The 62,308-nt window shown below is 36.4% G+C and overlaps 1 protein-coding gene, 1 long non-coding RNA gene and 1 pseudogene across 5 annotated transcripts; 1 reads left to right on the forward strand and 2 right to left on the reverse strand.

The window, feature by feature from the left end:
- Positions 1–4,455, reverse strand: part of LOC117712431 (UDP-glucuronosyltransferase 2B17-like) — a 6,923-nt pseudogene extending 2,468 nt beyond the window's left edge.
- Positions 4,456–32,727: 28,272 nt separating this feature from the next.
- LOC143443143 (uncharacterized) lies at positions 32,728–39,615 on the forward strand. Of its 4 annotated transcripts, none has more exons than XR_013111908.1 (3): positions 32,728–32,995; positions 34,012–34,136; positions 34,815–39,615. It is a non-coding gene; the product is annotated as an uncharacterized LOC143443143 (long non-coding RNA). The 4 variants fall into 4 exon arrangements; XR_013111906.1 differs by having other exon boundaries at positions 32,782–32,995; positions 34,882–39,615; XR_013111907.1 differs by lacking the exon at positions 32,728–32,995 and having other exon boundaries at positions 33,575–34,136.
- A 10,541-nt stretch (positions 39,616–50,156) lies between these two features.
- Positions 50,157–60,091, reverse strand: LOC117712771 (UDP-glucuronosyltransferase 2B17-like). The gene is made up of 6 exons (XM_034508902.3): positions 59,268–60,091; positions 57,676–57,824; positions 56,040–56,171; positions 54,872–54,959; positions 54,112–54,331; positions 50,157–50,664 (listed from the first exon to the last, which is right to left on the reverse strand). Exons 1-6 carry the CDS (start codon positions 59,989–59,991, stop codon positions 50,385–50,387), a joined length of 1,593 nt encoding a protein of 530 aa, XP_034364793.1. The 5' UTR covers positions 59,992–60,091; the 3' UTR covers positions 50,157–50,384.
- Between the last annotated feature and the right edge of the window lie 2,217 nt (positions 60,092–62,308).

Raw genomic sequence — 62,308 nt, forward strand, 5'->3', positions numbered from 1 at the left:
GAGAGAAAGTTCTTTCCATGAAATAAGTTCCAAATTGAAATTTTTCTTTAGATCAAAGAATAATGATGATTGAAGTATTAAATTGCTTTACTCTAATAGGTTTTTGCTTTTACTAAAACAGTGGATAATTACACACCAATCATACACTTACTTTTATGTTTACATAAATTGTGTTTTGATGCTGAAAGTTATAATTGACATATAAATTACATATCTGTAGTAACATTCAAGTTTCTCCCATGTAAGGTTTTCTTTCAACTCCTATGCGTAACATATTCAAATCTACCCTAAATGTTTAATTTCTTTTTACTAATTGGATATGTAACTTGTGTACTATGCTTAAAACTCTGACACATTACTATAAAAATTGGAAAAAAAATTAATCAGCCCTGGTGGTTTACACCTCTTGGCTAAGCAGTATGGAAGATGAAGCAGAAGGTTGCACATTTAAGACCACCTGCTTTACATAGCAAAGAAACATAAGGCATAGCAAGAAATTAAAAGACAAAAAAAAAAAAAAACCAACAAAGGAGAGAATAATATGTGTATTGAACCATGCCCTAATTTATCTCTGTTCCTATCAACATTACTACCTTCAGGATAATTCTTGTTCATTTGGCCTTCCCTAAAAACACAATGAATGAATGAAGGAAGGAAGGAAGGAATGATACACATTTTAAAAGATTATACTCATGAAGGATTGTCTGCAACTTCCTCCAGTGCAATGAGCAAATCTTACCTTGACATTATTCTGATATTCAATGCAACAGCTGCTCCTTTGGCCACCATCTGGGCAATGTTATCATGTTCTCCAAACAAAAGAATGCCAATCATAGGGATTCCATGATGGATGACCTCATAGAGGCCATTGGCTCCACCATGAGTTACAAAGGCTTTGTTTTTCGGATGACCTCGAATAAGATGAATTCAGGTTAACATTAATTAGCAAGTCGTAGAAGTATAAAGAGAAATGTATACTATGAGGAACTGAAAAGAGATGTTGCTACATAAATATTCTTAAACTCATAACCTCAATGAAATATTTTTGTCACAGCACAAGAAGAAACAAAATTTACAGAGAACTGTTTTTTTTTTTTTTCAGATTTGCTTGTGACTTGAGACTCAAATTATAAAATACTCATTTCTAGTTGAATACATGGAATCCATAGTAGATAACAATCAATTATCTTGTCTTAAATTATCCACTCACTAAGTGTAATATAAAGGATTTTGAAGTCAATAAAGATAAGTATAGGAATCAGAGAGAATCAGTCATGATTCAGAATTTGATTTTCAGAGTCTTACCAAGAAGGGCTTTCTGGGGAAGCCACTTGTAGACTCTAGTGTTTGGTTCTTTGTTTGCTGGGGTTTTGTCATCAGATCTCCAAAAAACGTGTTAAATGTTAGATAATCTGTGTGATAGAGCCAAATTTGAGATTACAAAGGTTGATCAGGATATATATAAGAATATAAATGTAGAGACATGTACATATGTGTATTTAACAATAATTAAGGAAAAGGGAGGCCATGGATTTGAAATAGAGCAAGGGAACATGGATATTAGAATGTTTGGAGGGAGGGATGGAAAGGGAGAAATGATGTCATAATTTCCAGAAGAAATTTTGATATTTTAAATTTTAAAATATATGTCATGTCCTTGTGATTGGATACAGCTTGAATTCGTGTGATCTTTACTTATATGACAATTATGCAGTGTTGGATGCTCTAAATAAATGTGCATATTTCATGAGATTTTAGTCTGCCTCAGTTATCAGCTTCATTTTACCAAGTCTCACTGTTTTTGGAGCTGTAACAAGCTGAATGGGGGCCTAAAGTTGGCTTTGTAATAGGAGATTGAAGACACTCACAGTAAGAGTAATAGGAAAGAAAATAGAAAAAGCTATGCTCTATGTTGAGCTTGTCCATCATTTCTTAATGAAAAGACAAGCACACATATCAAAATCACAACTACTAGATTGACTTCAAATTGCTTGTGACTATAATCTGTAATTTGCAGAAGATGATACTTTAAATGAAGAAGTATGGGATAGAGTCTGAATGAATAGTGAAAAAGCATATAAACAAGAGGGAAAGAATCCCCCTTCAACTTTTGGTTAGTTGGGTATTGATAGAGACTATTATCTATACTTAATGAAGATAAGTAGGTTAATAATCACCAGGAACTAATGGCCAAGTCATCACATGAATATAAACAGGATGGGCATGCTTTAAAATTGGTCAAACATGTAAAAAAAAAAAAAAGAGTATTTCCAAGTGTGGGCAAATCAAAAGTAAAACATAGTCTTTAGTAACTATCCAGGTGATCAATTCCTCAGTGACATTACTGGAGCCTTCAAATATGTGTGGTGCATTGCCTAAAACTGATCCTGTAGCATAGGATAAAAAATTTGATTTCCAATATAATCTTGGATTTATTCACTTTTTGATGAGGATTTAGGAGAGCCTATGAAAAGACAAACTTTATAACCTACTAAGCAAGCTAGGATATGGCGATGAAAAGGAATTCATTGATCCATTCCTCTCTGGGCTCATAAGCTGTGCTTGCTGCTTCTCAAAAAATTTCAATAAAATCAAATGATTATCATGAATTGGACATGGATATTATGAAAGATTTTAAGAAGGACATAGTGATCCACAGAGTAAGGAATATCATTTTCATTGGAGCAATAAGGTGCAGTATTTGCTATATGTTTCATGTAATTGCTAAGGTGTTTTTTAGCTCTTTTCAGTCTCTTTAGTGGCAAATGTGGCTTTCAGATAAAGTCCATGAAAAAGTTTGCCAGCTAGGAATGACAGATAATACTAGAAATGTCACAAATGAAATGCAAATAGGGATTGGTAGATGATTAGTTACAGATTATCAGGTGCATAATATACCTTCTTCAGCCCCCTTGCATGTTAGGAATGTAGCTATGGCTGCCTGAATGAAAACTGATAAGGAATCTCACTTCGAGTATAGTTATATACAAAATATACAAGGTCCCTTAGAGCCTTATGCTGATTTCATAATGCAAAACAATTAAAGTGGGAACAAATTCAGGATGTGGTACACAAAAACAATTTTATTATTACACCTGAAAAATTATAAAGATCAGACATGGTATAATATCTGGGGATACCTGTTAACAAGAACACCTGTTAATACCCACAAAAATGTCAATTAGACAGGACATTTAAAGCTCAACAACTTTCAAAGATTATTATGGCATATTAATATTACCTACATGCAACTTTAAAAATATATTCCATATTTTTATGTGCATTGGTATTCTGTCTGTCTATTTGTAGAAGGGTCTCAGATCCTCTAGAGTTGGAATTACATACAGTTGTGAAGTAGCATATAGGTCTATAGTAGAAAAAAACTTAAAAAAAAAACTTCTGTAAATATTGCAATATTTATCATATGGTAAGATTTCTTCATAATCATTAAAGCAGGGAATAATTGAAAGAGCAAACATAACATTAAAATAACAATTATTTAAAAAAATAAAAACAGGGAGACATGAAGGTATGTTCTTTTTTTGTCTTTATTTACACTTATTTTGAAATTTCTCTGAAGGTGATACATGTTCAAGAACTCAAAACCACTTATCCACAGAACATACTGCACTGCCTTTAGACAGGCTTGAGAGGTTTAAACAATTTGAGACTTGGAAGCTCCGTTGTCTGAAGAAATTTGGGAAAGGATGTGCATTTCGCATTACAGATGTTTCCACTAAAAGGTTATGGATTTCTCTCAAGCTCCTCTGTTGGGAGCCAACTTTTAGCAGAAAGCGGCTATCAGCTTTGCAGCCATCTTGAGCCATATACCCTGACATGAGACTTGTATTACAATAGCCTACAACAGCTGAGCACACTGATTACATCTTGCTTTAGATACCCAGGACTTTCCATGGGTGTGTGAGATTAAAGGTGTGTGAGATTAAAGGTGTGTGACTTAAAGGTGTGACTTAGAGATCAGATTTAGAGACAAGACCTAAGGGCAAGACTTAAAGGCATGACCTAAAGGCACGGCTTAGAAGTGAGACAGGAGAGTTCAGAACAATTAGGACAGTACAAAGCAGAACAATTTGGAGTAACAGAGAATCAGACACTTTGAGGAGTACAACTAGGAACTAGAAACTAGGAACTAGGAACTCAAGACTTGGGACTTGGACTAGAAAGAGAGACTGAAGAATAAATGGGATTGAATCACACTCTGTCTGGTCTCCATTCTTCGAGTCCATCCTCACTCTGTCTCTTGCTGAACCCTGACTCAAAGACCGGAGCATTCTTCTGGATTGAGTTTGTCATGCGCCACAAAAGGGCCAAGCACCTGAGACCACTTGGATATAACCTTACCTGGTACCAGTAGCACTCTCTGGATGTGATTGGATTCCTACTCACCTGTGTGGCAGCCATTGCAGCCCTTGCTGTGAAGTGCCTCGTGTTCATTTACCGATTCTTTGTAAAGAAGGAAAAGAAAATGAAGAATGAGTAGAGCTCATTGACAATTCACTACATGAATGAACTTTCAGCCTCATTCTAATTCATGAACCACTTTCTAAACACTGACTTTTTTATCAAGTCAGATATTCTTTGTAAACTTTTACCATGTAAGAAGACAGATAAGACTATGAATACTGAAATGTTATCAAAAATCCCATATTTATTTTTTTAATTTTCAAACTATTTAATGAAAAAATGTACTTTAGAAAAAATGTAGAAAATAAAGATGTACTTAAAAAAAGAAATATTGGAAGCTGCTATGAAAAAGTGTAAAGTTGCATGTATCACTGCAGTCCCATTTGGTCTCCCTTCTCCCCTGGGCCTTAGACCTGGCCATGAGGACAAAGGGAGCAGAGTCAATCAACAGGATTTCAAACAGTCCATAATTACACATAGTAGTAATGACATACTGGAACCAACTTCAGGGAGACATATCAGCTTTACTTGGAGTAATTTAAGGGCTATATAGTTTTGGGCTAAAGGAGTAGGAATATCCAGAGTAGGCAAAGGTCATTGGCTTAAAGTACCCAGGTACTTCATTAGCTTGGGGAGGCATTGCAGGGATTGTACATGCTAGCTGAACAGGTTGTTTTTTTTTTTTTTAAATGGATTTCATTGTTTGATTTGTTATTTTATTTATTTACATTTCAAATGTTTCCCCCTTTCCTGGTTCCCCTCTGCAATCCTCATCCCATCCCCATCCCTTGCTTCTTTGAGGGTGCTCCCCAACCTACCTACTTACTCACCCACTCCCACCTCATTATGCTAGATCCTAGCATTCCTCCACAATGGGGCATCAAGCGTCCACAGGACCAAGGGTCTACCTTCCCTTTAATGCCAGATAAGGCCATTCTCTACATATGCAGGGGCTCCATGGACCCATCTATGTGTACTCTTTGGTTAAGGGTTTAGTCTCTGGGAGCTCTAGGGGGTCTAGTTGGTTGATATTGTTATTCCTCCTATGGAGTTGCAAACCCCTTCAGCTTCTTCAGTCCTTCCCCTAACTCCTCCATTGGGGTCCCCATGTTTGGCTGCCAACATCCTCATCTGTATTGGTCAGACTCTGGCAGAGCTTCTCAGGGAACAGTTATACCAGGCTCCTGTCAGCAAATGTTTCTTGGCATCAGCAATAGTGTCTTGTTTTAGTGTCTGCAGATTGGATAGATTCCACTCCTGAGAAACAGGGCTGAAATCATCCAAGTAGAAACAAAGAGAACTATAGAAAGAATCAAGCAAACCAGGAGCTGGTTCTTTGAGAAAATCAACAAGACCATCTAAATAGTCCCACAACCTCTAAGGAAATAAAGGCAGTCATTAAAATTCTTCCAATCAAAAAATTTCCAGGACCAGATTGTTTTACTGCAGAATTCTGTCAAACCTTGAATACTTCAGACAACATTTATTACACATCAAAACAAGGAATAACTCCATATACAGTAGGGGTTCCAACGCAGCACATGCTCAGGTAAAAACAGCTGTTATGATGAGGTGTAATTATCTAAATGTCTTCAATCACATACATATTGTTCTATGCACCATCTGTACAAATAATATATTTGATTCCTTTGATTCACATCTGCCCTCAGCAGTCTTCTTAAGTCGGCCCCCAACAATATACAAGTAAAAAAAACAAAAACAAAAACAAAAAACCAAAAACAAACAAGCAAACCAAAAACAAAACAAAAAAAAAAAATCCTATTCGGGAGAAGTAAAGTCGTAGGAGAATCATCCTGTTGTCTGAGAGTTTCTGTTGCAAGAGCTGTAACACTGATATTCTCTCCTGAAGCACCTTCAGGACCCCTCCCATGCTCCTTGCCAGATTCTCACCGGCTCATCCCAGACCGGCTCAGCACCAAGCAGCAGGCATAGCACCTGGAGGCAACTTTGTGGTGATGCCTCTACATGGGTAGAGGCAGCAGCAGAGGCAGCAGAGGTGAATGTCTCTCCCTGCTGGCACTCAATCTCCTTGGTCCAAATCCCCACACCCAGCTGGGCCAGAGAACTTCATGGGAAGCCTTCAGGCACCAGGACCCACCACTGCCAACCACGTGGGGCTTGAACAGTGACACAGCTGCAGGAACTGATAGCATGGGAAGGTGAGCCTCCCAAACACTGGAGACAAACAACCTGTTGTTTCCTGCTGTGCTTTCAGTCAGAGCCATCAGGTGGATTTAGATAATCCAACAGGGCAACTGAAGCCTCCTGGCCAGTGCTACTCTCTGGTGCTGGCTGAAGGTCCTGTTGGCCTCTGTTTAAATCCTGAAAGCCCACAATGGCATCTATCTAGACTCTCTTTAAAACAAAAAGAAAACCTGGCAACACAGCAGCCACTTAAAAGCCACAGGATGGTTTCCAGTTCTTAAATCTTTGGGAAGGCTTAGCATTTTGGACCTCTGTGGAATCCCCCAAAGCCAATAGTCCAAGAGACCACTCCCATTGGACAAAGCATTTCTCCTCTTTTCTGTCATGAGAAACTCAACGTCACATAAAAACCACCCCAGGCCCAAGGAAATATGTGCCCTACTAAAATCCCATGGAATAAAAATAGCCAAAAAAGCAAGACTTCTTGTTTTGGAAGGAAGTCCTTCAGATTGTGCCATGCATGGCCAATGACAATATTTACAGCCCAGACTCATGCAGCTAAGTAGTTTCTCTCATCAAAAACAGAGATATCTAAGAAGGAATAATACCCTCTTGTTATTATTGCTGATCTTAGCTGCAATTTGGCAATGTATAGGGCCATCTAAAATAGGATAGACTGAAAACAACACAGCTCCTGACCCCTCTCAGTCAAATGAACCCAAAGATCAAGGTCCCAAAAATCACCCTATTTCAGACCTTACAGCCCTGCAATTTTATTTCCCAACTGATAAGTGATATAAAAATCCATCTACCCACCCCTCTCCCTTTATGCCTTGGTGGAAATGCTAAACAAACCATCTGCTCCTCCTGTCTCTCCCTCCCCCACCCAAAGGCAAGGCTCCATTAAAATACCAAAGGACTTCTCACCTGCCTTACTCCACCAACTTCCATCCAATCAGAGAGAAATATATTTCCTCCCCATTCTCCAAGCCACAAAAGTGAGAGACCTTCAATACTCATAGATAAAACCTTGCCAAACTCCATAGTCCCTTATACCCAACCATCTACCACCCCAAAACTTTGCAATTTTCAGGAATCTCTTGCAAAAACTAACCCTGTCTCCCATGCTACTCAGGAGTCTGATACCGAACTTGAAACCCAAAATTCTTGAGCATTCCCAGTTAATATCAACCCCACTCAAACTAAACCACTTAACTGGTACCCACTCCAACCCTCAGACATAAAGGAACACTTCCAGGAGCCTCCCAGCCTGGAGGAGGTAGTGGCAGGGGCACAGATTAGGACTCTGGTGATAGCTTTAAAGTCTGAGGGTCTCAGGGCTTTCTGGCTCTCTGACCTGTACTGGAATGCTGGTGATAACTTCTGAAAAGTCCTAAAAACTTCTTCTGAGGGTAAAAGACTGCAGGCTTAGGTGATTAACACCTGTAGCCTAACAGCAGAGGATTAGGCAAATAGCAGCAGCTGCTGGGCTCTAACTTACTGCTAGTCTGAGGTCGCAGGAAGAAAAAACACTTAGAGAAATTATTATAGAGTTTATTACTAAGTGTGAAAAGTTTTCTATGAAAGATATCTAAGAGGAAAAGTGGAAATGTCTTAAGTGGGGAAAAGGAAAAAATTCTAACAAAGGAAAAATTCTAAGTGAAAAAATTCTAAGCAGGGGAAACGGAACCACTTCAACTACTGCTCTGACTACGGCTCTGACTATTGCTATGGCTTCTACAGCTACTATTCTCTTTGTCTTGTTTTCAGTACTTATGCATCTTTCAGAGTACATGGTCACATCTTACAAAGTTTATCACAAGTTCACACCAAAAATCAAACCATAAATTGAAATAGAAGTTTACAACACAGAATGTTTACATGCATATCCATTAGGAGCAATTATCTAGCCAAACATCTATCACCTGTCTAGCTCCACAGGGTCACTGAAGGTTGAAAACTACAACTAAAAAATTAGTGAAGTTTTGTATAGATATTTTCTCTTCTGTCCTAGCACCTATAATAAATTGTGAGTTCCCTTTTGGTGACCTTTGGTTAATTGCTTTACAACCTCTTGGAATGTGATTTGAGCAGGAGAAAGTCTGGTTACTATCTGAGAGCAATTAACTGATGACACTCAGGAGACTGGCAGAATTGTCATTGCAGTTTTGACTATCAGAAAGAGACCTAATAGCAATCCCACTATAAAAGAGCTTAATAATCATTGATATAATTTTAGGAATTCTTATAGGATTATCATTAAGACTTAAGAAGTCATCTATTTGTCTATATAGCATTGCTACAAGACAGTACATCTTCATGGATCTGCAGAGATCTGCTCCAAAGGGGTGTGGTATTGCTTAGTGATTGTTACATATGTTTAAATAATAATAGAAAAAACATATTAATAGCAGGAATCTTTCCTAAAATAAATCCCTCACAGTCTTGTTGAATGAGGACTCACTTGTCACAGGTTATATAATAATTCAAGGCAAGCACTTCAGGATGCTAATTATTAGCTTGTCCCACTATGGCTCCTGACAGAACATAAGCAAGCAGTGAAGGAAGATGGCATTCATGTACTGTAGACAAAATCTCTCCTACAGAGCCATATTGCCAACTTAACCCCACCCCCCCAAGATTGGACAGATATTTTCCATTCTGCCCTTCCTGGCCCAATGTTTCTAGAGTGGAAAGGCTTATTTCCTTACAAATGCCATCAATAAGTCAAGTGAAAACTGGGACAGAGGTGATGACACCCCGTGGGGTTTTAATGAACTCTTAGGCCAGGAAGACTTTTCTACTGGAGCACAACAGGCAACTCAGCCAGCAGGGTACTATGAGCAGGTCCAGCTCTGTGCAACCCAAGCTTAGAATAGGCTTACTCCACCCTCAGGGTCACAAGACCCCACATCCTCCCTGCTCTCTCCCATCAGAAGCCTGGAGAACCCCTATCTGATTTAATTCTCAGAACTAAAATGAGCTTAGAAAGAAAAATTCCCAATCCCACAACCAGGGTCTTCGGGAAGAGCATCACAACAGGTGGATTGTGGCAATAGGAACTCCATCATACCAGATTGCGTCTGTGACTCAGCCATTTATAGCAGCAGTAAAAATAGAAGGAATCTGCATCAAATGTGGAGAGGCAGGACAATGGAGGAATGAATGCCCACAAAACTCTCCTTCCATAACAGATTCTAATCCTCCTAAGAAGATCTATCCCCGCTGCAGAAAAAGTTTCCACTGGAGGAGACACTCTACCACTCTATAATGATAAGGATTGTAAGTTTCTACAACCTTTAAACTTCAAATGAGGTAACCCTCAGCCCCCAGAGGGACAATTACTCCCATAGAAGTCTTATGGGTCTCCAGCATCTCAGAAGGCCCCTACCCAAGATTAACCATTAAAACAGATAATAAACCATTCAAGTATCTTATTGATACTGGAGCAGACAGGACGATTTTAAGACAACAAAGGCGTAGGGGGTACCTCTCACGAATTCATCACCAAACAGACCTACAGATGGGAAGACCTGAATGGAGCTACTGGCCTCATATACTCCTGGTGGCTCAAGTAGCCACCAATCTTTTAGGGAGAGATATCTTATAAGCCTTAGACATGGTTCTTAACACCCAACCAGAAAGAGACCACATTAAGATACAGGACATTACTTATAAAGAAAATAGTATCCAAGGAGACCCCAAAACCCTCCTCCAAATCACCCCCAATTCTAGGGACGACTATTAGATTTAGTACTCCCTGCCTTGATTGGCTTTCCAACAAAGCCATCTGGGTCCCAGAGTGACCTCTATCAAGGGAGACATTTAGAGCTTTCAGAGAGCTAGTAGAACAGCTGTCCCTAAAACACACCTGCCCCTCCCACAGTCCATGAAATACCCTGTGTTTGCTATAAAAAAGAGCTCAGGGGGTGGAGACTATTGCAAGATTTAAGGGCAATTAAGAAAACCATGCAAATCTAGGGCTCCCCGCAAAAAGGGCTACCCCACATCTTAGCCATTCCTGCCAATGCTCCCCTATTAGCAATAGACATAAAAGATTGCTTTTTTTTCCATCCCTCTCCACCCCCGGGACTCTGAACGCTTTGCATTCTCAGTGCCCCCCCATTAACAACTCTGGCCCAGCCTCATGATATGAATGGACCGTTCTTCCCCAGGGAATGGCTAACAGTCCTACTATTTGTCAGAAAGCTGTAGCCACTGCACTAAAACCCTATTTAGACAAAGGACTCAACATCTATCATTACATGGATGGCATATTAGTATGGGGAGATGCTTCTACCTCCACCTCCCAAATTAAAGACCAGCTAAATCTTTCCCTATCTGCCCTAGGATTTAAAATAGCCCCTCACAAAATTCAACTTATTCTTCCCATTGCATTTTTAGGAACAGAGATCTCCCTTACTTCAATACACTCTCTCAAACCCACCCTTTCCTTCCCTCAAAAATTAACTCTTGCATCCCTCCGGAGCTTTTTGGGCAACCTCAACTGGTTTTGACGCTGGCTCCCCCTTCCCACAAGCACCCATCAACCCCTGGAAGGAGACAAAAGTCCCTCCTCCCCAAGAACACGGTTCTTAGAAGCAGTCCAAGCCTTAAATTCTGTCAATTCAGCCCTAAAAGATATGACCCACATCTAAGGGCTTATCAGGATGACCAAAGTATCTGAGCCTACATCCCAGTCCTAGCACAAAGTTATTTTCATGTCTGAAGCCCACTTTCTTGTTCTACCCTAAAATTTAGAATCCTGTCTGAAATGACTTCTTTGTTCTAGCCTAATATTTAGATTTCTACCTGAAATTATATTTTTGTTGTAGCCTAAGATTTAGGTTCCTACCTGAAATTACTTTTTTGTTCTAGCCTAATGTCAGATTCCTGCCTGAAGCCTACTTCCTTGTCCTTATCATATTCCTGCCAAGCAGCCCATAGCCTTGTCCTTAGCCAATGTCAGATTCTTGCCAATCAGCCCCAAGGGCTCTCTGCCTGTCCCCCTTTTTTATTGACATTGCAAGGGTCATTAAACTTCTTACTAATTATAAAGACTACCACTGTAACTTGTAGAACTAAAATGAATCAAATGGTATTTGGCATGACACCTAAGATGTCTCCTTACCCTTAAATTGTGAACCTCCTTCCAGTAATTTGAATAGAATAAAAAACATCAATATGTTCTTTCAAATGCCTATCTAAATCTTTTTGTATATTCAACACATTAGTAACATTTGTTGTTAAATGATTAACAAAAGTAGCTGTCTTAACTTCTTGTGTCAAAGCCATTGCAGATGTAGTAGTGCTAACAATTAATGTAGTTAAGGCTGTTATACCAGTAATAATCAAGCCCACAACCCTCTTGCTTCTGCTAAAGTCTGCCTCATTTCTTCTAGTACTTGCAAGCTATTTTTAGAATGCCAAGGTTCTGTGATACTCAGGGCACTAAAACAAAAGCTTGTTCATAGACCTCCATAACTGGCATGCCGGATTTCAAAACACAAACACAAAGGTGTACAATCAATGCAACTTATATTAAATACTGTAGAAGAAACAAAAGTATTTTTAACTTGACAATTAAAAAAGTCAACACATGTGCTAACACCTGCATGAAATCCAGATCCTGTTCCAACTTTATCTCTTGCTAACATAACATCATAGAGAACTGCAGCTAATTTCCATATATGTCTCTGAAAATGTTCAAAACCAGACTTCCAAATGAAGACTGTTATTTCCAATATTGGATTGATTTCAAGCCCAGTCCATAATTAATTCTGAATAACTGGTAATCTTTAATAACAATAAAAAAGTCATTATAGCTTCTCTTTTTGATTCTCTGTTCTACAAGGTCTAAGAACTTGAGGCAAGGGAACTTGTCTCTAGGGTTTAGGTAAGCAATGGTGGGTCAGGAACTTATGTCCAATACAGCTTCCCAGTCACCATTGTCAGGGCACTCAGGAAGCTCACAGGTCAGCATCATTTTTTTGTCCTGGCATCAGCATGTGTCACCCTTAGCTCTGGTGGCCACCATGATCCTTCAGCATCCTGCAGAAAAAACACAAACACGTCCTCTTCCCCATATTTAATACCTGATCAGTATCATGCCTTATGCCAGTACATGGATTCTTCCCTTTCACAAATGTATATGTATGCCTAATTGTAGAGCACCATAAACACTTAGCAGAAAGTTCCTTGGCATTCCCCCCCCCCTTTTTTTAAAAAAAATAAAGTAAAAAATCAAAAGAACATGATTTAAATAAGTTTGTGGTATACTGGGATGTATCTCCCCCCTTTTTTTATTTTATAAAGATATTGTTTTAAAGTACTATGAGCCCATTCCACAGTCTCTCATCCTTGACAATTATAAGGAATCCCTGTAATATGGATAATGTTAAATTGCTGCTAAAAAGATTCAAATGTCCGACTGCCATAGCCTGTTCCATCACCTGTTTTTGTTTGTTTGTTTTTTCTTTTTTATTATTGGGTACTTTATTTACCTACATTTCAGATGTTATCCCCTTTACCCATTCCCCACCCCCAGAAACCCCTTAAACCATCCTCCCTCCTATTTCTATGAGGGTGTGCCCCCAAACATTCACCCACTTCTACATCCCCTCCCTCAAATTTCCCCTCACTGAGGCATCCAGCCTTCAAGGGACCAAGGCCCTCTTCCCCCATTGATGCCAGACAAGTTCATCCTCCTGTACAAATACAGCTGTAGACATGGGTCCCTCCATGTGTGTTCCCAGGCTATATGCTTAGACTCAGGGAGCTCTGGTTGGTTCGTATTGTCACTCTCCCTATGGGGCCACAAGCCCCTTCAACTCCTTCAGTCTTCTCTTTAACTTCTCCACTGGGAACCCTGTGATCAGTTTGATGGTTAGCTGTGAGGATTCACCTCTGTATATGTCAGACTCTGGCAGTGCCTCGCAGAAGACAAGTATATCAGGCTCCCATCAGCATACACTTCTGGACATCCACAACATTGTTTACATATGGTAATTGCTTCTGGGAGGATTCACCAGGTGGGGCTGTCTATGGATGGACTCTTCTCCAGTTTCTGCCTCACACATTGTCTCATATTTGCTCCTGTGAGTATTCTTTTACTCCTTCTAAGAAGGATTGAAGCACCCACACTTTGGTCTTTTTTTTTTTTTTTCTTTCTTGGGTTTCATGTCTGATTCTATATCAGTTTTCATGCAAGCAGCTGTAACAGCATTTCTTTGTGGGGGAACTGAAGGAGTTCTGTCTTGAAACTGGTAATCTGTTGCTACAAATTCCCCATTAGCAGTCATCATTTCTTAATCATTTTTTAGGATTATCCCCCAATGCTTGCTACTAAACTTTTTAAAGGGGTTTATCTTCAAGCCACACCTGCCAATGAGGAAACAGGAAAGGACTAAGGACCATTTTAGCAAATACATGAAAACCATATGTAAACATTGTGTATTATTGCTCCAATTGAAGGGTATTCATAAATATATGGGGAAGTAGGTCTATAAGAAGAATAGGCCTTCTTAAAATCTTTCATAATATCAATGCCTAATTCTTAATAAACACTCTTATTTTATTGATACTTTACAGAAAATACTGAATACAACTAATCAGGCCAAGGAGGAATTGATGAATGAATTTCTTCTCCTTGCATTGCCCTAGTTTGCCTAGGTTGTAATATTAGCTTTTCCATAGGCTCTCCTAAATCCTCATCAGACAGAGAAAGAATTCAAGATTAGATCGACTGTATATTTGTCAGTGGTGCTGTTTTTCCTTTGCATTTTGCCTACACTTGGAAATCTTTTTATCATTATTTTTTCTTCCAATTTTAAGGTATAATCATCCTATTTATACTCATGCAAGGACTTGGGCATCACTTCTCAGTGATAGTTATTAACCTCCTTATCTTTGTAAAGTGTCTTTGATAACAGTCCAAACCAATGCCCACATGACCAAAAAAAAGAAAGGGAATCTTTTCTCTTGGTTTATATGCATTCCCCATAGTCATCCAGCGTCTGTCTCATACTTCTTCATTTAAAGTGACACCTTATGTAAATTAGGTATTATAATCACAAGCAATTTGTAAGCAGCCTAATAGTTGTGACTTTGATGCATGTGCTCCTCCTTTCTTTGAAGAAAGAATACACAAGCTCAACCTAAGACATAGCTTTCTCTGTTTTCTGCCCTGCTATTCTCATTCGCCTCTTTCTGTGAGGGTCCTCAATCTCCTATTGGGAAGCCAACTCAGGACCCCATTCAGTACCACTTGTCACAGCTCCAGAGACAGTGAGATTCTGTAGAATGTAACTGATAATTGAGGCAGACTAAAATCTTATGAAGTAGCTAACTTTATTCGGAGCATCAGACAATGTATACTCTGAGGGTTAAGAAACGTCTTATGTTTAAAGATCAGAGAAGTTCAAGCTTTATATAATCACAAGGACCAGAAAAGTTCATAATGTATGTTACAAACTCCTATCTGTTACATGTGGAAAAATGGAAAATACATGTACCAAGAACAGTCTTGTATTTTGAAGAAATGGGGATGACAAGACTTTTGTCCTGTTTTTTGGCATGTTCTCAATGCACTCAGAATTCTACTCATATGACTATTCCTGGACAATTCCAACACTACAATATGCAAGGGTTCTTCAAGATGAGTCAGATGATTCCATGTTTCTATTCAATCCCACACATTGGCAATTAGTTCCAAGTACTCCATGGCAAAGATAATTATGGATGGGAATCCATTAAGAATACAAAATCAAAGACAAAAAATATTAAATTCACTGAAAATAACAGAGAACAAGTGAATAAACAAACTCTAAGGTATTTAAAATATATTTTATTAAAGTATCAAAACTGGAATATTAGAGTTATCAAAATAATTTATATAAAATAAATTATCGGTAATTTGACAATGTTCTTTGCAGTTGAAGTATGTCACCATGGTGATGTGTTAATATTTTCATGTATCACTGTCTCATTTATCTATATATCTCTTCATCAAAAGTGATGATTATATTCAACCAGTCTGAGTGTTAAAAATAAACACTAAAATCCATACTGACTTGTCACTCTACCCCTCAAACAGGATATTCTAGAACCAAAGCTTTCATCACACATGGTGGAACAAATAGCATTTATGAAGCCATTTACCACACGGTCCCTATGGTTGTGATGTTCACTGATGAGCCTCACAACATAGCTCACATGGAGGCCAAGAGAGCAGCGGTAAAAGTCAACATCAACAAAATGACAAGCGCTGAGTTACTCAGTGCCTTGAGAGAGTCATTAATGAGCCTTCGTAAGTATTAAGTGGAAAGCTCTGTCAGCCATTGGTTAGCCTTGTGGTCATTCTGGATATTTCCCAATGTTTTTTATTTTATATTTGTTTTATTTTCAAACAAGATAACATAAAACAAAGGCAAAAAAAGGAAGAAGAACATTTTTTTTCTCATTTCCTATCTATTGGAGTCAGTTCCTGAAATTGGGAAAATATTTGCTAGAAGATTATACCACTCTATATGTTTGTAAAATGTAGTGTGATTATACAAATTTACTTGTACTTTCAATTTAATAAATAAATATATAAGCATGTAGATGCATTGTTTAACTACAAGATGAAACTGATAATATGCTCAATATAATTTTTCAAAATTAATATATAGTGTTATGTTTAACAAAAAGTACTATAATGTAATAGTTATTTCTCAGTAAATGTGTCATAATATTTTAGCAATTAGAAAGATACATTTTAAGAGACAATGTTAGGATTAGGAATATCAATATTTCTTATGATAAGTGACTTTATGCATAAATGTTACCATAGATTTTACATTAGACTCTTACTAAGTTTTTAGTAGATGTCAAATTGACTCATATTTATTAAGGTTCAAGGTGCCTAGATATTATGATTATTTTAAACATTAGTGCATAGAATAATAATTTACTCCATTATTTTAAATCTATTAATGTACAAAAGAAATAATGATATAGATAATTTTAGAAAGCTCCTGTGTGTGTGTGTGTGTATGTGTGTGTGCTTGAATATGTATGGGCTAAAATAGTATTTAACTTAAAATAACTTGATGTTAACACTAAGTCATGTAGTACTTCTAAAGTTATTTGAGAACACAGGGTATAGTGTTTTTATAACACTATCTGATTCTATAAAACTAATATACATTTCAATACGGAGTTGGGTAGGAGGCACAGTGTAAGTTCTTGCTGTGCACATGTGTAGACCTGAGTTCAGATCCTCAGTGTTCTTGCTTTGTATGTAATCCTTGAGCTTCTAGAGGGAAAGGAGAAGTAGGGACAGGAGAATCCATAAAAGCAGACCATCTAGGCTGTTGTACACAGTAGTGAAAAAAGACCCTCTAGGCTGGTGTGCACAGTAGTGAGCAACAGATCCTTCTTAAATAAGATAAAATTTAAGGACTAAAATCTAGCTAGTGGCGTCTGACTGCTCCATGTGTGTATACCACCCACCCATCATGTACACTTTACATGGAAAGATAAGGAAAAGAAGCAAAAGTGGATATATTCTAACTGTACATAAGAATGGTTCTTATGTTAGTTATTCAGGAGGTTTTAAGAGTTTTATGCCTAAACATTTAGTGACTAAAGTATGAAACTAATTGTACATGTACCTTGCTTATAAGACAAGAAACTTTTAAAGTTTAGAGTCACAATGTTTTCTAAAAAACATATGTAAATTTGAAATTTAATCTTTAAAGGTGAGCAAAAATATATTGTTGGAAAAACAACTTTGCAATATTAGTATTTATTACCAATACAGTTTGTCTAAACTTCAGCTGGATAACCCTGTGAAACTATATTTTGACTCTGTATTAAGTTCTATCTTTGGGTTATTTTTTTTTTAAGTTTTATTTTTTGGTTTTGTTTTCACAATGAATCAAGAATAAGGCAAACCCTCAGCAGGGAATTACAATGAGATTGAGTTCTATAGGTAAAAGTTCTGGAATTCAGTGTGGTCTCTGATCAATAACATAGAAGTCAGCAGGCCACAACGTATATGTGACTTCTACCCTAAGGAGGAGTAATGATCTAAGGAGGGCAGAGTCTGAAATAATCATTCCAAGGTACTAAGGAGAGATCTCCCACTACAGATACCACAACAGTCACCAGGTTGTTAGCAATCTTCAGTCTTAGTTTTCTAGATGGAATTCAGGTATTTGATTTTATCTTCTCTCTGCAGGACACTCCCCTGTGTAACTAACATTCCTAGTTCTTTTAGTGCTTTGTGTGAGTACAAGAACCACTGGGCCCCCAACATATTATGCAGTGAAAGATCTGTGAACTCTCAAATGACTGACTTATGCTGACTGCCTATTCTCTGTGGTGTCAGTAACATGAACTACTACATGCTAGTGGTCATATATACATGTGTGTCCACATCTTTATCTTAAACAGTCCTGGGCAATATAGTTCTTTGATAACACAATACTTTCAAAAAGATGAGAGTATTGATTTAATACTAGATGTTACATTCTTTATGTCTGCATTTGATCACATTGTATTCGGAACAGATTGCTTCCACAATCTTTCCTTTAACTCTTAAAGATTTTTGAAATCAATAAAGTCCAAGAAAGTACTAAGCATTTCCTAAACTTACATATGACTTGTGGATTGCATAACATATAGAATGTTCTATACACAAGCAAGAAAATAGATTTTGTGTGTTTATCTTTTAGTTATAAAGAGAATGCCATGCTATTATGAAGAATTCACCATGATCAGCCTGTGAAGCCCCTGGACAGAGCTGTCTTCTGGATTGAGTTTGTCATGCGTCACAAAGGAGCCAAGCATCTTCGTGTGGCAGTGCATGACCTCAGCTGGTTTCAGTACCACTCTCTAGATGTGACACAGTTCTTGACAGCCTGTGTTCTGACTCTGACTTTCATCATCACTAAATGTTGTTTGTTTATGTGTCAAATATTTTATATGAGAAAAAGGAAGAAAGAGTGGTGCAGAAAGAAAAAGAACTGAGGAAGTATTTTTTAGGTTTGGAAAAGTCCTGAGTGACAGTTATATTAATTTCTAACCATAAGAAGCCTATAACTACCTGCTTTTGACCTATTTTCAAATAAGCTGTTCTGTTCCTGAGTGGAAACACATGTAAACATTTAACATGATAATGAACTACTGATGTGTTCCATTCTTCTATCTTGTAGGCATTCTCCTCTCACTCTCCTCAGATATGGAAACTGTGACTTCTAAATATATTCTATAGAAATGAAGTGATGAATAACAATATGCTAGACCTCTGGGAAGGCACATGATAAAATGTTATTGATGTATATCAGGATCTCTTAGAGTTATGTCACAAGCCTATCATGTTATCTAAGTCCTACCACAGGAATTTAGTGTAATGAGATGGTACTTTTCTAATAAAAATGATCTTTTCTGTTTCTCTAGTGTTACACATATTAGAGCATGAATTGTTTTTCATTTTCAAGAAATATTTTTATTGAAAAGTGTTTATGCAATATATTTTGGTCATTTTTCCCTTCTGTATTTCCTCCTAGATCCTCCTAATCCCACTGCCCATTTAAATTCATTTGTGTTCTCTCTCAAAAATCAAAATCAAATAAAAAACAACAACAACAAAAACTGTCAGGGGTCTGTCTAACTCCTAGACCCTCATTCTGATTCTAGACTACCCCGTAACTAAAATTCTTGCAATTCATACTGCAGACAATTGCATATATGAAGCCATTCACCATGGCATCCACTATGGCTATCATTCCTTTTTTTGTGGGACAATGTGATAATGTTGCTTACATTGTGGGAGAAGGAGTAACTGTAGGATTGTATGTCAGAGCACTGTCCAGTATAGATTTTTTTCAGTACAGTTAATTTATTCATCAATAATACTTTGTAAGTATAATCATTTTAGTATTTACATACTTATTTATTCTTTTGCCCAATGTTTGAACCTGGATTTTTTCTTTTTTGTTTCTTTTATGTTTTTTATATGATAGGCAAGTACTCTATCAGAGACCTCTGTCCTTAGGTCCTTTTATTAATTTTTATATTCACTTACCTATTTGCTATATAATTGTTATTGTTTAGTTTGTACCTGAATGAAAAGAGAATAGAAATAAGAGTGGAGGCCAAAAATTGGCAGAGATAAATCTGAATATAAGCAACTGTTACAAAAACTTTGGTTTTGTAACTATTGTTTTTTCTTCTGTTTTTTACAAAGTGTCTGGCTATGTAAAAAGGCCAGATTAGTGTTGACATTTCAAGGAACTTTTCCTTTGCTTCTTAAAAACTGCCTATAATGATTGATTTTTTTGGTAAGCTTTTAGTCATAATCTTGAAATCTTATTGTAAGCAATATAGGTCACAGGGTATACCTATGGTTCCAGCTGGATATGTAGCAGGGGATTGCCTTATCTGGTATCACTGGGAGGGGAGTCCCTTGGTCCTGTGGAGGCTTGATGACTCAGGATAGGGGAATTCTAGGACTCTGTGGCATGAGGGGGTGGGTGGGTATGGGAGCATCCTCATATAGGCAGGGGGCAAGAGGGGATTAGGGGGCTTGTGGAGGGGAAATTGGGAAGAGGGACAACATTTGAAATGTAAATAAATAAAATAACTAATAAAAACTGAAAAAAGATACTAAATGTTAATACTCTTGCTTTCATGGCTCTAAGCAAACATAAATAAGAAGCACTGAGTTTCTGAAAATGAAGAACTTAAACAAAGAACAGCAGAAATTCTGAAACAATAATTAGAAATGATAACAACACATGAATTTTGTTTACAAAGTGTTAGATAAATGTTTATTAGAGTCAGTTTTGATGATTCTTTTGTCTCTTGAAACCTCATCATTCTATATACACATATGTCATATGAGAACCAAAGAAGAAAGTTTTGTGTCTCAGTTATCAACTAGAAGTAGAAGAAAATCATCAACTAGAGTGACAAGTCTCTAATATTATATAAAAAATATATTATACACACATACACACACATAGATAGAGATTAGCTATATATGCAGACAGACAGATTTCTATATCTATATATCTATCAATTGTTCTCTTTAAGTTTTCCTATTCACCATATTTTCTCACAGATGCAGAAATGGTCTTTTAAATATTAAGTTAAAATTCTGAGCCATAGTAATAATTGCACAGCATCACTCAAAAAAGAAATGAGGTCCATTAATGGCAAATAAAATAAATAATAAGTTAAAAATTATTAGTCTGATAAGATGAAACATAAGTAGACTTAGGATGCAAATCAGAAAACTAGATAAAATTTAAGCAATAAGACTGAATTGGTTCACTAACTTCAAAAAGCAAAACTAATGGCTATATTCAAATAAATAAGTAGAGATATTTAAACACAATTCAAGGGTAGAGAATATTCTCAAAGTATTGAAAATAACATTTTTCAGTGTATTATCAATTTCTAGGAATTAGAAAATTACAAATGGTAACACTATCAATCAGGAAGAAATTCACATTCACTTCAGTACCATTTTATTACTAACCCATTCACTCCCATTTTTACACATCTAATTAAACTATATATAAACAATAGAAAGTGATTGAAGGACTTATCTGTTACTCACTCTGTGGCTATTTGTAGGTAAAAACATATATAAGATTGTCGGTTTTTTCATTTTGTTGTCTTGTATATGTTTGCTCATTTTTCTTATTTCTCTTCTTCGTGATTTGTTTGTTTTCTGTACTGGACAATTTGTGGTGATTTTCCATTTTTTGTGTTGCTTCCTCTACTATTAAAATATGTTTTAGATTATTTTTGATTGTATTTCATGAAATAGCCTTCTAGTATAGGACTTCCCTTGATATTTCTTGTTTCAGAGAATATCTATTTCTCCTTGGATTATAAAGAATTGTTTGGTTGGATATATATTTCCCCTATGAGCATTTTAAATTTATTTCCCCTGTACTATGTAATATTAAATATTTACTACAAATTCATTTCTTAGTTTATTAGAATTCCCCATAATGGATTGACAATTCATGCTGATATTGAGACTATCTTTGTTTTAGACTTTTGACAACTGTTTCTTGTGGTAGAGACTGTGTGGATACAACTTATCACTTACTTCTTTGGAGCTTTACTACTAATAATAAGCTGCTAAACACTTTTGGGGACTTAAAAGAGGATTGCTAGATTAACAGACTATTTTGTAAGAGCCTTCTTAGGTAAACTTGCTCAGGCAAGTAATTTCTCTGGGGTGAATAGTATACCACATAGTTGGTATCTTATCTATATTCCAGAACCATTGTAATCAAGCTATTAAATTGTTCTTCAAACCATTTTGTAGAGTCAAGAGTGAATACATAGGTTCAACTGGTTGCTACAAGGGTATTAGGAAAATGGATATAGCACTTTTTTTTCCTAAAGAGTTCAAAATCCTTAAAAGTCATTGGAGAGTTGATTCTACATATGCTACAAGTTTCCGAGGGCTGTAAGGAAGCACAGTTGCTAAGTACATTTTAGAGGATACCTGAGCTTCAACTCAGCTGGCCAAACACTTTCAAACCACACAGCAGATTTATATCTCAATATGGAACTTTACAGAAGAATGAGAGAAGATAGAAATAAACTGTGATCCCCAAGCTCCTGGTAATGTCCACCAGTGAAATAACTGACAAGATGCCCAAACTCAGAAACTGTGAAACCATGGGCTTTTCCAGTAGTAAAAGCTTCAGGTATCCACTGTGTGACAGCAAACATCTAAGCTTTTTTCATTATATTAATATACATTATATTAATGTATTTTAAAAATAAAATGTTATACATGTGACCGATTCTGGGGCAATGAGTAGAAACTCTCTACATATTTTAACCTGAAGTCCAGTATATTTTATACTTACAGACAACTCAATGCAAATTTATTAATGGTATCTCAAAATCAACATTCTTTGCCATTTATACACTAGGAAAGAAGATACATAACTCTGTGACTACTCATCTGTTTAACAGAAATTGATTTATTTTTTTAAAAAAACTATAGAAAGTAATCACACATTTGGGAAAATTATGAGGCATAAACATACCTGGAGGCTCCTAATTAATTATATTTTAAATTTTCTAACACTTAAAATTAAGCATTTCTGAGAGGGACCTCCCTTTTCTCAGACGTGAAGGGTAGGGGATGATAGGGAGAAGCCATGTAAAGGGGGTAATGGGAGGAGAGAAGGAGGCTGCAATCAGGATGTAAAGTCAATAAATACATTAATTGATGCAAAAATAAAATTATGCATTTATAGTTTTTTCGCAATTAATTTTTTCAACTTTCAAATTCTCTATATTCAAAAATATTTCAAACAGACACTCTTAAAAGTCATGTTTACATTGACTGTTAAGGTAACATTCAACATCTTTAAAACCAAATGCTGAGTCATTAATTTAATTTTGAAAAGGACTGTGAAATTTGCTTATCTACTTCATGGACAAGGTTCACTACTCATTGTTTCTAACTTAACACCTATTTACAATACACAGGCAAGTAAAGAGTAAACAATACACAAATACTGACAGAAGGTTTTATCCTACATTTTTATATAAATTATTTAAAATATATACATTCCACTGTTCACTTTGATGAAGATCAACATTCAGGCACCTGATAATATAGAAATATTTTAGGTTCTCATTTAATATTTAGTAAAAATAAATTTAAAACTGAGAGAAAACAGAAATTGGTAAGGCATATAATATTATTTTAAACTGCCTTTATTAGCATCCCCAATATTGTAAGTTTACTACATTAGACAATACCGGTGTCAATATCACCTTGAGAAAGAGAGAGAGAGAGAGAGAGAGAGAGAGAGAGAGAGAGAGAGAGAGAGAGAGAGACTGACTTTGCCTCTTGTAGGTTATAAAAGAATGAGCCCAAGTTTAAATATTCTATACCTCTCACCATACTTCCAATGTGTCTATAGTTTGGGTTTTAAAGCCTGGTTGTTGTGTGTCTTATCCGTGTCTAACCCTATTGTCTCTCCATATTTTCTTTCTGTTCCTTACAAAAGATTTGTTTTATAATTAGAACAAAATATAAGACATGGCATAAGAAAGAATTAGGGATATTGTTAATGAAAGATCCCCAAGAGAAGAGTCCCTTATTCAAGTTTCTGGATGTCACTGCCACCCAATAATTCACAAGACACCTATCTAGATACAATCAGCAAGTGGTATATTTCGAGATCAACCGGCTGATGGTCAATTCATAACTCACGCAGGAGCAGAGGAGTCAACCCAGTGGCCTGGGGGAGGAGGAATCTTAAAGGGTAAAACCACAAACCAGGGACAGTGAGGGGGTAACCAAGGGAACATAACATAAAAACAGTAGAAAGTCCCAACCCGTAATTCAGCCAGAGTCATGGGGAACCATCTGGTACACTCATCTTTTGCAAGAATGTAACCTTGCCCAACCATCTGTGCTTTGGGCCTTCCCCACCTGCAGGTTGGTTCTCTTCCTTGAGGTCTAAGGAATGTTAATCAGCTTTTCCTGTCCTCTCCTGAATGTTAATCCAGCAAGTGTCCTCTGACTCAGGGATAATGTACCCCTCCAAGAATGTAGAATGTATCACAGGGCAATGAAGACCTAAAACCTCATATTTAGTTCTGCCTTCTTGGTAGAACTAATGAACCTGTTAGCCTGCCTTCTTTTGCTCAGGTCTAGGGGTCATAAAAACTTTCTATATTTTTCATAAGTTTTCTATACCTTTCATTAACAGAAATCTTTAATGAAATTCACAAGGAAACACATTACTTTATTGAAACCAACTGACATAAAACACCACTCAGACCTGTTTTCTTAATGGTACATTAAACCTAAAACTGGGTGAGCACACAGTAAGATCCAGACTGAGCACATAGTTCCAAATTAACTCAAGGAATGATTATTTTCTTTTTTATTAAAAATTCATGCAATATTAGGAACATCATTTCCCCTCTCTCACATCCACGAAGTCCTTCCCAACCCCCTATCCAACCAACTCCATGACTTCTTAAGTTCAACAAAAAGGAACTTAATAAATAGTTGAGGCAAAAGTGCAACAAATGCACAAAATCATAAAACTCGAAATTAGAATCCACAATTTAAAAAAAAAAACAATAAAATAAAGACCAGTAATTCAGAAATACTCAAACATAGCAATATGAGATAAATATTAAAAATCTACAAAAATACCTTTGAGTTCCTGTGTTGGCCATAAACAGTGGGCATATGGATCACACTTAACTGTGGTTTACACATCCTGTGAGATTCCATTGAGAAAAAACAGTTTTCATTTCCAGCATTTGTTAATTGGGGATAGCTTTTTGAAGAGGCATGGGAGCTTGTGTCTCCCTCTTAGCATTTAGACCTCATCTGGCTTGAACTTGTATAGGCCCTGTGCATGCTGACACAGTCTGTATGGGTTCATATGTGTGATGGTCCTACTGTACCTGGAAGACACTGTTTACATAATGTCATCTATGTTCTCTTATTCTTACAGGTTTTCTGCCATTTCTTTCAGGGTTCTCTGTTTGAGGGAAAGTATTTTATGAAGACATCTCACTTAGGAAGGAGCCTTACAAACTCTCCCAGTCTCTATATGTTCAGTTTTGAGTCCCTGTATTTGTTCCCATCTACTGCAAGAGGAAGATTATCTAATCATGGCTGAGACACTGATCTCAGGCTATAGCAGAATATCACACGGAGTCATTATTATCTTCTTTTCACAGGACAATAGTATTTGTGTTTTCCCTAGTTCTATGCCCTACCTAATTTCAAGTTTTTTTCCACCCAATCAGTATCAGAAACAGGACCTACTGAAATAGCCCTTAAATCTCATCAAAGAATGGCTGGTTACTAACACAAGGTTTGTGACATTATTGTATAAGCATAATTTGTAATCAAATCACTTTAGTAGATCACTATGTTTGTAGCTGAGTTGGGGATTATCTTATCTTCTGTTAGTATGCATAATGTCTCTCAGTACCATGAATTACCATGAATACAATCTGCAAGAATAAAAGATCTAGGTAAGCACCATTTCAACTTTCATGTGTTCAATGAGAGATGTAGGCACTGTCTTCAGCAACAAGGCATTACCATCAGTTTGAGGAGAGTGACCAAGAGACTTGGAAGTAGCCCAAGTTGTTTGGCGATTGTCATGGTACCTCTTTGGCCAACAACTCAATTAGATGTACCCATATTATTAACTTGGTTGAAGGGTATAGCAAAAGTTTAATGTATTTGAAGTTAAGAGATATTTCCTGAAAAACATTATAGAACAGCTATCCTAACAACTCTGTACTATTACTACTTAGGTACTGTTTTATGGTAATATAATATAAGAAAGAGGCATGCAGGGCTTTTGGAAATGTAGCTTGTGAAAAGAGAAAGGAATATGGTACATGGAAAAGCTGAGAAAGATAAACATAGAGTTAGACATCTTTCTGAAGCTACATTGATGGTTATTCATGTGCTTTCCAAAAATATCTTCACAATTGAACATTCACATAGCTATCTTTTAATTTCTGCAGTAGTTAGGTCAATGTTAGATAGAGTAAATTAATTTCCATCAAGTATCAATGCTCTGTCAAACAGGAACTAGAAAAAGAAGTTACACAGAGCCTCAGATACTTATCCTTAATTGCACAACCTATAAGACAATATAAAATATAAAATAGACCTAATTTACATCTGTCTTTTCTCAGAGATTTTCTATTCCCATGCTTTCCTTGCAAGTTCAAATTGGGTAACTTTGTAGATTCCTGAGTCATGCTGACTGTGAAACAGCATGACTGGGGAAGAATTAAGGCCAACAACTGTGAGATAAACTGGTAATAATTAACCAACAGTTATTTGTCTACTAAGATGACATTTGAAAACACAGATCCATCTCAATAAGTAGAGGTATAATGTAACGTAAGAAGAGAAGAGAAATTGAGATCAGTTTACAAATGAAGAGGCCCCTCAGGGAGGTATTAAGAAAACTTATTACCATTATGCAATCTGTGGGCTCCTTCAAGGATATTTACGCAATGCCTATTGGCAATCTATCAGTCAAGTCTCACTAAGGAAAGCAGGAAATTCATGAATTCCCTCCAGCAATGTTTATAACTATTCCTTTTAACTCATTCACTTCTATGCTATTTAAAATTTTAATTATATTGCAGGTAAACAATGAATACTAATGATTAAATTGCTTTGTTTATAAAGTTCTATGTCTTTAATATATCAGGAATGTTTAATTTAAATATGTGTCTTAAGGTAGGAATATCCAAGTACCCTTGAGATAGGAGACAAAGCTTAGAGAATCATGAATTTAGTTTTGAAAACACATGAAATTTAGTCAACTACTCCATGAACACATTCTCTAACTAATAGTTTTTTTTTATTTGACACCTATGTTGACTACCTAATACCTAAGGGTATTCATGATAAGTTTACAGGCATACTAATAGGTTCCTTCCTACATTATTTATGTTGAGTGTGTAATATTTTATATACTTCAAGGTCCCATGTTTATAAAGATAAATATGAGCTATTTGGATTCTGATTAATGTTGTCTGGGTCTTCATTTGAGATTTAGCAAAACAAAGACAATTAAAACTGGTAGAGCAAATAAAATGTTTTCAAATTTTTCATTTGTTTGCATCCCAAATGCTGACAATGGCTACAACAGTGCTCTCTGGGTACTGACCCTGTTAAGGTAACCATATGTAGATGCTTGGAATTGGAAATAAAATACTTAAGCAAGAGAAAAAGTAATTCTGACAAAGGTGAGTTGAGAGTTGGACCTTGGTCTGCAGCTGCCTCAGTGGTCATTCACCTGATAACTAAATGTGAATGAGAACTGACATATTAGTAAGCTGAATACTTTTTCTATAGTGGTTAGATAAAAAAGCAGAAGAGTCAATATTCTTGGGTCCACTAGTTTTCATTAAATACCATTATTCTGTAGTCATATATGGCAAACTGGAAACAGAAAAGATAGTTACCATGTGCTATAATTATGATAGATACTTACCATTGTAATTTCAATGTATGAAAAAATACATCATTAGCTGAAGTAGCAAATGTCTAATAATATAACTGACCAACTTTTTAAGAGTGTGCTCTACACATGTTTAAATTTTAATATGTTTATATTATATATAAATAACATTTATAATATATTTTATATCTATCTCCTCTTGAAGTTTTTATATTAATATTGCTTTCTTTTAGGTACAGAAAGAGTAATTTTAATTTGCTCAATTATTTAAGTTAAACTCATAATTTATGTTGAAAGTGACTCAGCATAAGTGGAGAAGAAATGATCTTAATTTAATATGAGATAAAGTGGTAATAATTAATCAAGAATTATATGTCTGATAAGATGATAGTTTAAAAATAAATCAGAACTCCTGAGGTTCTAGCTGTCTCTGTGATCCTGTGATCCTGAGATCTTGGGTATAAGAGCTCCTAGGAATCAGGTTGCCCCTTTGATCCTGAAATCCTGGTGTGACCAATCTCCTGAGATTCTGTGATTCTATGATCTCATACTCCTGGGCATGTTAGAGCTCCTGGAGTCTATCATCCTCTGTGTTTGTGGGTTTGAGTGCAGAGCTGACACACAAGGTCTGCTCAGGGCACCAAAGTAGACTTGAAGGAAACCATATCCTTGGCCAGGAGTGAGTTCCTGGGTCCTCGGGTGTCCTGGCTACTCCCTGCTTGGAGTAGGTATCACTGCCTCCTCACCTATGATCCTGGGCATGTTAGAGCTCCATGAACTCCAGCCTCCTCTGATCACACCCTTTTACACATAAAATCAATACAGTTGACCTATGGACACATCATGACACAGTGATGCAAAATTTATGAAATAAGACAATATTTGTCTCTAAAGGAGCAAGAGACTACCAACACAACTCTAAGCATTTCAAAATTGAGAAATGTTAGGCAATTTTGCCTTACTAGAAAATACTGTTGAACAATTTGACAAAATTAGAAATGAAGTACACATAATGAATGGCATAGATCCAGAAATGAATCTCAGTATAAAAGATTAAATATATACATGTTAAGAACTACTCAGTCAACAAAATGGAGTTAGAATAGCAAATCTTTTTGAGGTGTTTTTAAAATTAAAAAATAGATTATATTTTTCATACATTGTATCCTGATAATAGTTTCCCCTCCATCTACTCCTCCCAGTTCTCTCTCCTCCTCACCCTTCTTGATCAGGCTTCTAAGAGATAACAACAAAACAAGACAAAAGAGAATATAGTAAGTTGAAGCAAAACTATCGTATAGTTTTACTATATGTATGGTGGACACAGCAACTCAACAAGAGGAAAAGAATCGCAAGAGCTATCACAGGAATCAGAGACCAACTTGGTCTCACTGTCAGGAATCCCACAAACTACGCTAATAGGCTATGGTATATATGCAGGAGGACCTATTGTGGACCTGTATCCTGCCTGTGCTTGCTTCTTCAGTCTCTGTGAACTCATATTCCTCTGGCTTAGTTAATTCAGAGGAACTTGTGCTTCTGGTGTCATCCATCCACTCTCACTCTTAGTACTAACAGCAAGTCAGTTAGAAAAGTATCTGAAGTTGAAAGTTAGTTACATGAAGCAACTAGGGCAGTTAAGTAAATGGAAAAACAAATGAAAATGACGTTAGAAAGATTAAAAGACATTTTAAGCAATTAGACATCAAGTTTCGGTTTGTTTTAAGAAGATAAGGGATCCCATCATGACAAACACACAGAGCCACAACATTTTTTTTTAAAAACTATTGGAAAATGTATTTCTAATTTTGGAAAGTTTGGGATATTCAGGTTTAAGAGCATCAGGGGATTTCTAATGAATTTTCCCAAATAGCACTATTTGCTTTATTTTTACATCAACTTGGCAAAGTCCTGTACAAAGAAAAAAGGAAAACATCAACAGAAAAATAACATTTGAAATCATTACATATTTACTATTAGACAAATATCCTGCCTCCCATTAGATACCCTAAGTGTCAGAATACAATGTGGCAATACATTCCAGACCAACATAGAAGAGGCTGAAAATACATGCAACAAAATTATCTCTCGGAAATTAAGGAAATGGCAAGTCTGTGAGAAAAAAGAAAACTCATGAATTTATTACTATCAGGCCAATTTTATAAGACATGGCCTAGGGAGTCCTGTACTAGAAGAAGAAAAAAAAAGGATGGCATCATAATCATATAAATACGTGAAAGACAAAAGCAATAGCTGAACTAATACAGAAAGGAGAGTAAAAATAATCATAAATTATATATTATATGCTGACATCACTAAAGTGAATAAGTAAGAGAAGAATAAACTAGCATATGCAAACAAGAAAAGAACTGAACTAGATGGTATGTATCTATGCTTTGTTATGCAAAGCCATGCTGTGGATGCCTTTCCTCTAACAGGGCTGCCTTGTCTAACCTCAATAGAATAAGATGTGACTAGTCATACTTCAATTCGATATGCCAAAGGGGCTCGATATCCAAGCGATACCTCCCTTTCAAGAGGTAAAAATGAGAGGGGATAGAGGAAAGGTAGGTGAGAGGGAGGAACTGGGAGAAAGGGGGTGAAAGCTGTGTTCAGAATGTAGAGAAAGTCAACTAATTCATTAATAAAAAGAAATTCACTTCAAGAGTAACAACACATGGACTGAAAACAAAAGATTAAACAATAAACATGCAAATGGAAACATAAAATGAGTTCCAGAGTTACATTAAATTAGAATTAAGAAAGACACATCTCAAAAGTGATTAACAGTTTTGTAATTTTTTTAAATTAATTATTTTTATTTATTAGCTCTATATCCTGTTCGCTGCCTCTCTCTGGTCCACCCCTTTCCACAATCCTTCCCTCCATTCCTCTCTCTTTCTCTTCTATGCAGGTAGGAGTCCCGCTGGATATTCCCCCAACCATGGTACATCGGGTCTCTGTAGAAGTGCATCCTCCCCCACTGAGGCCAGACAAGGCAGCCAGCTAGAAGAACATATCTAATAGTCAGGCAATAACTTTTGGGATAGCTCAGCTCTAATTGTTAGGGACTCGCATGAAGACCAAACTCCAGGTCTGCTACAAATGTGCAAGGGAGGCCTAGAATTCAAACTTGGAATGCTCTTTTGTTGATGGTTCAGTCCCTGAGGGTCCCAAGCTACAGCTACTGTTTAAATTTGAGTATCTGTATCTGAGTCAGATGCTGGGTAGAGCCTCTCAGAGAATAAGAATGCTAGGTAGGAAGAGAGGAGGCAGACTTGTCCCTGATTTTAGTGGAATTGCTTTATTTTTTCCATTCAGTTTAATGTTGGCTATTGGCTTGCTGTGTGTTATGGTTAGGTATGTGCTTGTATCCCTGATCACTCTGATACTTTTAACAGGAAGGGGGAGTTGGATTTTGTCAAAAGCATTTTCAGCATCTAATAAGATAATCATGAGATTCTTTTGAGTTTGTTTTGTGGAATACAGCCTTTTGAACTAAGAGCTATTGATTCTTTGAATGTCCTCAGTGCCTGCTATTGTGTCTCTCTTTTCATTTCTGATTTTGCTTATTTAGATACCGACTCTCTCTGTCTTTTGGTTAGTTTGGTTAAGGATTAGTCTGTCTCCTTAAATTTTAAAAAATGAACTCTTGGGGCTGGAGAGATGGCTCAGCAGTTAAGAGGACTGACTGCTCTTCCAGAGGTCCTGAGTTCAATTCCCAGCAACCACATGGTGGCTCACAACCTATATCCTATAATGGGATCTAATGCCCTTTTCTGGTGTTGCTGAAGACAGCTACCGTGTACTTATATAAATAACAAATAAAGCTTAATTAAAAAAAACTCTTGGTTTCGTCTATACTTTTTATTATTTTCTTTGTTTCTAACTAATTGATTTCTGCCCTGAATTTGGTCATTTCCTCCCTTCTACTCCTCTTTTGTGTGACTTCTTTCCCCTCTTCCTCCTCCTCCTCCTCCTTCTCTTCCTCCTTTTCCTCCTCTTCCTCCTCCTCCTCATCTTCCTCCTTTTCCTCCTCTTCCTCCTCCTCCTCCTCTTCCTCCTTTTCCTCCTCCTCCTCTTCCTCCTTTTCTTCCTTCTCCTCCTCTTCCTCCTCCTCTTCCTCCTCCTCTAGAGCTTTCTGATGTACTTTTAAATTGCTGGTATGAGTACTTCCTAATTTCTTTATGGAAGCATTTAATGCTATGAACAGTCCTCTTAGCACTGATTTAATCATGTCCCATGAATTTGGGTTTGTTGGGCCTTCATTTTCACTGAATTCTAGAAAATCTTTGGTTTCTTTATTTCTCCCCTGACCTATAGATCATTGAGTATTGTTCAATTTCTGAGAGCATGTTTGTTTTCTTTTTTTCTTTCTTTTAAATTTGTCTTTCAGTCATGTTTTCATGGTATTATTAGATAGAAACATTTAACATCATTTACTCCCCAAAGGCATAATAATAAAGGTAGAAATAATTGAATCATTATGAGAATAATCATATAGTGTAGAAATTAGTTTTGATCACATACAACACAAATTTTACTATAGGGAAAAAGCACAACATTAGAATCACTTCTTCATATATGCATATCCATGCAAATAAAGACACTGAATATATTACAAAAATTATGGAGTTTTTGTTTTTAGTCTTATGGAGATTTTGTCATTAACATATAATGTAAGCAGTTAATATGTCCTATCTTTGTTTACTGCTTCTTCTTTTTCTTCAGGTTTGTCTCCCTAGTACTAGAGTGTGTTCACTAGATGAGGAATTTTATTCTTATTGTTCTCAGATATTTTATACTTCCCATTATGCACAGAAAAACCCTGGCTCCTCACAATTATCATGCCAAGGTGACTGATATGCTGATAAATATACATATATATATATATATATATATATATATATATGATAATGTATATATATGAGCCTAAAGTCCTATTTTACGCTGCATGAATTTCTATTTTATCTATGCCATATGAAATCTTGACTATCTTATCCCATATGAAGACTTAACTGTTTCATGCTATATGAAGGTGTCATCCAGATCATCCCCTTTGGTTCCATAGGGAAGTTTCTTGCACTCTACTCAAATCACTTGTTCATTCTTAAGCCAGGTCATTCAATAGAAATTTGCATAGACTGTGTATCCCCACCCACTTGGAGTTGATTACAAGTCTCTATCACAGTCACACAACCTCTGTGATATCAAATCATCGAATCAGTACTAAGACTTCAGTGTTACCATTTTGACACAAGATTGGATCTGGAATGGTTTCGTAGTCTCAGAGCTTCATCACCTCATACAGGGAAAGGTGTAGCAGAGGAGATAGCTTTGGTTATGATAGCCAGAAGCAGGTGGATCTTACTACTGTATCCTATACTAATATCTGTAAGGTAAGTAGATGAGTGTGTTCAGAAGGCACTGACAGTGCCGAACGTGGCATGGTGATGTCAGGTGCCAAAATTAAGTTCTTTATAAAATGTCCAAGGTTTGAATTATTCTAAACATTTCTATAATTATGTAATAGAATATAAATGGCATGCACTGTGTTGTTCTTCAAGCAATTTAGTGACTTTCTATACTCATCAATTAGTGGCTTAATCTCATTAACAGTTATGGACTTGATTAAAGTTTTTATTTTATTTTTGTCTAATTATATATACATTTCTTTCCAATTTAGTGTAATATAAATTTAAGGTGAATTTTATTGTTTAAATTTTCTCCAAAATTAATCTGGTTCATTTCTTATTTGATTGAGTATTTATTCTATTTGAGAAAAAAAATGTGTTTTTACCATGTCTGTGTAGAAAGAACTGAGGAAGTTTGTTAGATATATTTGATGTACATTATCATTAAATTCTTATATTTCTCTATATTTTGATGACCTGTGTATTGATGTGAGATATTTCAATCACTAGAATAATAGTTTTTGGATTTTATATGTTGCTTTAGATTTATTAGTGTTTGTTTTTCGGAATTGGTACATTTATATTTGGTACATTTACATTTAGAATACCACAGTCATAATAATTTTTCCCAGAAAAGATTTTTTATAAAGAATACATTTGGTGACATTGACATTCAATTCATCTCTTTCTCCTATTGCAATATTTTGTATGAATTTTTATATACTAACATATATGTTCCATTCACATATTTTAAAACATTTTTTATTGAGGAATCTAATTATTCTCTGTTGATTCCAGATGTTTTCAAGTTGACAAGTGAGAATATTGATCAGAGAATATTGACTTAAAATTTCTTGTTAATTATTACTAGGTTATCTAACATTGTTTGATGTCATTCTTTGTTTTCCTTAGTTTCTATTGTGTTGACTTAGACTAGTTTCATTTTTTGGTAGAAATAATGAGAGTATCTTAATTTACCAATATAAAAACAAATCCAACAGGAAAACTTGACAAGAGAAGAGGAAAAAATGTACAGTGAAAAGAACCAGAGTAGACTATATGCTTATAAAGATGACCACTAAGTGTGACCTGGTTCTACTTCTGCATTTGGGGTATTCAGACAGAGGTGAGTACTGAATGGTATGAAAGGAATGAAGCTTTTCTGGTCAGGGTGGCTTAGCAGGAACTCAGTTGTCTTAACTGTCTGGGGTCAAGTGGTGGGGTCTGAGTAAGAAGCCTACTCTGAGACAGTTTTTCAGTGTTACAGCTTTATTCTGGGGGTGTGTAAAAGGACTATATAAACCTTGGGGAGTGGGTAGGAAGTTTTGAGGATGAATGTACATTATTGGTTGGTACCAAGATGTTAGAAATTCTCCATTTACATGCAGAGGAATAACAGTTGCTTAAACTTATAATTTAGCCTGTAGGCTACTTGTACCTTGGCATGCAGTCTCAGAACAGGGAGAGGTGGATCCTCATTCCTGCCAGATTTAAGAGGAGATTTGTAGGTTTTGAACATATCTCAACTGCACTCTGGAGTAGGGCCAACCCCGTGGTTGCATGACTCACTCTGCTCTATAACTAATATTAGTAACTAGAGATTTGTTATCATAACCAGTGACATTTTTATTAAACTTTGAAGTAAACATGTATCAGCCATGATGGAGAAACTTAGTTACTATTTTTTCTATTTACCACTTGTGGATCTATACATAGAGTGTGATAACATTTTATGGAAACAATAGGCCTAAAATAATTGAATTCTGTTTTCAATATTGATCTAACTACCTGTGAACGATCATAGAATACAGGGTGAAAAGATTTGAAGAGTCAGAGAGCCAAGCTATCTGCTGTGAACTTGCATCTTTCAGAAATATCAGGAAAGTTATGCTCATGAAGAATCAGCTGCACAGGTGCCTCAACAAGATCTGAATAAGGATGACACTCATATTCATGCTAATTTGAGAAGAGGTCAATCTCCTGCTGGCCTTAACTGTATAAAAAAATTATAATAGGCACCTAAGGAATGCTGAGAGTGAGAGAGAAGAAGTCTCTTCCAGGGAAGAACCTTCAAACTGGAATGTTTTGAAATTAAAGAATGATGATGGCGGACATTTTTATTTGGTCCTGTCTAGTAAGTTTTCACTATATGAATTTATCCTAAAATATTTTTATATTAAAATATTTTAAATATGTTTACATATTTAAACATTCTGCCATACTCTTACTTCTATGATACTATTTCCTATATTTCAATGCTGAAAGTTACAACTGTCATAATAGTTACATATCTTTTATAACATTTTTCAAAGCATATGAGAACATCACAAAAATTACAAGCAGAGTTGCTGATAACCATTATCAAAGATAAGTTTACCTTGGTCAAAACTTTTATAGGTGTCCTTGTTCATGTACTTCAATTCAGATGCACATCATGATTCTTGATCATAGTTAACTTATACTGAAACTCTACAAGCTTTCTAGGGTACTGTGGTAGAACTTAGAATTTTAGATGCTAACAACATATGGGATGTTATTAAATAAGAATTAAGAAACAGGGTCTTTTCTGTTATTATTTGAATAAAAAAATTCTCAGATACGTTAGTAATTGAACACTTGTTCCAAAATTGGTACTGCTCTTTGACGTTATGGATCTTAATGGGCTTACATATTGCTAGAGGAAGAACATCACTGGAGCAAGTTTTGATAGTTCATAGCTATGTCCAACTTTCTGCTCACTCTGCTTTCTATACGTGGTTGAGATGTGATGAGTGAGCTTCCTCCTCTGGCTGCCTGTTGTTTTGCCTTCCTGTCCATCATGCATTCTAAGATCTGTAACCATAATTCAAAATACAGTATTTTGGTTTTCCCTTGAGATGCTTTTGGTCAGCACATTTGATTACAGCAAAAAAAAAAAAAAGTTTACAAGATATTATACAACCCTGTTTCTTACTTATTTTATCAGCTACAAATTTTCATTTTGCCAACTATTGAATAAAGTCCCTGAAATATTTCTTCTCTCTCTGACTGCAGAACTTTCTTCATTATCAGCATTTGACACTGGAGTATATATTTTAAAATCCTACAATTTTTTTATAAAACCATGCAGAGAAAACAGCCGTGCTTTATTGTTGTACAAGTTATTTAAATCTCTGCCTGGGGTTTCTACACCACCTTCATATTTAAGGTCTCAAATGAAACACACGCACTGCATTTATAGTTTCAATAAGCCTTAAACAACACAAGACTGGGCACCTGCCTACCCTTTATGATGTTAGAGTCTACTTTCCTATAGAAACTTTGAGTTACATACGATTTCATCTGGGCTGCTCTGAACTCCAAATGGCCAACCCTCAGAGCCACTATCTTATTGCTCACTTAATCCATGGCTGATTCTCAATGTCTCTCTTGTGGTCCTCTCTCATCCCAAGCCTGAGAAATGACAACTCCACTCTTCTGCGCAGCTATTGGCTGTTGGTATCTTTATTTACCAATAAGAAATAATGTGGGGGTAGGGTCACTCAGTCTTTTATGTGTGGACTCTCTTATCTCTGGGGCAACCAGTCTTAAGGGCCCAAATTAGCTTCAGAATGCAATCCACTAAGTTTAATATGTCACAATCACCGACCTTTTAATAGTCAACATATTCTTTTGTAGGTATTAATTGAGAACATACATAGACAGTTCCTTAAAATATGAATAAATTTGTGTACTGTTTATAGAATTAAATTTTGATCATGTGATTTTTTTCATATAATTTTTGTGAAGCATACATATTCCTACCAGTTAAAAATACCTCAGTATTTTTACTTGGTATTTTAACATGAAACCAGATATACTGAAACTAATAGAAAAGAAAGTTGAGAAGAGCCTCAAACACATGGGCACAGGGTAAACGTTTTTGAACAGCACACCAATGGCTTATGCTCTAAAATCAAGAACTGACAAATGAGACCTCATAAAATTGCAAAATTTCTGTAATGCAAAGGACACTGTCATCAGGACAAAATGGCAACCATCAGATTGGGAAAAGATCTTTATACTCTGACATCTGATAGAAGGCTAATATCCAAAATATTCTAAGAACTCAAGAGATTAGACTCCAGACAATCAAATAACCTTATTAAAAATGGGGTACAGAGCTAAACAAAGGAATTTTCAACTGAGGAATATTGAATGGTCGAGAAGTACCCAAAGAAATGTTCAACAGCTTTAGTCATCAGGGAAATGCAAATCAAAACAACCTTGAGATTCCACCTCACACCAGTCAGAATGGCTAAGGCTAAAAACTCAGATGACAGCAGATGCTGTCGAGGATGTAGAGAAAGAGGAACATACTTTCATTGTTTGTTGGATTGTAAGCTGGTACAACCACTCTGGAGTTCAGTCTGGCAGTTCATCAGAAAATTGGACATAGTATTACCTGAAGATCTATGAATACCACTCCTGGGTATATACCCAAAAGATGTTCCAACATGTAACAAGGAAACAAGCTTCACTATGTTCACAGCAGCCTTATTTGTAATAACCAGAAGCTGGAAAAAATATGGATACAGAAAATGTGGTACATTTACACAATGGAGTACTACTCAGCTATTAAAAATAAAGAATTCATAAAATTCTAAGGCAAATAGATGGAACTAGAAAATACCATCTTGAGTGAGGTAACCCAATCATAAAAGAACAAGCATGGTATGCACTTATTGATAATTGGATATTAGCTCAAAATCTCACAAAACCCAAGAAATAACTCACAGACCACATGGAGCCTAAGAAGAAAGACCAAAGTGTGGGTGCTTCAATCCTTCTTAGAAGGAGTAACAATATACTCACAGGAGCAAATTTAGTGACCATCTTTGAAGTACAGACTGGAGGAGGGATTGTCTAGTGACTGCCACACCTAGGGATCCCTTCCAGATGCAATCACCATATCCAATCACTGTTGTGAATGTCCAGAAATTCATGCTGACAGGAGCCTGACATACCTGTCTCCTGAGAGGTTCTTCCAGAATCTGACATATAAAGAGGAGGATGCTCACAGCTAACCTTTGAACTGATCATGAAGTCCCCAATCGATGAGTTAAAGAGAAGACTGAAGGAGTTGAAGGGGCTTGCGGCCCCATGGAGAAAGTGACAATACCAACCAACCAGAGCTCCCAGTGTCTAAAAAGCTAGCCTGGAAACACATATGGAGGGACCCGTGTCTCCAGCTGTATATGTAGTTGAGGATGGCCTTTTCAGACATCAGTGGGAGAGGCGGTCCTTGGTCCCATGAAGGTTGGATATCTAGTGTGAGGGAATTATAGGGTAGGAAGGTCAGAGTGGGTGGATGTTTGGGGGCACACCCTCATAAAAATAGGAGGAGGGAGGATGGGATAAGTGGTTTCTGGGAGGAGATAGGAGTAACATCTAAAATGTAGATAAATAAAGTAACCAATAATAAAACAAAAAACAAACAAACAAAAACGAATAATAGAACTGGCTAGCACAGTCAAATATTTGAGACTTTTTGGCAGCAATTTAATATTACCCATATTACAGAGATTCCTTATAATTGTCAAGGACAAAAGACTGTGGAAGGGGCTCATGAAACTTTAAAACAGTATCTTCATAAAATAAAAAAGGGAGAGGTATATCCCCTTATACCACACATTTATTTAAATCATGTTCTTTTAAAATTTTTTTTTTTTTTAAATAGATGCCAAGGAACTTGCTGCTGAGTGTCTATGGCATTCTACATCTAGGCATACTTATACAAAGGTGAACAGGAAGGATCCACTTACAGGCATATGGCATGATCCAATCAGATATTTATTATGGGGAAGAGGGCATGTTTGTGTTTTTTCTGCAGGATGCTGAAGGACAGTTGTGGCTGCCAGAGTGATTGGTGAGACATGCTGATGCTGAAACAAAGAATGATGCTGACCTGTGAGCTTGCTGAGTTCCCTGAGAATGGTGACTGGGAAGCTGTACTGGACATATGTTCCTGACCTACCTTTACTTACCTATACCCCTGATGGGACAAGCTGCCTTGCCTCAAGTTTTTAGACCTTGTGGAACAGAGAATCAAAAAGAGAAGTTAAAATGATTCTTGTATTTTTCTTAAATGTGACCAGTTATTTGGACGTAATTATGGACTGGTCTAAAAATCAATCCCAATATTGGAAATAATAGTCTTCATTTGGAAGTCTGGTTCTGGACATTTTCAGAGACGTATTTGGAAATTAGCTGCAGTTCTCTATGATGTTATGTTATCAAGAGATAAAGTTGGGACAGGATCTGGACTTCAAACAAGTGTTAGTACATTTGTTAAGGCTCTTTTAATTGTCAAGTTAAAATTACTTTTGTTTCTTCTAGAGTATTTAATGTAAGCTGCATGGATTGTATACTTTCTAATTGTGTTAGAGTGTTGAAACCTGGCATGTCAGTTATAAAGTTCTATCAACCAGCTTTTGTTCATTGCCCTGAGTATCACAGAACCTTGGTCTCTGAAAAAAGCTTGCAAGTAGTGTAAGAAGTGAGTCTGGCTTTAAGAAGAAGCAAGAGGGCAGTGGGCGTGATTACTGCTGGTATAACAGCTTTAATTACATTAATTGGTATCATCACTGCTTCTGCAATTGCTTTGACACAAGAAGTTAAGACAGATACTTATGTTAATCATTTAGCAAAAAAATATTACTAATGTGTTGAATATACAAGAGGATTTAGACATGCATTTGAAACAACTGGTTGATGAACTTTATCCTATTCAAATTATTGGAAGGCGGTTCAGAATTTAAGAGTAAGGTGCCATCTCGAGTATCATGTCAAATACCATTGGATTCATGTTAGTTCTACAATTTACAGTGGTAGTCATTATAATTAGGAAAGAGTTTAATGACACTTGCAATATATTTGGCAAAATTCTAACACCTCTCTGGATGTTTTAACTTTGCATAGTAAACTTATAAATTTAAAGAATGCTGCTCTGCTGAGCATTGATGCAGCAGATACTGCTGATAAAATTACACGTGGCCTGAGTTTAGTATTTCAATTTGATCAAGCTTTAAGAATGGCGTATTATAGCTTGATCATGCTAGCCCTTTTCCTCCTGAGAATACTTTTATTCCTGCCCATTGTGTTACAGATTGTCTTTAACAACATCAACATGTTGGCAACCAATGTACATTGCTTGAAACAGCAAATGGACCCCCAGACAGAGTTATTAAATTAACAGGCTGGCCAGCCAAGGTTGGGTAAGATTCTGCACAGAGTCTTACCAACCTAAGACATAAGTGCATTGCTTTTGATAATGCATATTCCACAATGGGTAAAGAAGGCATTCTTGTCAGGATGACCTAAGAGAGGATTAGTCTTGTTTATGAAATAAAAAAGAGGTATGTGTAGAGCTTTTGGGGCTGCTTGGCAGCAATCTGACACTGGCCAAGGACAAGGAAAAGGGCTACAGGCAGGAATCTGACATTAGAACAAGGAAGTAATTTCAGACACGAATCTAAACCTTAGGCTAGAATAAAGAAGTAATTTAAGGCAGGAATCTAAATCTTAGGCTAGAACAAGGAAGTAGGCTTCAGATATGAAAATGACTTTGGGCTAGGACAGGGAATTGGCTCAGATATTTTGGTCATCCTGATAAACCCTTAGAAACCGTGATCATGGGAGTACTCATGAAATTTTGTTTATTGCTGTTCTTGTTTTTTGACTATTTGTGTTTATTGTCTTGCTTGTTCTTTGACTATTTGCATGTATTGTATTGCTAGTTCCTCAACCTAGAACTGACCTTAATACTTGCATATAATTAAAGTGGCATAAAGTTAAAAAGGTGAAGGGGGAAAGGGATAGAGGGGTTTAGGGAGGGGAAATGGGGAAAGATGATGAGATCTGAAATGTAAGTAAATGAAATATCCAATTTAAAAAGTGACATCTAAAATAAACCACACTTTACCCCAGACTACATAAAAATTAAGACAATTACAGAAAAAAATATATTTATATGTGAGTGCTTAGAGTGTCTGAGTTAGCTGTTTGGTTTCTTTGTTTTGTTTTGTTTTTTGTTGTTGTTGGGTTTTTTTGTTTTTTGTTGTTTTGTTTTGTTTTGTTTTACTGTGGAGATCTATGCATACTGACCAAGCTAGCTTGGTTAGTCAACAGGGTCTCAACTGAGGGAGTGAGGATTGAAAAACAAAAGCAGACAAAATTACATGACTCTAGCCTGTACTGAGGCTGAAGCAGCTTTAGGTCTCTCCAGCCTGATTTTATATCATTCTAGGTATAACCAAAACACGTGGTAAGTTCTTAGATCAAAGACAGTAATCAAGCAAAATAGTAAACAAGAAATTCACACAAGAAAGTAATCAAGTAGTGAAATAAGCAAAAAGATCATACAAGGTAATTGTTAAATAGTAAGCAAAGAGATCTCATAAGATAGTAATTAAGCAAAGTAGTAAACAAAACACTGTTTCAGATATTCTTATGTGAGCCTACTTCCTTGTCTGAGCCCAGTGATAAATGCTAAGTCCTAGAAGTTGCACCAAAATCTTTCAGCAACCTCCCCTTTTTTATTTCATAAACAAGACTGCACCTGTCTCTTAGGTGATTCTGACAAGAATGCTTTCCTTTCCTCTCTTGGAATATACATTTTCAAAAACAATGTAATTCTGTCTTAGGATGGTAAGACACTGCACAGAAAATTACTTGTCTTTGGATGCCAGCCTGTTAGATTAATAACTCTGTCTGGGGATCTACTTTTAGTTTCAAGCCATGTATTTTGGCAGCCAAAATCTTGATGTTGATGTAACAGGCAAGCTTTATTATAATGTGGCAGACTAAAAGTACTTCCAGGATAAGAAAGGCTAATATGATCAAGCTATATAAGCCATTCTTGATATGGACCAAGTTGGAAATACTGACCTTAAGCCATGAATCAAGATGACCAAATTAAAGGAACGCCATGCATTCCTGAGCTGAGTTTACTTTGAACTCTGAATTCCTTAAATTCATGATCTCCTTACACAAAGTTAGAATACCCATAGAGGTGTTAGAATTATGCCAAATACTGTGCAAGTCTCTTTAAATTTTCCATTGATATTTAGATGGCACTCAAGATGACTTCTTAGAATTGACCTTCCTCTCCAATAGTTTGAATAGTATCAACAAGGATGTCAATTTGTTGTTCTTGATGTCTATTCGAATCTTCTTTATTACTCAGAGCCTTCATAACATTTTTTGCTAAATGATTAACAAAAGTAGCTGTCTTAATTTCTTGTGTCAAAGCAGTTACAGAAGCAGATATACTAGCTATTAATATAATCAAAGCTGCTATACCAGCAATAATCAAGCCTACTACTCTCTTGCTTCTGCTTAACGTCTGACTCACTTCTTCCATTATTTGCAAATCTTTTTCAGATTGCCAAGGTCCTGTAATACTCACCAGCAATAAAACTGACTGATAGACCACTATAACAGACATGCGAGATTTCAGTACACTAACACAATTAGAAAGTATACAACCAATGCAACTTACATTAAATACTGTAGAAGAAACAAAAGTAATTTTAACATGACCAATTAATAAAAAATTCCAATTTTAAGGAAACACAGAAATATATCTCTACTATTCTTCGCAAAGCAAATAGAAATCCCTTCACCAAATGCATTGAAACTCATGGTCTTATAAGTTAGCTCCTTTGTGCAAGAGATAAAGAGCATCTTCAGTCTGAACCACACTGCTGGATGTATCAATGGTAGGTCCAATGCAGCTTTCCAGTCACCATTGTCACAGCACTCAGCAAGATCACAATCAGCACCATTCTTTCTCCCACCATCAACATAGCTCACTGAACACTCTGGCAGCTACCATGCTTCTTCAGCATCCTGTAGGGAAAAAAAAACACAAATATGCCCTCTTCCCCATATTAATACCTGATTGGGATCATGCCTTATGCCATTAGGCGGATCCTCCCATTTCACCTAGGCATACAAATGTCAAGTTATAGATGTAACTATATCTATATCCATATCCATATCTATATCCATATCTATATATTTAGTTATATATATATATATATATATATATATATATATATAGCAGATATATATATATCTGCTATAGATAGCAGAGAATTACTTGGCATACAAATTTTTAAAGATTTAAATAAATTTGTGGTGTATGAGCACATAATTCCTCCTTTTTATTTTATGAAGATATTGTATTAAAGTTCCATGGGCTCATCTCACAATACCTTGTCCCTGAGGATTATATATATGTAAAAAAAAAAAAACCTCCCAGTAATATGGGTAATATTAAAGTGTCAACAAAACATCTGAAATGCTTGACTACAACAACCAGTTCCATTATCTCTTTTAATCTGATTTGAAATACCCAGTATAGAAAAACAAAGCAGGCACTGAGCAATTATATTTTTAGTTGCCTTTCCTGTTAGAGCAGTTGCAAAAAGAAATCCTGAGAAGGTATTAGTAGTCACATGTGCCTATTTTACTTTTCCAAAATCTAAAATATGAGTAACATACATTTGCCAAAATTGATTAAGTATGAGTCCTCAAGGATTAACACTATTATGTGATGTAGGAAAATATTAAGGGCATTCAGTAAAAGTTACAATTTGACCTGCACATTCTCTAGAGAGGGAAATTGTAACAACTTGTCTTTCATATAACAATTATCAATTTTTCTTGGAAAGTTTGCACATGCAATAGGCCAAATATCTGTGAATTTTGGAAAGCAAAACAAATTTTTCTAAAATCAATACCAAGTACATTACTTTCATGTCACAAAATTTGGCTGCCAGTAATGCTTGATGGTGCAGCTTATAATATCTCATTAAAAAAAAACATTGTTTAAAATCCTATCCCCTATAAGGCTGGTTTCTAGGGAAAAAATTATCCCAATTTAGAGGTAACTTTAAAGACTTGTTTCCCCTGGTTGGCTCATACCATGTATTGTTGTCTAGAATTACTCGAACTCTGAGTTACCAGTATTACCCCAACTTTTTGTCACCATTGTTATAAATTTTTAATCACACCCAATAACTTATAAAGCAACAATATATAACCAAGATATGCAGAACATACTAGATTTTTTTTTTTTTTTACTTTTTCTAGCTGTATTTCAAGGAAGGAGCACCTTTTCACCTGCTGAACCCAATAATCACAGTCACAGAGATTTTCCAGGAGAAACAACCATGAGCATCTTTACCATAGAAGTGAGAAGTGCTGGTCCCTATAAGAGCAGCTTGTACAGATAATCAGCTCCTGGCAGAGCTTCTCCAGCTCTGCTAGGATTCTAGCTACAAGAGCAAGGCAACTTAACAGTTTTTGTTGTGCAAATTGAGACTTTATTTTCCTTTGAAATGAGTTAAAACTAAATCAAGTAGTGGACAGTCAGCAGATAAAGATTTAACCATTTTTCTTTTGAACATGAAATATAGAGCAACAATCATGCAAAAAAACAAAAACACAGACATAAACTGACAGACATGGACAAATTGGTACACCAAGGACAATAGAAAGGGAAGGCAAAGAACTAGATGGGCCAAGGGACCCAGATATTCTACCTAAGGAACCCAGAACCAGAACTAAGCATTTTCCCCAGTAGAAGCCAGAGAGGGAGCTGGATGTCTCTGACCTCCTGCTGTCTAAGAGAGCTCTGTAACAGCCTATGTTCATGTTCTTTCTTTTTCTCCAAAGTGTCCCAGACAGAGCAACTGCTTTTCTTAAACCAATTCTCTCTCTCATGTAAACTATCTCTAATCAGGATCCAAAGTCTAACAGCATCTATGGGAATTATCTTTGCTACTCTATAATCTATCATAACTCTAAACACATAGGCAAAATGCATTCTCCCATTACCTTGTCTTTCTACATTGTTATTTCAAATCTACTTTAGTTTCCTTTATTTTTTATTTACATTCTACCATTACCTTGTCTCTTTTTACAAAACCTGTTATTTTCCTTCCCCTTTCATTTCCTTTGTGAGTGCTCCACTCTCAGTGGTGTCCCTCACTATAGCCTCCTTACTTGAGCCTCATTGTGGGTGCAATCTGACTAATCCAGGTAGGGAAGAGTGAAAAAGAAAAACAGACCAAATTACAACACAACTCCAGTGTGTACTGAGGATGAAGCAGCTTTAATTTGCTCCAGCCTCCTTTTATATCATTTCAAGTGTATTCAAAACACATGGTCAGTTCTTAGATCAGACAGTAATCAAGCAAAATAGTAAACTAGAAGATAACACAAGAAAGAAATCAAGCAGAGAAGTAAGCAAAGGGACCACATAAAGTAGTAATTTGTGGGCCTGTGTGTTGTAAGCTTTCCACAGAGATCTCTGGCCAGGACAGGTGTGAAGGTTCTGGCAAAGGGGAGAGAGTGTGAGCAAGGAGGGGGAATCACCTCTGTTGTCTCCACTGCTTAGCTGCTCCAGCTGCCTCCACCTCCATCTCTGATGTAGCTGCCTCAGTTGCTCCAAGACATTGTACCCTTAGCTCTGCACTGAGTTGGGCCAGGCTGAACCTGTGATATGCCTACTATGTGCAGGGAAGCTCCTGATGGCATTTTGGGAGTGCAGATATCTTTCTAAGTGGTACTGTTACAGCTCTTATGACAGAAGGTCACAGACAAAAGAGTAATTCTTACACACCTTTATTCCTTCTGGATTGGATTCTTATATACAGTTTTGGGGTAGGTCAGGGTCTGGCAGCAGGTACTTCCTATTAGCTTGTTCTAAGAGCTTGGGAATACCTTATCTACATGTGGAGGGCTTGGACTGTTGCTCCTATATGACCAATGGCTACTGACCTCTCTGTGGGGGACTATGAGTGGCTGTAGCTTTGTGTAAGGAGCCAGGGGCCCAGATGCATGACCAAACACCTACTTTCCCTAATGGTCACCAGGCTTTATGGTTGACCAGGTACCCAGTTGCCTCCCATAGCCCACCATCTCACAGTAATTAAGCAAAGTAGAAAAAAAAAGCCCATGTTCACTGTTTTTTATATTCTTATCTGAGACTACTTCCTTGTCTAAGCCCAGAGATAAATGCCCAATTCCTAGAAGTTGCATGAAACTTCTCAAGAGAATACTATACTATCATTCTAGAAGAAAGAGACAAATGGACAATATTCAAATATTTGAAGGTTAACACTTTGATTTTTTTTTTCATTTAATTCTTGTGTTTATTTACATTCCAGAAGACGCCCCTTCTCGTCCCCATTCCCACAGTTTTTCAACCCATTCCACCTCCTGCTTGCCTGAGAGAATGTGCTCCACTTTTCCGGCTAGAACAGCCATCTCCCTACCCTGAGGATGCAAGTCTCTACAGGATTAGATGCATCCTCTCCTATTTAGGCCAGACTAGGGAGTCTTCTGTTATATATGTGTCATAGGCTTCAGATCTGTCCTTATATACTCCCTGTTTGGTGGTTCTGTCTTTAGGATCTCCCAGTGATGCAGATTAAATGCAATCCCCATCAATATTCCAACTCAATTCTTCACAGAGATAGAAAGAACAATTCTCAAATTCTTCTGGAATAATAATAAAAACCCACCAAGGTCATTGAAAACTATTCTCAACAATAAGAGAACTTCTGGGAGAAACACCATATCTGACCTCAAGCTGGATTATGGAGCAATCATAATAAAAAGCACATGGTATTGGTACAGAGATTGACAGGTAGATCAGTGGAATAGAATTGAAGACCCAGAATTAAATCCACACATCTATGGTCACCTGATCTTTGACACAGTAGCCAAAACCATCCAGTGGAAAAAAAACAGCATATTCAACATATGGTTCTGGCTCCAGTATCAGTCAGCATGTACAAGAATGCAAACTGGTCCAATTTTTTTTAAATCTCTTGTATAAAGTGCATGTTCCAAGTGGATCAAGGACCTCCACATAAAACTAGATAAACTGAATCTAATAGAAGAGAAAGTGGCCTTGAACACATCAGCACAGGGAGAAATTTCCTGAACAGAACAACAATGGCTCAGGATATAAGATCAACTATAGACAAATGGGATCTCATAAAAATTGAAAGGACACTGCCATCAGGACAAAATGGCAACCCACAGATTGGGAAAAGATCTTTACCAACCCTGAATCTGACAGAGGGCTAATATACAATATATACAAAGAACACAAGAAGTTAGATTCCAGAGAACCACACAAACCTATTAAAATGGGGCCCAGGGCTAAACAAAGAATTCTCAACTGAGGAAGGTCAAATGGCCGAGAAGCACCTAAAGAAATGTTCTACATCCTTAGTCATCAAGGAAATGCAAATCAAAACAAACATGGGATTCTCCCTCACACAACATGCTAAGATCAAAATCTCAGTTGACAGCAGATGCTGGCAACGATGTGATGAAAGAGGAACACTTGTCTACTGCTGATGGCATTAGAAGCTGGTACAACTACTCTCGATATCAATCTGGTGGTTTCTCAGAAAATTGGACATAATATTACCTAAGAACCCAGCTATACCACTCCTGGGCATATACTGAAAAGATATGCAAACATATAACAAGGACACATGCTCTACTATGTTCATAGAAGCCATAGTTATAATAGCCAGAATCTAGAAACAATCCAGATGTTCCTCAACAAAAGACTGGGTACAGAAAATGTGGACATTTATGCAGCGGAGAACGACTCAGCTATTAAAGACAATGGCTTGAAATTTGCAGGCAAATGGATGGACATAGAAAATGTCATCCTGATTGAGGTAACCTATTCACAAAAGAACGCACATGGTATGTACTCACTGATCAGTGTATATTAGGAAAAAAACTCAGAGTGCCCAGGATACAATTCACTGACCATAAGAAGCTCAAGAAGATGGAAGACCAATGTGCAGATGCTTCAGTCCTACATAAAAGGGGGAACAACATAATCAAGGGTTGTTGAGAGAGGGAGGTATCTTCAAGGGACAGAGGAGGGGGAGGGAAAAGGGTGGCAGGATCAGGTATGGGAAGAGAAGAGGGAGAAGTACAGAGGGTCAGGAAATTGAAAGGAAGTATGTGGCACTGGAAAAAAGTGGGGAAGCCACTAGAAAGTCCCAGATGCCAGAAATTTAGGAGGCTCCAAGCACACAACGGGGATATCATTAGCTGAAATACCCAACAAAGGGGAGAGAGAACCTATAGAAACCATATTCAGAGGTAAGACACAGCCTATGGTTGAGGGTTGGGTCAACTCATCCATCTCAAAAATATGAACCCAGAATGGCTCTTGACTAAAAAAAATGCATGGCAAAGAGTGGAGCAGACACTGAAGGAAAGATCACCCAGAGGGATCCTACCTAGGGGTTGATCCCATCTGCAGACACTAAACCCAGAAAATATTGATGATGTCAAAAAGTACTCTGTCAGAGACTAATCAATACAGATGTGGATGCTAGCAGCCAACCATAGGATTGAGCACAGCCACCCCAAAGGAGGAGTCAGGGGAAAGTCTGAAGGCACTGAAGGGGATTGCAACCCCATAGGAAGAACAACAATATCAATCAACCAGCCCCCCTCTAAAGTTCCCAGGAACTAAATCACCAACAAAGTGTACACATGGAGGGACCCATGGCTCCAGCTGTATATGTAGCAGAGGACTGCTTTCTCTGACATCAATGGGAGGAGAGGTCTTTGGTCCTGTGGAAGCTCAATGCCCCTGTGTAGTAGAATGCTAGGGTGGTGAGGTGGGCATGGGTGGGTCGGTGGGGAAGCACCTTCATAGAAGCAGGCTTTGAGAGAATGGGATAAGGGATTTGGGGAGAGAAAACTGGGAAGAAGGATAAAATTTGAAGTGTAAATAAATAAAAAACCAAAAATTGAAAAAGAAGTATCTGATATAATCCGGATAGATCTGCCTTTATCTGTTACTTGGCCTTTTCCCGTACTGGTTTTATTCTTTCTTTGTACTGTGCATTTTGTGTTTTGAAAATTATGTGATGGAGAACTTTCTTTTCTGGTCCAATATATTTGGTGTTCTGTAGGCTACTTGTAAGTGCATGACCATCTCTTACTTACGCTATGGAAGTTGTCTCTATGACTTTATGGAAGACGTTTTCAGGCCCTTTAAACTGGTAATCTTCACCCTGTTCTATTCCTATTATTTTTAGGTTTTGGTTTTTAATTGTGTCCTGAATTTCTTGGATGTTTTGGGTTAGAAGTTTTTACACTTTGTATTTTCATTGACTGTTATGCCAATATCTTCTATGTTTTTATTCTTGAGATTCTCTCTTCTATTTCTTATATTCTTTTGGTGATGCTTGCATCTGCAGCTCCTGGTCTCTTTCCTAGGTTTTCTAACTCCAGGGTTACCCTCATTTGTCATGTTTTATTGTTTGTTTACATTTTTAGGTCTTGGACTATTTTGTTCAATTCCTTCACATGCTTGAAAGTAATTTCCTGTATTTCTTTAAAGGATTTATTTGTTTCAACATTAAGGGTTTCTACCTGTTTACCTGTGTTTTCCTGTATTTCTTTCAGGAAGTTGTATACGAAGCCTCTTTATGAGATTCTATCATATTCATGAAATGGGATTTTAGGTAAGAATCTTGATTTTTAGGTGTGTTAGGGTGTGCAAGGCTTGCTGTGCTGGGAGAAGTTAGTTCTGATGGTTTTAAATTACACTGGCTTCTGTTGCTTATGTTCTTGAGCTTACTCTTGTCATCTGGTTTATCTCTGATGTTAACTGTCCTGAGTGTCTCTGACTGAATCAGGCCTCCCTGGAGGCAGGTAAAGCTGTGTGACATGAATTATAGCCAACCTTCTGAAAGGTAGGCAGTGCTTTTACTGGTTATTGGGAGCCTCCTGTGTCCCTGGTTAGGGCAGAACTCCTGTGTTCCTGGTTAGGGCAGTGTTGTGTCACTGGTTAAAGCAGGTCTCTTGGGAGAGAAGCATTTTGTGGAGTATGTGAGGGAATGGACAATCTTAACTGCGAACATGGGGAGGTATAGACTGGGAGGAAGAAGGAGCTAGGGCAAGGCGGTAGATCCCACATCAGCTGGGCTCTGTGGGTGTTCCAACTTGTGTCAGTATTGTAGATGCTGTCTCAGCTGTGTTCTTTGTTAGGGAAGACTTCCTGAAAGTCAGGCAGTCTGTAAAGTGTGGAAAGAGAGCAGGTGCACAGATCTACTCTGGGTAGAGGTGTGCAGCAATATTTTTATTTTTATGACATTGGCAAGTATATATTAAATTTCCATATTTTCTATGCATGCATAGATATATATATATATCCATGTAAAAAGATCATATATATATGATTACAAAGAACCTTGCCTTGGTACAGTAATCAATGAGTGTTTAGAAGGTAGTTTATAACTTAGAATGATGCTGAAATTTTATTCAAAAACTGCATTGTCAATGAGCTCTACTTTTTCTTCATTTTCTTTTCCTTCTTTACAAAGTATCGACAAGCCATCAAGCAGCACTTTATAGAAATGACTGCAGTGGCCACCACACAGGCTAGTAGGAATCCAATCACATCTAGAGAGTGGTACTGGTACCAGGTGAGGTTGTATGCAAGTGGTCTCAGTTGCTTGGCTCCTTTGTGGCGCATGACAAACTCAATCCAGAAGATAATCCTTTCCAGGGGCTTCATAGGCTGGTCATGGTGAATGGTTGATAACCACATAGCATTTTCTTTATAGCTGTAAGTGATAAAATTTCAATCCAAAAAAAAACCATTATAGAATACACATTTCTAAAATTTTGTGTAGATAGTAAAGCTGTTTTTACAGTAAGTAGGAGAAAAATGAATTATGCTTTATATTTATGTCCAGAAAGATGTTAATAGGCATGTTTGAACTTCTTTAGTAAACAAAATGGAAGTATATAATAGAAAATTAGAAAAGACCAAACATTCTGAAATTATAGTTTATAAACAGCTAATCCTTAAATAATACATTACAAACTGACATAGTATTTGCATATATGAGATTTCAGTTATCCAGTGTGAGGATACAGATCAAAAATAGACTTTTGTGAGGGTATTTTTAAGGGTTTGTTAGAAAACTCCTTGAAAACAAGGTAAGAGTCTCATGATCTCAGTTTCTTCAAAAACACAGAATTCCTAATAGATTATGGTTTTGAGACCCTTTCAGGTGTAGCAAACAGGCACACATTTACTTTGGATTATTTATTTTAACTGGTTATTGTTATTTTTTCACGTGCCTCTGTGGAAAAACTTGTTTTCCTGTGAATGTCTTGTCCATCACGTGCATCTTGCCCTGTTACTGTGCACTTTCCTTATGTGATTCTTCTTAATCCTCAACATAAAAATTGCCTGAAGCTGTAAGTAAAGTCGGCTACTGCATGAGAGTTTACTTTGTCTCACTTATCAGCCTGACTCTCCCAAGTCCCACTGATATTGTACAGTGAGTGGTAAACAACCTGGTAAGCAATTATAAACTAGGTGTTTGTTCAAACTTTGTAGTAGCATCAGAACGTGTAAGTAGAAGGCAAATATCTGTCAAGCTGCAACCATGGTGTTGGGTATTGTAGTGGCTGTGTATTTACTGTAAGCAGTTGGTTTTGAAACAAAATTTTGTGGAATGCCATATAAGTCATTATACATTATGATTTAAAAAGTGTCTTGAAATTTATTAATTAGCTCTAATGGCTACTTCTTGTTGCTTTTATCTATTTTGTAGAAAGGTTACTATTTATTAATGTAATTAATAGAATGCATAACAATTCTCTATTACAATATTGAAACTGTTTTAATTTGTATTGCATTTCATATATTATATTATAAAGTAAAATCAATAATTTTGTTTATTATTTTCAATTATGTGCATGTATGTGTCAGTGTGTGTGCATGTAAGAATGTGTGAATGCATGCATGTGTGCTCCTGTGTGTGCTCCTGTGTGTGTGTGTGTGTGTGTATTATCTGCAGAGCTGGAGTTACAGATTGTTGTAAATCACCTGATATGGGTGTTGGGAACTGAGTTATGGCCCTCTACTAGTGTGAATTCTGCTTTTATCCACTGAGCCATCCTATAACCCTAACTTTTGCTCTTATTGCTAATCTTCATTTTTTGATTGCATTCTCATTAAAAAAAAATAGTTCAAATTTCACACTGAACCTTGTAGGTTCATTTGATTCTATTGTTGAAAAGATTATTGATTTTTATATAAAGGTGAAGTGCGACATAGAGACAAGAGTCAGCAGCCCTAAATTTCCTTTAATGTAGCACAACAGGTATGAATTACAGTGGCAGTTACTTATCCTCCTACTGTTTACAAAGTGCAATGGGAAAATAGTGATTTTCTTTTCATTAAAACATTCTTATTTTTAGTAGGCATATTATACTTATGTACAGTTTGGGATTCAACTTATTTGATTAAGGAATGGGAAGAGGAGAGGCTTCTTATACATAGGGAGGGAGGTAAATACAGAAGAAGGTATAAAGAAGGTGAAGAGTGAGAGCAGAATTCAAGTGATCTTATAAAGGAAATGGGAAGAGGGAATGCTCCTTTGGGAGAGGGAGAGGGAGAGGGAGGGGGAGGGGAGGGAGAGGGGGAAGGGGAGGGGGAGAGGGAGAAGAAAGAAGGAGAGGGAGGGGATGGGAAGGGGGAGGGGAGAGGGAGGGGGATGGGGGAGGGGGAGGGAAGGGAAGGGGGAGAAGGAAGAAGGAGAGGGAGGGGGAGGGGGAGAAGGAGAGGGAGGGGGAGAGGGAGAGGGAGGGGAGGGAGAGGGAAAAGGAAGAAGGAAGAAGAAAGAAGGAGGGGGAGGGGAGGGGGAGGGGGAGAAGGAAGAAGAAAAAAGGTGAGGGAGAGGGGGAGGGAAGAAGGAGATGATGGGAACAGAAGAAGGGAAAATCCATAAAGAATTATACTACTGACTATTTATTAAAATTACCTGTAATGCATACAATTCCATGTATAAATATACATATATAGTTTTAATAAACTTTTCTCACCCAGAATGATGGTTCTCCCTCCAAGATATAACAACCACCTACCATAAAACCCAACCCAACACCAGACATGGAAGCCCTCCTGTGAGATGTTAGCCAGAGTTGTCAAAGAGATTATTAAACATATTGTTCTTGACCTTGGTTATTCCCCAGAGGTGAGAAGCATGATTTTATTTCTGAAAGAATGTATATTTCAGAAACAGGATGTAGAGATCTTTGAGCTGGGACTTACTTGAAGTACCTTACCTGAAGACTACCTTTCATGATAAACCATAGAATAAAGGGTTGAAAGATTATAAGAGACAGAGGGCCAAGATATTTGCTGTGAAGTTTTTCATTTGAGAAGTATCATAAAAGTTACACTCATGAAGTGTGACATCATGCATGCCTAAACAAGATCTGAATAATGATGACATTAATCATCATGCCAATATGGAGAGGGGTAACCCTTACCCTGGTCCAAACACTACACAAAACTACTATAGGACCTATGGTATGCTGAAAGTGGGACAGAAAAAGTGTTTTCCAGAAAAAAAAACTTCCAAATAGATTTTTTTAACCAAAAAAAAAAAATAAAAAATAAAAAATGATGATGGACTCTATTAGATTTTCACAATATTAACATATTGGGTTGCAGAGTTATACATTAATACCTATTATATTCAATAATAAAAGTTACAAGTGACATAATGTCACATGTGTCTTTTATAAAATTCAAGTTCTTCTGTTGTGATGTTTTGCTAGGCCTTCTATGTTTAACCCATCTGATACCACAGTTTATGTTTAATTTCTTTTGACTCATTGACTACTTGGGTTTTGAGCTATTTTTAAAACCCTAATAAATTAATTGAAAAGAAATATTGACCAGATACGGTGGCATACACATTATGGCCAAGCAGAAGAGTTGAACATTTAAGATGAGCCCGATTTACATAGCAAAGAAACACAAAGCATAACATAGAAATTAAAACAATAACAAACAGAGAAAATAACACGTACACTGAATCATGCCCTAATTTGTCTCTGTTCCTACAATAATTATTACTCTGAGAATACTACTTGCTCATTTGTCCTTCACTAAGAAGGCCAATGACTGAATAAATAACCAAATTAGTAAATACACATGTAAATGAATAAATAAACAATAGATACACATTTTAAAAGGTTATACTCACGAAGGATTGTCAATGACTTCTTCCAGTGCTTTGAGCAAATCTGACCTTGACATTGTTCTGATATTTAATGCAACAGCTGCTCCTTTGGCCACCATCTGGGCAATGTTATCATGTTGTTCTCCAAACAAAGGAATGCCAATCATAGGGATTCCATGATGGATGGCCTCATAGAGGCCATTGGCTCCACCATGAGTTACAAAGGCTTTGGTTTTTGGATGACCTAGAATAAGATGAATTCAGGATAACATTAATTAGCAATTTTAGACATGAAACAAGAAATGTACATGTATATATTATGAGGAACTCAGATAAGATTTCTTTTATATAAATATGCTTATACTCAAAAACATTGAAATGTCTGTCTCAGAGCAAAAAGACATTAAATTTACATATACCTATTTTGCAGATTTGCATGTGACTTGAGACTTGAACTATTAAATACTTGTTCCCAGTTGGCCACATGAAGCACATAGTAGATAAGAGAAAATAAGTGTGAAAAAACCCAAACACATGGCTGAACTCCCTCATAGAAACTGAGATAGGCAAGATGGAATATGGGGATTCTGAGGGTTAGAGGGAACCAAAAAAGGAAATAACATTTGAAATTTAAATAAAAAAAAATCTAATAAAAAAACAAGTTGTTTTATTAAATAAAAATTTATGAACTCCCTATAATATAAAGGCTTTTGGGTATACTAGGATAGGTACAGTAATCAAAGAAAGTCAGTTGTGACTCAGGATTTGATTTCTAGACTCTTACCAAGAAGGTCATTCTGGGGAAGCCACTTGTAGATTCTAGTATTGGATCCTAAGGAAGCTGGTTTTATGCCATCAAATCGCCAAAGAACCTATTAAATGTCAGAGAATCTTTATTGGTGGAGCCAAATTTTACACTATACAGCCTGAGCAGGTTATTTCTAAAAATATAAATGTAGATACATATATTTACATAATGACAATTAATGAAAAAATGATGTCACGGATTTGAAAGACAGCAAAGGCATAGATATTAGAGTGTTTGAAGGAAGGAATGGAAAAGAAGAATGACATAATAATAATTTCCAATCTGGGAATAATTTTTAAAATATAGCTTATTATATTATTTTATCTTAGAGAAAACATACTTAGTACCTGCCATGGGATAGATGAGGAATTCAGAAGAGCTGAGCAATGAAAATTTTAAAAGACTGAGAAAAGAGTGTGCCAGCAGTTTCTGTGTTTATTTTTATATTCAGACAGGTCAAACATAATCCTCACTTTTCAAGCAGATGATTTTAGACAAAAAAGATAGTTAATAATATGTGAAAATATTTAATGCCTTGGTGGCATAATTCAACCACAGAGAAGAGTGGCAAATTACTAATAATTTATATTTTGTATCAAATATTTTGATAGATCTAATACTCCAGTATTACTTAGAGTTTACTTTTATATATTTGTTCTATGTTATTTTTAATGAACTTCAATGTTTTGTCTTCAACTGTGATGTATATATGCCATCTTCCCAGGTGTAGCAGATAAGGGTGAGGCTGTTATTATCACCTATTCCTTGCTATTATTATTCAGATAATATTTTAACTGTCCTTCATGAACCTCTATAGAAATACATGTTTTTGTAACACATGTGTTGTCCTTGTGACTGTGTCCAGGTTGAACTCATGTGATCTTTACTTATATGACCTTTCGGAACGGAACCTTATTTGGAATGTACCCACAGAGAACACCAAGTTGATACCCAAGGTACTTAGAGCCAAAAACACCTTCTGTAGTATTGTAATATATGATGTGCGTATCTGTTTCTAAATTGTCCAAGGTTAATTAGAGGCTACTTAAATCTTTATGTTTCACACAGTCATTCCTAGAATCAGACCTTCCAAAACTTTCACAGATTCAGTATTCATTCCCCTCCCATGGACACTTTATATCACCTTTTGTGGAATCTGGGCAAGGGCCCATGCAATCGCGTTGGCCTGTTCTTCGGTCATGTTCCTGACCATTGACCCCAGAGAAAACACAACCACACCATGCTCTCCAGAGCTCTGGACAAAGTCTTCCATTTCCTATGAAGAAAGAACTTTTTGTGTCACAAAGTAACAATGATAGAAAAACCATTTATAAAAGTTTTATGAAAAAAACATAGAGAAAAAATGAGGTATTCTTAGGAATTTTTAGAATTGCAGTTTTAACAAATACAGAAGACAAAATTGTCAATGTCAAACACATTGAACATCACAGTCAGCTGTGTAAAGTGTACCCACACATGTTTAACAAACATTCTCTACAGGTATATTGCCTACATTCATGTCTGTGTGTCATTTATATGCAGTGCTCACAGAAGCCAAAAAAAGATGTCAGATTTCTTAGAACTGGAATTACAGATAATTGCTGGGATCAAACCCAGGTCTTCTGGAGAAGCAGCCAGTGCTCTTAACACTGAGCCATCTCTCCAGCCTCAACAAACATTGTCAATACTTTCCTATGGCAAAGTGAAAGCTTAGGAGTGCAAATATAGAATGTGAAATATTTGTAAAATTGTAGTGTCATTATATTTTCATCTTATAGGGAGTATGATTTTTCCTTACTATTTTATTTTTCTCCTATGATAGCTGATTTAATGCTATTACTTAGTGTTTGATGAAATGATAACTATTTTTAAGTATGTACATATGTGGTAGTTAATACAAATTTCCTAATACATTCAATTAAATGGGTTTTTTTTAAAAATAATCATAACTGCACGGTAAACATATAATATATAATAATTTTATGATATTTTGTATGAATTGGGTATTTTCAGATAGAACCTCTACAAATTATTGTTTGTGTAGAAATTATGAATATGTTGTTTCTCTGGATATCAAACAATTACCTTTAATGTATATTAATCACAGCTTTTAAATGATTAATAGTTTCTGATATGTTAAGTTTAACTAAGTTTTTCTGTTTTGTGTGAATGTGTTTATATGTGTCTGTGCAATGTGTATATTCATGCACTTGTGTGTGTTTGTGTGTATGTTTGTGTTTGTGTGTTGAGAGTACTGCTGGTGATGAAAATCTATGCCTTTGTTTTAGCACTTGGGGACTAAAAGATAAAGCTAGGTGTCCTCCTCTACATATTTTTAACATTGTTTTGAGACTATTTCTCATTAAACATGAATCTCACCATTTTTTAACAGGATCATAGCCAGCAAGCTAACAGTATTAACCTGTTTTTTGCAATGTCATTGTTAAAGGCACACATGCAATGCCAGGCTACCTAAATTTTTAGGTGGCTGTTGAGATTCAAACTCATAACATCATAGTTACTTTGTAATGATTTTACCAAATAGTTAAACATCCAAATACCTTACTGAACTTAATCTAAGTCACTGATACGAATATATCTCATTTCTATCATGCTCTTTCTTGATTTTATTGAATTCCTAGTTGACATGATGCTTAATTTCACATCATATATCTCTCTATCATTGGGAGAAAAAACATAATGAAATGTGTAAAATCACTTTCACCAGAAATTTAATGAAATGAAATGAAATGAAAAACAGATGAGAAGAATGAATTTACCTTAGGCAAGGGTTTAGCAGGTTTGCAGTGGAGTCCTCCAACATACTCAACATTTGGTAAGGTTGGGTGAGGAAACTCTAAATCCCAGTAGGATCTAATGAACCACATTTCTGCTTTGCCCATGGTCTCAACTAAGGTGGTTGGCCTTCCTAGATTGAGAAAATGAGCAAATGAGACAAAGAAAAGTTGAGAGAACTCGCTTCTGAATAAAAAATATATTTCCTTAAAAGTGTTGAAGGAATTTGTGTTTGATGTAGAGCATATGCATTATAAAACCAATGGTTTTGTATATACAATATGTTTTACATGTGTGATTTGTGGCTTAGATAACATATATAAGTGTCAGTTTGGTTTTATTTTTAAAGCTGACTTTGCAAGTTACCCCATTTCTTCTGTAATTTGAAACCATGAATAGTTCTTGAAATAACCTACTAAGCCACTATACAAATAAGCACAATTTTACTCATATCTACATTTTCAAAAGGAACTGTGTCAATATAAGCACATGATACAGGTCCAAATCTCATGCTGTGCTGTGTGTACCCTGGCCAGAATTTCCAGGGTCACTGTAGTGTAGAGGTAGTTATTTATCCTTCTTTTGTCAAGGGAGTTCTAAAGTTTATGAATAGCTGAATTTCTAGTTAGTGCTCCTACTTTAGTTTCATATTAAAATATCTAACAGTATTTATCTATAAAAACAATCACAATATTTATACATGTCATACCAATAAAAATTTTATGGTAGTCTTAACTATGGTATAAGTTTCAAGATAAAAACTTGACTTCAAAAAGTATAGACTAAGTATATATGTTTCCATTCTTCTGTACAGAACATACACTTAAAATACGGTTAGAAAAGGATACACTAAGGAAATGTGCTGGTAGGAACCTCAAGTTCATTTTCAAACTTGTAAACAAACATTGTGACTTTGAAGAGTAGGAGAAATATTTGAGAAAAACAGAAAATATACTCTATGATTTATCTTTTCATTTATGTGTATTTGAGAGTATATGCTATTATTCTATTATTCTATGGCCTGAGGATACCATAAAAAGACAGCAGGTTCCCTGCAGGTGAATATACAGTCAGTTTTAAGACACTGGACATGAGTGGATGCTAGGAACAAAACACAGGTACTGAATATGAACAGAAAACAATCAAACATTTGGCCATTTAATTTTTATAAAGACATTGGCTTGTGCAAAAGAACACAATTTCTTCAATGTTAAATACATATTGATACTATAAAATGTGTCATTCTTTAATCTAAATAATTTAACATTTGGGTAACAAGAAAGTGACTTATTACAGGGAAAAAGCTGAAAAATGACTAAAGAATCACTAGGGACCATCTTCTTGAAACTCTTTACAATTGTATAGTGAATCAGAATGTCCTCTATCAGGACTGATACCTTCTATTTGAACAGTAATATGAGCTTTTAACACAGAATTTCTGAGTTTGTTAGCTAATATCCTATTATATACTTGCTTACCTACAAAACCAACTTCTTTTTAAATTCCATGGACATATAGCTTCAAATATACATGTGTAACTCAGGTTATCAAGCTCCTAAGAGGAAACATGACTTACCCAAAACTTCACTGTAGAACTGATCCCATTTCTTCTCTGCAAATGTCTGGAACCAGAAGTCAAAATAGAGCATACATATCATATTTTTTACTCTCTCTGTGAATGTCATTTGCCCACCTAATCCTGACAAAATTATAGGTACATAAGAGGGAGGGAGTAGAAGTCCTCCACTGTACTTTTCCATTGTGTTTCCTGGAGAAGCTCGAAGACTGTACATAAAAGGAATCTGGAGCAGTTCGGCTATCAGCTCCCCACAGGAAGCAATGGCATCTGAGAAAAGGACATCAAACTTGGATTCCTGTAGTTTTGTCATGAGCTGTTTGTTTGAAACAACATCCTTACAAAGACTTAGGCAACATTCAGAGTGTTCATCAAACACTTTTTGAAGTGTAGGAGAATATGATAAGCATGTATCTTTTGGGACCTCATAAGTCCACACTTCCACAAACATAGTGAAAAATTTTTCCAGATCCTCTCTACTGAGAGCTGTAGGAACAGTTTCAAACTTAAGGCCAGGCGAATTTTTGGGATCAACGAAGATGGAAGCTGAAGGTCTCAGAACAGTGACTTCATGGCCCCTCTGTACAAGTTCATCCAGTATTATCTTTAAATTCATCCAGTGACTGAATTCCCATGGCCACACCAACACCTTCCCACAGCTTGTAGATCTGAAGCAGCAACCCATCTGCAGCAGGAGCAGAGCAGAAATCCACTTCACAGGCATCCTGGAAATCAATGTCCTTCTGTTCACAGTGTGTTCCCTTCCTTCACTGCTAGTCTTTATGTCTGAGAAGAAAAAGGTCCATGAGTTAAAATATAACCTGAGTTGGTACAAGGAAATATAATTTATGACCAGATTGAAGTTGTTGGCTGAAGAGAGATAGTAAAAGCAAATATTAACTATTTCAAATTTAATGTCACATGTTTTGTAATGAAATAAAGTTGGGAATCATGACCTGTCTTTGTAAATCTGTTTGCAAGAGTTTTGAATCATAGAAAGAACACTGATTAGTGTGAGGTGAGTCTCCATTTTATTCACAACACATGAACTAAAGTTGTACTAGCTACAGAGCTTATCAGTATTTCCTGAATATTATTTTGTAAGAATGTTGATTAAAATATTTAATCACATCCTGTTTGTTGAATAGCCTGAATGTGTTCCTTACTTACTTGACAGTGACTAGGTCTGGGAATAAGACAGACAAGAGTTTCTGCCTGTGAATATCCCTAAGGAAAAAGCCAAACATACTGCCCTGAGTGGTATTAGCTGCTAAGGTTTGCAAAAAGCAGCCAGTTGGTTCAACCTATCTGTCCACAGCCCTTTCCTAGGACCAAGAAGTAGCTGGATAGTTTGTTCTTGGAATCTGTCTTTGTTAAGGTTTCATTGCTGTGAGGGGACACCATGGCCAAGGCAACTCTAAAAAAGTGCATCATTTAATTGTGCTAGCTTTCAGTTTCATAGGTGACAATAGGCTTTTTCATTCATTCCCCAATTCACAAATAATGACTTGGATACTGAATTACTTATGAATAAATTCCTAGGCCATAAGCTTGGGCTTGTTCCCTATCTCATAACATATATAACCTATTTATTCTAGTCTATGTGTGCCATAGTGTTGGTTACCTCTCCTCAGTTTCATATGTCTATCTCCTCTGAGTCAGGGGTAAACTCTTTCTACCCCTGACTCTTTCCTATTTCTCCTATTTCTCCTGCTAGCAGGGAGATGTCCTACTTTCCAATCCCACATGAACTCCTCATTGGCCCTCAGATTTTTATTGTCAGGTGATGTTTCCACACAGTACATGAGAAATTTTCTATACACTGAAGAAACCACACCCATAGAGTAGTGCATCTCTCAACCCATGTTGAGGCCCACACTGCCCAGCTTGGGGGCCACTGTGTCCCAGCCTTTAGCTGCTGCTCTGGTCCACTGGTCAGGGTCTAACAAGAGAGACAGTGGAGATGGAGGGGGAAGAGATGGGAAGAATGGAGACAAGACAGAGGTTCTCATCAAGGCTCTAGTCTCCTTTATTGAAAGGAAATCCTGGGTATTTATATGCTTTGCCATGTGCCATGTAGGCATGGATACCACATGCATCTTGCAGGCATGGATATCACATGTCCCTTGCAGGTGGGGGCACTAAACAGCAAAACAAGATATGTGGAATAAACAAGATGTTTATCAAGAGTGTAGTCAGCTGTTGCAGGCTGTTGAAAAGCAAATCTCTTGTCAGGGTATATGGCTCGAGATGGCTGCAAAGATGACAGCCTTTTTCTGCTAGGAGTCAGCTCCCAACAAACCCCATCAGAAAAAATTCTTCCAGTAGATGAGGAAAAATATACAAAAGCTCTTCTGAGAATTAGTTCTAAGAAACTGTTTAATAAACAGAAACAGGGAAGAAGAAGAATAGAAAATAAGAATAGAAAGGATAATGAAAAACTATAATAATAGAAAGTAATAAAAAGAATATGAGCATTCCATTTTATATATAATATATTTAAATGGGTAATTTTTGTGAAAGAGTAAATAAAAAGATAGATCCAATCAATACGGGACAGAATTAGATTTCCTACTATCTTGAGTATAACTGACTTGTAGTGTTATTAATATGTCTTAACTATTCCAGAGGTTGTCTGCAAACCAAATAGAAGTAATACTTCTTGATACTGTACAACAGTGTCTCTTGTCTTTGAATTATATCTTAAAATTTTCTTCAGTTTAATAGCTTCATTGAGCATCACTTTTTTATGAACAGATTTAATGTTGTGCCAAAATGTCTCCTTCTTCCAAATGTACACCAGAGCATTTAGTTATTGCAATAGATTGAATTTTTAAGAGGTCATCTTATCACACATATAATTCTTGATTAATTATTGCCACTTTATCACATATTGACTAACATTTCTTCTCCACTTATGCTGAGTCACTTTCAATATAACTCATGAGTTTAGCTTAAATAACTGAGCAAATGAAAATTATTCTTTCTGTACCTGAAAGAAAGCAATATTAATATAAAACTTCAACATGGACATAAAATAT

This window comes from Arvicanthis niloticus, chromosome 7 (genome assembly GCF_011762505.2).
Source record: "Arvicanthis niloticus isolate mArvNil1 chromosome 7, mArvNil1.pat.X, whole genome shotgun sequence".
Taxonomy (NCBI): Eukaryota; Metazoa; Chordata; class Mammalia; order Rodentia; family Muridae; genus Arvicanthis; species Arvicanthis niloticus.

Bases quoted from the DNA above. Each gene is read 5' to 3' on its own strand.
- LOC117712771 (XM_034508902.3), bottom strand. From the start codon at position 59,991: ATGCCTGTGAAGTGGATTTCTGCTCTGCTCCTGCTGCAGATGGGTTGC. The intron at 54,332-54,871 runs GTAAGAGTCTAG...ATCTTATTCTAG, and splicing joins TCCCCAGAATGACCTTCTTG to GTCATCCAAAAACCAAAGCC. The intron at 50,665-54,111 runs GTGAGTATAACC...TATCACTTACAG, and splicing joins GAAGTCATTGACAATCCTTC to CTATAAAGAAAATGCTATGT.